General features: G+C 17.5%; 9 protein-coding genes across 9 annotated transcripts, besides 51 other annotated features; 5 read left to right on the forward strand and 4 right to left on the reverse strand. All coding sequences in view use genetic code 6, as the record gives it.

The window, feature by feature from the left end:
• Positions 1-93: a microsatellite.
• Positions 1-98: a microsatellite.
• Positions 2-101: a microsatellite.
• Positions 3-88: a microsatellite.
• Positions 7-98: a microsatellite.
• Positions 102-165: 64 nt separating the features above from the next.
• Positions 166-217: a microsatellite.
• Positions 218-600: 383 nt separating this feature from the next.
• Positions 601-652: a microsatellite.
• A 345-nt stretch (positions 653-997) lies between these two features.
• Positions 998-1,043: a microsatellite.
• An 828-nt stretch (positions 1,044-1,871) lies between these two features.
• Positions 1,872-1,920: a microsatellite.
• Positions 1,906-1,945: a microsatellite.
• A 603-nt stretch (positions 1,946-2,548) lies between these two features.
• On the forward strand, positions 2,549-3,699 carry IMG5_054530 (IQ calmodulin-binding motif family protein, putative; the record flags this gene model as incomplete). The annotated part of the gene is made up of 4 exons (XM_004037326.1): positions 2,549-3,119; positions 3,168-3,307; positions 3,510-3,611; positions 3,670-3,699. 4 exons carry the CDS (start codon positions 2,549-2,551, stop codon positions 3,697-3,699), a joined length of 843 nt encoding a protein of 280 aa, XP_004037374.1.
• A 548-nt stretch (positions 3,700-4,247) lies between these two features.
• On the reverse strand, positions 4,248-6,110 carry IMG5_054540 (hypothetical protein; the record flags this gene model as incomplete). The annotated part of the gene is made up of 5 exons (XM_004037327.1): positions 5,565-6,110; positions 5,271-5,515; positions 5,091-5,221; positions 4,731-4,907; positions 4,248-4,609 (listed from the first exon to the last, which is right to left on the reverse strand). Exons 1-5 carry the CDS (start codon positions 6,093-6,095, stop codon positions 4,248-4,250), a joined length of 1,446 nt encoding a protein of 481 aa, XP_004037375.1. The 5' UTR covers positions 6,096-6,110.
• Positions 4,618-4,690: a microsatellite.
• Positions 4,619-4,708: a microsatellite.
• Positions 6,111-6,778: 668 nt separating the features above from the next.
• Positions 6,779-6,817: a microsatellite.
• Positions 6,818-8,824: 2,007 nt separating this feature from the next.
• On the reverse strand, positions 8,825-10,222 carry IMG5_054550 (hypothetical protein). The gene is made up of 2 exons (XM_004037328.1): positions 9,688-10,222; positions 8,825-9,649 (listed from the first exon to the last, which is right to left on the reverse strand). The coding sequence occupies exons 1-2, from the start codon at positions 10,196-10,198 to the stop codon at positions 8,925-8,927; spliced, it is 1,236 nt and encodes a 411-aa protein (XP_004037376.1). The 5' UTR covers positions 10,199-10,222; the 3' UTR covers positions 8,825-8,924.
• Positions 10,223-10,279: 57 nt separating this feature from the next.
• Positions 10,280-10,306: a microsatellite.
• Positions 10,307-10,529: 223 nt separating this feature from the next.
• Positions 10,530-10,578: a microsatellite.
• Positions 10,579-11,085: 507 nt separating this feature from the next.
• Positions 11,086-11,144: a microsatellite.
• Positions 11,145-15,511: 4,367 nt separating this feature from the next.
• IMG5_054560 (hypothetical protein) lies at positions 15,512-17,346 on the forward strand. The gene has a single exon (XM_004037329.1). The coding sequence runs from the start codon at positions 16,083-16,085 to the stop codon at positions 17,001-17,003; it is 921 nt and encodes a 306-aa protein (XP_004037377.1). The 5' UTR covers positions 15,512-16,082; the 3' UTR covers positions 17,004-17,346.
• Positions 17,347-17,661: 315 nt separating this feature from the next.
• Positions 17,662-17,699: a microsatellite.
• A 180-nt stretch (positions 17,700-17,879) lies between these two features.
• Positions 17,880-19,159, forward strand: IMG5_054570 (hypothetical protein; the record flags this gene model as incomplete). The annotated part of the gene is made up of 3 exons (XM_004037330.1): positions 17,880-18,044; positions 18,101-18,705; positions 18,755-19,159. Exons 1-3 carry the CDS (start codon positions 17,885-17,887, stop codon positions 19,157-19,159), a joined length of 1,170 nt encoding a protein of 389 aa, XP_004037378.1. The 5' UTR covers positions 17,880-17,884.
• Positions 19,160-19,651: 492 nt separating this feature from the next.
• On the forward strand, positions 19,652-20,568 carry IMG5_054580 (Ras-related c3 botulinum toxin substrate 1 precursor, putative; the record flags this gene model as incomplete). Its single annotated transcript, XM_004037331.1, has 4 exons — positions 19,652-19,737; positions 19,951-20,052; positions 20,103-20,223; positions 20,287-20,568. 4 exons carry the CDS (start codon positions 19,652-19,654, stop codon positions 20,566-20,568), a joined length of 591 nt encoding a protein of 196 aa, XP_004037379.1.
• A 451-nt stretch (positions 20,569-21,019) lies between these two features.
• Positions 21,020-21,061: a microsatellite.
• Positions 21,062-23,424: 2,363 nt separating this feature from the next.
• Positions 23,425-23,496: a microsatellite.
• A 3,194-nt stretch (positions 23,497-26,690) lies between these two features.
• Positions 26,691-26,731: a microsatellite.
• A 353-nt stretch (positions 26,732-27,084) lies between these two features.
• Positions 27,085-27,207: a microsatellite.
• Positions 27,087-27,159: a microsatellite.
• Positions 27,093-27,206: a microsatellite.
• Positions 27,098-27,207: a microsatellite.
• Positions 27,105-27,208: a microsatellite.
• Positions 27,126-27,207: a microsatellite.
• Positions 27,127-27,278: a microsatellite.
• Positions 27,137-27,236: a microsatellite.
• Positions 27,150-27,210: a microsatellite.
• Positions 27,279-27,310: 32 nt separating the features above from the next.
• Positions 27,311-27,348: a microsatellite.
• A 357-nt stretch (positions 27,349-27,705) lies between these two features.
• Positions 27,706-27,763: a microsatellite.
• Positions 27,764-27,798: 35 nt separating this feature from the next.
• On the forward strand, positions 27,799-29,062 carry IMG5_054590 (short-chain dehydrogenase reductase sdr, putative; the record flags this gene model as incomplete). The annotated part of the gene is made up of 6 exons (XM_004037332.1): positions 27,799-28,022; positions 28,154-28,222; positions 28,322-28,370; positions 28,417-28,526; positions 28,565-28,928; positions 28,967-29,062. 6 exons carry the CDS (start codon positions 27,799-27,801, stop codon positions 29,060-29,062), a joined length of 912 nt encoding a protein of 303 aa, XP_004037380.1.
• Positions 29,063-29,469: 407 nt separating this feature from the next.
• Positions 29,470-29,545: a microsatellite.
• Positions 29,470-29,578: a microsatellite.
• Positions 29,470-29,612: a microsatellite.
• Positions 29,523-29,597: a microsatellite.
• A 109-nt stretch (positions 29,613-29,721) lies between the features above and the next one.
• Positions 29,722-29,764: a microsatellite.
• Positions 29,765-29,912: 148 nt separating this feature from the next.
• Positions 29,913-29,965: a microsatellite.
• Positions 29,966-30,025: 60 nt separating this feature from the next.
• Positions 30,026-30,091: a microsatellite.
• Positions 30,092-30,109: 18 nt separating this feature from the next.
• Positions 30,110-30,162: a microsatellite.
• Positions 30,113-30,163: a microsatellite.
• A 949-nt stretch (positions 30,164-31,112) lies between these two features.
• Positions 31,113-33,011, reverse strand: IMG5_054600 (hypothetical protein; the record flags this gene model as incomplete). Its single annotated transcript, XM_004037333.1, has 7 exons — positions 31,113-31,238; positions 31,298-31,483; positions 31,565-31,743; positions 31,787-31,888; positions 31,940-32,198; positions 32,326-32,475; positions 32,997-33,011. The coding sequence occupies 7 exons, from the start codon at positions 33,009-33,011 to the stop codon at positions 31,113-31,115; spliced, it is 1,017 nt and encodes a 338-aa protein (XP_004037381.1).
• Positions 33,012-33,087: 76 nt separating this feature from the next.
• Positions 33,088-33,141: a microsatellite.
• Positions 33,142-35,721: 2,580 nt separating this feature from the next.
• Positions 35,722-35,751: a microsatellite.
• Positions 35,752-39,059: 3,308 nt separating this feature from the next.
• Positions 39,060-39,098: a microsatellite.
• A 170-nt stretch (positions 39,099-39,268) lies between these two features.
• Positions 39,269-39,317: a microsatellite.
• Positions 39,318-39,446: 129 nt separating this feature from the next.
• Positions 39,447-39,495: a microsatellite.
• A 1,156-nt stretch (positions 39,496-40,651) lies between these two features.
• Positions 40,652-40,686: a microsatellite.
• A 187-nt stretch (positions 40,687-40,873) lies between these two features.
• Positions 40,874-40,931: a microsatellite.
• A 272-nt stretch (positions 40,932-41,203) lies between these two features.
• On the reverse strand, positions 41,204-48,938 carry IMG5_054610 (ubiquitin-like modifier activating enzyme 6, putative; the record flags this gene model as incomplete). Its single annotated transcript, XM_004037334.1, has 5 exons — positions 41,204-42,544; positions 42,603-43,238; positions 43,282-44,796; positions 44,841-47,201; positions 47,257-48,938. Coding segments are annotated over 5 exons (7,535 nt in total), but the record flags the coding sequence as incomplete, so codon positions are not given.
• Positions 41,847-41,919: a microsatellite.
• Positions 41,873-41,948: a microsatellite.
• Positions 44,498-44,539: a microsatellite.
• An 8,502-nt stretch (positions 48,939-57,440) lies between the features above and the next one.
• Positions 57,441-57,486: a microsatellite.
• The last annotated feature ends 209 nt before the right edge of the window (positions 57,487-57,695 follow it).

Raw genomic sequence — 57,695 nt, forward strand, 5'->3', positions numbered from 1 at the left:
TTTTTATTTTTATTTTTTTATTTTATTTTTTTATTTTTATTTTCTTATTTATTTTTTTATTTTTCTATATTTTTTTTTTTTTTATTTTATTTTATTTTATTAAGGTTAGAAATCTAATCTTGAAAACATTTATAATAATAATTTTAATCTTTTTTAAAGTTTTTTTTTATTTTTAAATTTAATTTAATTTAATTTTTTAATTTATTTTATTTATTTTAGAAAAGTTATCTTTTAATGATTTAAATCATAATAATTAATTTAAATAATAAAACAAAAAGTTTAATAATTTTTCAAAATCTTAATTAGATAAATTTCATTAATAAAATGTTTAATTAAATATAGATTTATTTTAATATGAAATTAAAGATTAGATTAATTCGTGCAAATCATGTAATATAAATAAATAAAAATTATATATAAAATAATAGAATCAAATAAACCTTCAAAAAAAGAACATTCTCTTCGCCATTATGTATCTAAAATAAGTAAATAATAAATATTTCAATTTATAAATAATAAAAATACAAGCTTAATATAAAAAAATGATAATAAAATTAATATATTTTAATAATAGAACAAATAATTTAAAGGTTTATAAAGTAAATAAAATATTTTAAATAAACTATATTAAAAACATAATATTAAATTAAAAGCATATTAGTTTTTTAATTAAGAATACTAAAAGGTATTTAATTGGAGATAACAACAATAAATGCATTAAAAATATTAATAATAATATTATTAAGGACTAGACAGACATATTTAAAATCCAAATATAATCACATCTTTAGAAAAAAAAAGAATAGAAAAAACAAAAACAAAAAATAAATAGTTTAATCAAATTCAGCTAATAAAGCTGCAAACTAACATATCCCAATAATAATCCATTAAAAAGGATCCTAAAGTTGTAGAAATTTACAATTGTATGATTCAAATATAAATTTAAGTAAACATTAAATTAATAAATTAGATTAATAAAAAAGAAAAAAGAATAACGAAAATATAAACAACTTAAAGAAAAATCATAAAAACTTTAAATAAAATAAAAATGAATCATAATAATAATTTAAAAGAAATTCTTATAATATATAAAAAATTAACAAAAAAAAATAACAAAAATATTTTTTTTATTATAATAATGTATTATTAAAATTTAAAAAGTATGGAAAGGATATTATACAAGAAAAGTTATTAATGATTACTTGTAATATATTAAATAATTTACTTAAAATTAAAATTAAGAAATTAATAATTCTAATAAAAGTTTATAAAACTAAAATTTTTTTAATAGTGATTATTTCTAATAATAATTCTAATTTGAAAACTAAAAGCTCAAAAATTAAGTTTGCCAGTAATAATAAGATCTTCCTTAAAAATAATAGAATTTTATCTAATAATAAAAAAATTAGATTAATTCTTAAAAGAGCCCAGTTGATGAAGTTGCCTCTCAATAAAACTTAGATATTTAAATTGAAGATAATATTAATTTGTAAAAAGCAAAAGAAATAGCAGAAATATATTAAGGAAAATATAACTTAATGAAAGAAAATTAACTTAAAAGATGGAACGAATTAATATAAGAAGTTGAAAATTTATAAAAACAAAAAAATAGTTAAATAGATGAAGAATTTATACAAAAGTTACATAAGAAATATGAAATTAATAAATAAGATTTGATAAGAAACGATATAAAAGAAGATGAATTATGTTATTTTTTAATTATTTATTTTATAAAAAATAACGTTATTTTTTTTTGTATAAAAGAATTGTAATTGTCAAAAAAGTAATAGCATTTAGAAGAATAATTTAATAAAATAATGATAAAAAAAGAATCAATGAATGACTTAATAAAAATGAGAGAAGAAGCCATAGAATTTTAAAAAAATGCTTAAATAGGAATTATTAGTAAAATGTTAAATAATAATGTAAAATTTTAAATTAATAAATTAATATAAATTAAAAAATTATAACAAAAAGAAAGTATCTTATTAAACATACGAAGCAAAAAAAAAGGATATAGAATAATGGGTAAAAAATTAAGAAATTTAATTGAAAAAAAATCAACATTAAATTGAAAGAGGATGGGATATTTTTGCTTAAACTGTAAAATAGACAAAAAGAGATCTAGATTTTATGCAGAAGATAAAAAACATAGAAAGCTCTAAGCTAATAATATCATCAACTGAAGAGATAAATTTTAAAAAACTTCTTTCATTAAAAACAGATAGTGAATACAGTGAATATGAAATTAATAAACAAAGCTAAAGCATTAAAATAATAAATTCATATTTGATAAAAAGTAACGAATCAAAGCAAATAATTTCAAATAAAATTAACAAAGATAATAATTATTTAAATAATAGAAATAGTAGTGCTAGTATAGAAGATTAAGCTATTCCAAATAATAGCGAAGAAATAGAATTTGACGACATAAATTAATATTTAAGAAAAATCTAATAAACTTAATAAAAACTAAAAGCCAAAATCAATAGCTAAAAAGATATTTTTAATAATAAATCTTTGTAAGAACAACGTGTTGATTAAAAAGATGTACAATCTTAAGAATAAAATGAAAACAGTGATCAATTTCATTAATCTCCAGTTAGTAATATTAAATAAATTGATTTATAATAATAGATTAATTCTCAATAAAGTAATTATGATTTTGTATCATTATTAAATTCTTAGCATTGGGTTTTTATTTTTATATTTATATAATTTTATCAATATATATATATATATATATATTGGGTTTTTATTTTTTTTAATATCATTTAATCAATATATATGTTTTTTTAAAAAGATCTAATAATTTTGTTATTAATTAATTACTAAGATTATTGAGAATATTAATGAATGTAAATATTACAATGGAAATTTTATTCTTAATTTTTTTTATTTTTTAGAAAGCAGTTCAGAAAACAATTTAAAAATGGAATAAACAATAATTTAACCTCCTTTACATCCTTTAAATAATTATGCAAATGCAATGATGATAAATGAAGCTATTCCTTTAAACGAAACAAAGAAAAATGAAGAGAAATTAATTCCAATAGAATCTTGTGCAAATCTAAATAGTATAAAAGATTTTCTAATAGCATTGTCAGAATTTATAAAATGTAAAATAAAATAAAAAAAAATTAGAATTTTTTTTTTTAAAAAAAAAGAAAATTTTAAGGAAGAATTTTTATAAAAAATAAATATTCCTTTAGGAATCGAGCCTTAAGAATTTCTTAAAACCTTTAACATAACCGAAATTACAGAACCCCAAGATACTGAAATTTCGAATTCACCCATTTATCCATTAGTAAAATATATTTATGTATCAAAACCAGTAGTAAGTGAGGAGATATTTTTGACATTTAATGAATTATATTAAGTAAAAAAATATAATACATGTAGGAAAAAAAATTATAAAAAAATAGAGAATGTTAAGAAGTTAATACAGATAAAATAATAATGAAATATCTGAGGATTAATCGGAATCAGAAGACTTATTTAATTAATAGCCAGATATAGAAAAATATAATTTGAAGTTAATATTTGATTGTTTTAATGATTCTCTTGATTATATGCGTCCTTATGGACTATAAGGTAAACCTCTTCCTTGGGTATTAAACTTAAGAAAATTTGCTTATACATAAATATATGAATAATCAATTGAAAAAGCTTTAGGATTAGCAATTGCAAGAACTTTGAAATGGGGATCTTTTTTATGTGGTTTTATTCCGGAAAAATAGAATTTCCAAGTGGATAAGAAGAAGAAAATAACTAATATTTAAATTAAATTAAAGAAGATAGACTTGCATAAATGCTTGAAAACGAAGTTTTGGAAAATGAATATAAATGGCTTATGTATGAAGAAGAAGAAACTGATGTATAATTAGAAATATCTGATGATATTTTTCATTTTCTTATTGCTGAGTTTGCTTAATGGCTGGCATTTAAGAGTGAAGGAAAGTTAGAACTCATAAATTAATTTAAAATTTAAATTGGAAATAATAGTAGCAAGAAATATTCACATTAAAGCTTTAAATTAGAAGATATTGAAGATGATGAAGATTAAAGATAATTGCTTGATTATTGTGATATTAAATAAGTATTCACTAAGTAAAATCAAAAAAATGACTGTTGAATAAATTTTATATTAAATATTTGAATAAATTATTTAAAGTTTTTTTTTTATTTATTTTTTGTTTTAAAATAATAGTTATTTGAATATTTTATAAAAATTAATTAAAAAAAATTCAAAAATTAACACCAGGAACTTCAAATTATTATGAGAACTTTTAAATTTAATTTCTCAGTTAAACTATTTCCTATATATTTTAATGGTTTTACTTAACATAATTTTTGAAATCAGCAACTTTAGGTTCTACTTTTTTCATAATTTAAGGGATTATTTATACTGCATTATCGATAAACTCAACTACTTATTCAAAATCTTTTTCTAATAATCCTCTTGTAGTCATAGCAGGAGTACCTAATCTTATTCCGCTTGGTACTAATGCACTTTTATCATCAGGAACAGTATTTTTATTAGTATAAATATTTATATATTCCAAAATAATTTCAACTCTAGCTCCATCAGTATTTTTACTTCTCATATCTATTATAAAATATAAATATAAATATAAATATAAATATAAATATAAATATAAATATAAATATAAATATATAATATTAATATTTATATTTATATTAATATAAATTATTTATAATTTTAATACCTACTAAAACTAGATGGTTATCAGTCCCTCCGGAAACTAGTTTATAATTTTTTTTCAAAAATGCATTTGCTAAAGCCTTAGCATTTTTTAATGTTTGTTCTTAATATACTTTAAATTCTTTAGTTTAAGCTTATAAAAGTGCTACACTTAGAGCAGATATAGTATGATTATGAGGACCTTTATTTTATTTATAAATTTATTAATTGCTAATATTTATTTTTATATTTTTTTTTTTATAAAAACTAAACTCAATTAACAAAAAAATTAATAATTCTTTATTTTTTATTAATTGAGTATTAAAAATATATATAAAAATAAAAATATTTTATTTTTAAATAATATATATTATAATAAAAAAACCTCCTTATAAGCTTGGGTATAAAGATTTATTTATATGCTCATCAAGATCATACATAATTTTATTTCCTTTTTTATCAACTTTTCGTATTCCTTTTCTATAAAAAATCATACTACCTCTTGGACCTCTTAAACTTTTTTTTTTACATAAAGAACTTAACTTGTATATTAATTAAAAAAAACCTTTTATGGGTAGTAGTAGTTACAATATGAGAAAAACTAAAAGGGGAAGGAATAACATTAGCTGCCACTAAACCAGAAATATGAGCCATATCAGCGAGCAAATAAGCTCCGCAATCATCAGCTATTTTTAGCATTCTTTCGTAATCAATAAGTCTTGAATAAGAACTAGCTCCTGCAACGATAATCTTTGGGTTATATATTTTAGCTTATTATTCTAATTTATCATAATCTATTAATCCTGTTTTCTAAATAAAAAATATGTAAAAAATAAATTAAAAAACAAATAAATAATACTTCATTCACTTTATAAGGCTAAGATTCAAAGTATTATGAAATAAAAGATATTTTTTTTTATTTTGTTTAAAATCCATGAGACAGATGTCCTCCGTCAGGTAAGTCAAGTCCCATAATTCTATCGTGGGGTTACAATAAACCATTATAAACATTCATATTAGCTATTGCTCCTGAATATGACTGGACAGTACATCCCCATTCTTATGGATTTAAACGAAATGTCTCCAATGCTCTTTTTTAACATAATTATTCATTCTCGTTTACGAATTAGCAACCCATTTATTGTTTTTATTCCACTAAACCTTCATTATATTTATAATGCATACCACTACCTAATGCATCTAATACTGCTTATGAACAATGATTTTCAGATGCTATTAATGTTATACCTTATAATTGTCTTTTTTCTTCGTTCTTAATTATTTAGTATATTTCTTAGTCAGATTGCTCTAGGTTTTGTTTATTTAATGTATTTAAATATTTGACTGAAATTTATGAAATTCTGTTTATTTTTTAACAAAGTTTTAGCATTTTTATTATAAATAATATTATACTTATTCTCAATTTTTTATTTTTTCGATAATTTATCTTTATAAAATAAATTAGATTAGTAAAACAATATATTATATTTATATATATTTAATTTTTTTTAATTAAAAATTTATTTAAACAATACTTTATTTAAAAGATATTTTTTAGAATTAATATCCTTTTAATTGTTTTTTTAGATACAAATATATTTATTTTTAATAATTTATAATCTCTAGTTAAAAATATTTACAATAATAAATATTTTGAATTGATAAATTATTTTATAAATATGAATAAAACTTTAATAAAAAACAATTTTCTTTTATTAAATTAATTTTTCTCATATTTCTTCAAATAAGAAAAACTAATGACATTCATTAATATTTTTTCTATTAACATTATTTTTAAGGTTTACTATAATAAAAAAAATTAATTTTTTTATTAACTATTTGTATTAATATTAGGATTAAAAATATTAGATAAAATTAAGATTAAAAATATGATATTAGATATTTTTAATTTACAAAGTATACTATTTTAATAGCATAAAGAAATAAAATAATTTTTTACTATATATTTTTAAAGAAATTTTTTACAAAAAGAATTTTTTTATAATTAAATAAAAAATAAGATAAGTGTTTGTGAAAATAATTAGTGATTACTTTTGCAATTTTAAATTTCATTAAAATAAAAATAAAATAAAATAATAATAAATTAAAATAGGTTAACTATTCTAAAATTTTATATATTTTTATTTATTTAATTAAATAAGCATTATTAATTTTATTTTTTATATTTGTTTTTAATTGCTTTCAAACATGATCTTTTATTCAATACAATTATAAATAATAATTTTATTTTTTAATATTATTTTTGATATTAAATCATTATTATTACTATTAATAAATACTTAATTTTATTCATTTTATTATAAATTATCTTAAAATAAAAATATAATTATATTATTTAATCATGTAACATTTTAAAATGGCCAAAAATTAAATAAACTAGTTAAATGATTGTTTAATTAAAAATTTTTTGTATTTAAATTTAAAACAGGTAATAATATTTAAATTTGTAAGAAATTATCTCAATAATTTAATAATAATAAAGATTTTATAACTCTTAAAACTTTAAAACATTAGTAAACTATCATAAATAAACATTATCTTAGAGATAACAAAAAATCATAAAAATATTTATTATCTAGTGTGAAATATGAAATATAATGATTTAATGTAAATGTTATATAAGTTTTAATCATTTGGTATAAATATAATATCTATTTTTAAATAATTTTAAAATTTATAAATAGATATTTGTAATATGATAGTATTTAATAAAATAATATAATATTATATTTTTTAAACTTATTTTTTTAATTTAATATATATTAATTAAATGATATATCATATAATGTATTGTTTGATTTTTACCAATAATAATTTTCTATTAAATTTTTAGAGAAAATCAGAAAATCTAAAATAGTTAAAAAATATAGAAATTTAATTAAAATAAGAATTAATAATAAAATTATATATAAATAGCTGTATTTTATTTATTTTTGTTATGTTTTTTTTTTTTCTAAATATTAAAATAATAATTTATTATTTAAGATTAACTATCAGCCATAATTTTTCATTCTAACTTTCATTAAGAAAATATATAATATATATTTAAATAAATTTTATACAATTATTTAAAAAAAAAATAATACTATTTTTTTGAACAAAATAAAAGTAAATTTTAAAATATTGTATAAAAAAAATTTTATAAATCAAACTATTTTTAATATAATGATAAATATTCTAATCAAAAAGAATTAGACTAACCTAATATATAACAATAAAAAGTATTTAAAACATTGTAAGTAAAATTGAAATACTAGAATTCATTAAGTAAACAAAATATAAATATACCACAAAACCAAAAGTTTACATTTTATAAAATATTATTTGAGCGAAACTATTTAATATAAAAGACGACTCATAATTTTTAAAAAATATAGTAAAAATTGATAATAAAAATGATTATATTTAGACTTATATTTATTACATAAAAATCTTAATATTAAAAAATTTATTTTTGGTATTATTTAAAAAAATATAAAAAAATAAATATATTTCATAAGAAATTATTTTTTTAATTAAATTATAAAAAATTATAAAAAACATTTTTTTATATTATTTTCACTGAAAATAAAATAAAATTATATATGAAAGAGAATTTTTGAATGGTTACCTGATTGCCATTGTTATATGTAAAATGTTGGAAATTATTAAAAAAAATATATAATTTAATTATTCATTAAAATATAATTATATTTTTTAATTTAATTTTTAAGGTATATTATAATTTTATTAATTTTTTAAGAATTTGATTTATATTTGAGATAATAAGTAAATAAAAATGAAGAAATTTAATAAATCAAATAATAGACAACAAGACAACAAGTAATTTAAATACTAATCTTTAAAATAAAAATAATGATATAATTTATAAACATTAAAATGTAATAAAAAATAATTAGATAATGAAAAGAATTTGTATAAAAAATCATAAATTAAAAATGATAAATTATGTTTAAATTCATCTTGACATCATACTAAAAAATACAAAATTAGCTTATATTATAATTATATAAAAAAGAAAAAACAAGTAATATCAAAATTACGAAGAATTATTTATAAAATTTATCGAAATATAAAAAAAATTGCTGATAATAAATTATTTAAGAGTTATTTTTAAAATTTGTTTGATGAAAATTGAAAACAAAAATAAATAAAAAAAAAATTAAATATTTTTTTATTTTTTTTAAATAGCAAATCTTCATTATTTTACTGATACTTTAAAAGCAGCAACTCCAGTTAATTCTCTTGCTGCAACTAAAGAATTAATATCATAAGTACCTTCGTATGTGTATAAAGCTTCAATGTCAGCTAAAGCTTTCATTACATAATTATCAATAATAATTCCATTTCCTCCGAACATTTCTCTACCTAATCTGGCAATTTCCCGAGTTTTTGAAGTTGTAAAAGCTTTACATAATGTTGCTTGACCTAATGTTGCTTTTCCTTAATCATAAATAGTAGAAACTCTCCAACACATTAAAAGAATGGATTAGCAATATCCCATTATTCTTACTAACTTTTCTTGTTATAATTAAAAACTAGAAACGGGTTTTCCAAACTATTTTCTTTCACTAATGTATTTAATTACATGATCATAAACACCAACAGCAATACCAGCAGCTAACCAACAAACCAAAATTCTGGAATGTAATAGAATTTTAGATGTTCCTTTTGAAAAATCAGTTGCTTTCACTAAATAGTTTTCTTTAGGAATAAATACATTTTAGAAATTTAATTGACAATTCTGGACTATTCGTAGAGCTAATTTATGTTTTATTACTTCTGTATGAACTCCTGGAGTTTTCAAGTTTAATAAAAAGCCTTATATCTTATTATTATCTTCTATATTTCGTGCCCATACTACCATTATATCTCTGTTGCCGTTTCCAATCCATCTTTTATCTCCATTTAATACCCATCCATCTTTTCTTTTTTAATTTTTTTTTTTTTTTTTTTTTTACCTTTTGTCGATTTAACTGTAGTTTATATTGATGTTGCATCACTTCCATTTTTAAATTCTGTTAATCCCCATCCTCCTGTAAGTTCTAAATCTCTCATTAATGGTAAATATTTATCTTTTTATTCTTGACTTCCTAATTAATTTATTGTAGACATTAAAAGTCCATGTTAGACAATTACAAATGTTGCCAAGCCAGGATCACATCTTGATAATTCTAAATACAAAACCCCTTAAGCTAATATTGAAGAACTATTGCCATAAGGCTTATCTGTTAAATTTTTTAATAATTATATTTCTTTTAACTTTGGAATATATTCTTCAGGAAATTCTGCACTTTCTACATATTCATTTATTGTCGGAGCTATGTTAAGCTGAAGAAATTCTCTTAGTTTTAGCCTGAAATCATTATCTTCTTTATTCAATAATTATTAAAAGTTCAAATAGTCAACTGCTGAATCTATATATGTTGCTTTTTAAGTAAATTAATTTTTATAATCTGCTAAACGAGACATTTTATTATTTTCCAGTTTTTACTTTTTTATTAATTTTTTTTCTTATTTAATTTAAATAATATATATTGCTTAATCATATTATTTTTATAATTTTTTTATAATTTTTTTTATATAAAATAATATAAAGAAAATGTCATGTCACCTTTTTTTTCATTGGAAAAGTTTTTATTAAAAAATACAAAAAAAAATATGAACATATAATATAAATAATATATAATTTTATATTAATTATATTGGTTGCATATTTTTATTTATTAACATCATATCTTTTTAAAAAATTTAGTAAACGCATATTGCAATATATATATAATATCAAATATAATTTTTATTTTATTATTTATATGATAAAAATATTATAAATTATCATAAAATATTATTTAGTTTTAAATAATTTTTTCATATATATATATAAATGTTAGGACTATATTAAATTAGTTAATTAGTTATTTTTAAATCAAACTATAATTTTTGTTATCTTTGTCTTATAAAATTTTTAGAAGCCAATGGATTTCTTAAATTTCTAAGATTACTTATTTTATTTTAAACAAATCTTAATTAATAACATAAAAAAGGTGATATAAAATAGATAAGACTTTTTATTTTGAGTTTTAAAAAAAGTTAGAAAAAAACTAAATACAAGTAAGGAGTATATAAAAATAAGTCTATAAATAAAGCTTTTAATTAAACTTTTTTTATAGTAAATTCGAAACTATGTAAATAAAAAATTTATTTTAAAAAAACAATAATATATTATATTACTTCTTTTGCGATATAAACCAAAGAGATTCAAATTTTTTATTGTAATGTCCTAAAATAGGATATATGAAAACATGGAAAGATAAAAAAAATTGGAATCTCAGTCGAAAATTTTATGCATTAAAAAAATATAAGTTTTAATAAAAATTTAATAACTTTAAGTTTTTAAATAAAACATTAATATACTTTATAAAAATATCCATATATATTTTTATTTTAGCTCTTAATAAACTGCTTATGAATAATATTATATCATATTTCACTTAATTTATATAATTATTCTGTTAAAATTCTTTGTAAATCCATATATTTTTATATATTTTGTATTTATATTTTATTTATGGTGTATTATTTCAAAATGATTCTTTTAATTTTTTTTTAAATTTTCTAATTTTGCCTTTAAAAAATTATATTAATTATAATTTTAACAAAAAGGATTGTCATAAATTTATTGAGTAAATCACAATAATATATATTTAATCGCAAATAATACATATCTTAATTATATATTAAAATTTAAAAAGATATAAATTATCCTATTATATTTGACGATTGAAATAGATAAATAAAAAAAAACTTAAATTGTAAAAATATTTTTAAGCAATTATTATTTTTTATTTAAAAAAAAAATAGAACTTATATGCTCTAACATATAATTCTTTGTAATTTGCATTAAATTTTTTATTTCGTATATAATTTATATTATTAAAAAAAAAGTTTTATAATTAAATAAGAAATATTGAAATTAATAATCAAACTAAAATAAAGGCTATATTTATTAAATTTGTAAATATTCTTTTAATATATCAACTAAATATATATAAATCATTATATTATCAAATTATTTATATACCATTAAAATTATAGATATGTTTTTAAATATTTTCTTTATAGTAAAAATTAGATTTGATTAGAAAATAGTAAAGTATTAAATTATATGGCTCATAAAGATTGATCGAATTTTTAAAAGTGGTTTATTAAGATATTACTATTATTAAAAAGCCAAAAAAAAATAATAAAAAAAAAAGTGAATATAAATTATTATTGTTTTTTAAGATTGAATTTTATTTTTATATATATTTATGAACTTATAATATTAAATTAATATATAATAATATTAACATATTTAAGAAATAGGAATTTCGTTTAAATATAATTAATAATTTATTCTTTTTATACATATATTTTGTTTTAACAAATCTGATTATTTATCTTTAATTAATTTATTTTAAATTATTTCCTATTTTTATATAAACTTAAAGGTTAAAATTTTTAAATAAAATATTTTTTTATTTTAATTATAAATTAAATTTTTAAAACATAATTATCTAATAAAATTATGCATTATCTAATAGTAATTTAAATATAATAGATAAAATCATTATTATTCGCCTTACAAATACACAGGATTATATCCATACTTTGGATTTTTTATTTACTAAGTTGCCTCATTATATAGTTATTTTAATCTTTTAACTCTTTCATTATTATAAAGAATTTTCTCTGTATACTCAGCTCTTTCACATTCAAAAGCTTTTTCTTTAACAAGGAGTGCTTTTTCTAAAACAGTGAATCTCTTTTGAGCTTTTTTTAATTCTTTAATTTCTTTTTCTTTTTAATCTAATTTTTCTTTGTAATAGCTTACCAAATAAGGATTATTTTCATTATTAACTTCAAATGCCCATTTTTTATAATTTTCCTATTCTCTTTCTTTTTTTAATTTTTCGAATTCTACCTAAAATTCTTCAATGGTTTTTTAAAGTTTTTTATTTTCTTATTCTTTTTATTAAATTTAAATTTTCAATCTACTTATTTCATAAGAATACTTTTGTTCCAATAAATCTTTTTATTTATTAGTTTACATTACTTAATGAAATAATTTTTTTCTTTCCATATTAAATGCTTCATCAGGTTACCTAACCAAAGATTTTTTTAAAAGGCTGAGTTTATCCTAATCTATAGAAGCTTAAAATACTTATATTTATGGCTAGTTTTTTAACATATTTTATTGTTAATTTTCTGGTGAAAGAAAATTGAAAGAAACTATTGTTTTGGCATCGTTTGGTAAAAATTAAGATTTTGAATTTATTATTTGCATTTATTGTTAATTAACTTATGTTTCTTCTTGTTACTATTATATCCAATTATTTTTATCGATATTAATTAAGTTATTTTATTAAATTTTTTTTTTAGATGATTTTTATTATTCCAATTCTTTTTTTAATTAATTAATTTCTTATTCTTTTTGCTTAAGTTTATTTGAGTTTTCTTTTCTTAATAATTATGTTTCTTACCTAAATTTCTCCAAATCTTCTTCACTTTTTTATATTTAAGATTTCAAACTTTCCATTTTCACTTGCATACATTCTACTTAAATTTTAATTTTTTCTTCATTACGCATTCCTAATTTTATTTCTTTTTCGAGTTTTAGTAATACTTCATCATATTAACCTTATAAAGATTCATCTCTTTTATTCAATTTTGTTAAAGTTTCTTGCGTTATTTTGTATATATTTTGCATTATTTTTGATAAATTTTCTACTATCATTTATGGTTAAGCTTTAAGTTATTCGAATTCATATTCTGTTAATATTTGTTCTTACTATTTATTATATGTTTATGTTGGTTGTTACGTATTTCCATTATATTATAATAGACCTTTTTTAAGAACTTATTGATAAGTATCAAGTAATATACTAACCACTTTTTCGTATTTATATTTTAATTTTATGTAAGGTTGACTTTGTAAAATTATGTATTCTTACGTTTCGTTTTCATATAAATCTAATTGTTTTTCAGTCATTTTATTTTAATTTATTAACTTTAAAAGTGTTTATTTTATTAATTTTATTTTAAATAAGAAAACTTTTAAAGTGAGTTATATAAATAATTTTAATATTTTATTTTATAATAATAAAATCATTAACTTTGAAAAGGAATTTTGATGGAAAAAATTATATATATACTAGAAATTTTATGACCTATATATATTTATATTAAATTTTAACTAATATTTTTTCTTTAAATTAAAAATATTTATTAATTTTTTGATTTCGTTAAATTTATTAACTTTTATAATTTCGGAATTTTTTCATTTTGTTGAAATTTATTTGAACTAAAAAGAATATTATAAATTGCAGAAAAAAAAAAAATTATGAGAATTTACATACCAACCTTACATAAGTCAGTTGTTAAAAAACATTATTTTTATGAAATTATTAAGTGAGTTATTAACTTTTTATCATTTTTTAATTCTATGTTTATTATTTTTATAAATGCTTATTATAGAAAAACATTATTTTGCTTAATTTCTTTATATTATATAGAGATATGTATATTTTTTAAAAATAAAAATTTATAATTTATCTAAAAATATTTACTAAAAAATTAATAATTTTCTTTTATAAATTAATTAAGATTTTGTTCATTTGTTTCAGGCGTTTCAAGTTTGATATTTTCAAAAAAATTGTAAGAAATCAATAAAAACATAATCTTTTGATCATCATAATTTAAATTATTTTATAATAATATCTAAAAAAAAAAATGCGTAATTAATTTTTTTTTCAAACATAAACCAAATATTATTTTTATTAATTTAATTTCAATATAAAATGAATTTTAATCAATTTTATTTGAGGAAAATAATATCAAATTTAATATTAAAATTAATATAACTTTTTATTTTTATAACTTTATAAAATATTTATGATTAAATTTAAATTAATTTTTAAATATAAAATATTAATTTTTTCTATTGTTTGTTTATTTTTCTGTAATTTTTTTTTAAAAATTGAATTAACTAATAAAAAGGCTATTGAAACTATTTTTATTTTTTAATATTAATATATTTTTTTTTTTCGAGTATTATTAACAAATTATAAAAATCATCTATAATTTCAATTTTGAAAAATATATTAAAATTAGAAATAATTAATTTAAAAAAATGAAAATCGTTTTTGCCTTTTTTTTTTTTAAGATTTTTAAAAAAAAACTACAGAAAAAATGAAAAAACAATAAAAAAAATTGACTTTATATTTTATTTTATCTTTTAAAAAATTAGAATTATTAAAACATTTACATAATCTTCAAAAAACTACTTTATTAATAAATTTTCTCATAAAAATTACAATTTATAAAAAATATTTATTAATGTTATAACTTATTTTATTTAATTATTCAAACAAAATATATTAAACCCTATATATATTTATAATTTTTTATAAAAAAAAATTAAATTATTTCATTAAATATATAAAAAGTGTTTAATAATATTTGGAAAACATAAGTATTATTGTTAGACCAAATATTTCTAATGATAATAAAATATGTATAAACATTGATTAATTTATTAATGCACCGGCATATTAGTTTTTAATTCGGATAAAAATTATATTTTTATGTAACATTTTACATTTTATCATTTTATAATTTTACATATTTTTTATGTATTTAATAATATAAAAAACTAACCAACATTTTTTTAATTTAATTTTTTATAGAATTAAAAAAATGCAACAAGTAAAAATGTTAAATTTTATGGTACATTTTGCGTACCTATATTTATTTATTATTTAAAAAAATTTTCATCAATTTAAATCATCTAACAAAGCCAATTTAGCTTTGATAGAATCAATATAAAGATTATTTGCTTATTCTTAAACTTCTAAATTATTATTATGACTTAACTCCTTTAATTAAGCATTATGTTACATCCTAGTTGCGCTTTGAAGAATATATTAATATTTTTCCTATTTGGATAAATTAGGATCATATTTGTATTTTTCCCAGTCTTCAACTTTAACTTTAAATCCATTTTTTTATTCTAAGCTTTCTCTGTTTTGTCTTAACTATTAAATATAATTTGAGTATTATTTTTTAGGCATAAGTTTAGATTATTCTTTTTAATTATCAAAAAGTTATTATTAACTTTAATAATTTGTAATTAATTTTTTATTCAAAGATTTCTTTTTTTTTACTGGAGGATATTAATAAATCTTACTTTCGCTATTTTCCAAAACACTATTATTATTTGGTTCTAAGAAATGATTTAATTTAGGAGAATACTTTAGATGAGATTTATTGTTTAAAAATATATTTTAATAAATTCTGTTTTTTTTAGATAAATATTATGGAGGAGAATATTATTTCCTTAATGATTTTTTGCTTTGCTAATGCTAATTACTTACTTCAATTCCATTATTTTTTTTTTATTTGTATTATTATTAAACAGAATGAACCTCTTTAACTAATTTAGAATATTCATTTCTTCTTTCAATTTGCAATTTTTTTTTTGCTTGTTCTTAAACTTGCTTAAATTTTACTTCTTTATCAACTTTTAAAATTCTTTCAATTAATCTACTTTTCGGAAATTTATTTTAATCAATATCCAAAACTTACATTTCAGCCAATAAATTACTTTTCATTTATAATTTTCTCATTCTCATTTCATCATCATGTAATCTTTAATGAATTTTTATTTCATCAAGGTCCATCGGTTTATATAACTTTCTTTTTTCCGCTAGTTGCTTTTTTCGTTTTTCTAATTCAGGCAATTCCACTTCATAATAAAATTTTTCGTCTGGATTTTTATATTTTATTTCTTACTTTATTTCTTTTATTAATATATTTGATTATTAATCTGCTAAATATCTCTCTTTACTTTATAGCCTTTATTTTTCTATTTTATTAAGAATTTATTATCTTTTTTCTTCTTACATTTTGGCTTTTATTTCTAACTATTTTTAATGAGATTCTTTCATTTATCTTTCCAGCAACTTAAAGTATTATTCCTGCTATTGTTAAGATTTTAATTCTTTTTATTTACGGATTTTTTGCATTTTTTTAATTAATTTTTGGGCTTTTTATTTCTTTATTTCTTCTGAATCTTTTTCTTAATTTATTAATTCGATTTCGCATTCAATTTGTTTTAACTTGTCTTCTAATTCTACTTTCTTTTTTAAAGTTTACTCATATTTTTCCATAATTTAATGTATTTCTTTTTCATTATTATTTTCTATTTAATATGTTTTCTCAAATTATTAATTTTTGAATTTTATTTGAATTTCTTCTTCTTCTTTATTGTTTTCTCTTTCAGTCAAAAATATTTATTGTTGAATTTAAGTTTAATCTTCTTCTTTATTTTCGTTTTCATGAATTTAATTTGACATTTCTCCAAATTGTTTATTTTTTTGCTTTTCTTCCGAAATTTAAATTAACTTTTAAATAAATTTTAATGCATCTTATTTTGATTTTTAGATTATTTTTTCAGGAAAAGTTTCCATAAATTTTAATAAATAAGTTATCTTATTATTTATTTAAGGCATTGGCTAATTTTGATTTTCTTATTATTTTGTTACAAGAGAATGTTAAATACTTTCTTCTACATTTATTTTAGGTTATGTTTATTCAGATTCTATAACTTTTAAATATTAGTATTATTTGTTTACATATAGATTTTCATCTCTTTCGATTTGTTTACTTTAAAATGTGTTTTAATCATATTTACTCATTTTTCTTTTTTTATAATTATATATTTTAATAAAAAAAAACAGAAAATAAATAATAACTATTTTATTATAATATTATATACTTATATAATTATTTATTAAATAATTTAATGCATACATTTTTATTGAGAATTATATTTTATTATCTAAATAATTTAATTATTAATCTCCAAAAACAATATTAAATAATATATTAATTTTTAATATAATATAATATAATATAAATAATATAATTATAAAAGTTTTATATAAAAAAAGCATTATTAAAAAAATGAATTAAAATTATATAAAAATAATAACTAAATTAAACAAACTCCATAAATAAAATAGTTTAAAACATTCTTTAGATAATATGCACTAAATTTTGAAAGTAAAAAAATAAAAAAATAAAAAAAGTTAATAAAATATATAATTAAAATAAGCTATGTGGTAATCCTCACTAAAATATAAATTATATACATATAGCTGGAACAAATGGAAAAGGTTCAGTATGCTATAAAATATGTAAAGCATTAGAAAAAAACAATTACAATGTTGGAATGTACACATCACCTCATTTATTTTAATATACAGAGCGTATTTAAGTACAAATTTTTAAAAAATATATATAAAAAATAAAAGATAAATAGTAAAAATATAGAAAAAGAATAAATGTGCGACATTTTAGAATCATTATTTAAATTATCAGAATAAAACAATATAGATTTAACATTTTTCGAATATATAACTACATTAATGTTTTTGTACTATGAATAGTAAAAAGTAGATCTAGCAGTTTTAGAATGTGGTCTTGGAGGTTAATAAGATTCCACAAATGTAATTGAAAATACTTTGATAAGTATAATTACATCTATAGGATTTGATCATTGTTAAATATTAGGAAATACATTGTAAGAAATTGCTGAATAAAAAGCAGGAATTATAAAATCTAAAAATCCAATTGTTTTAGGTCCAAATTTATATCCTTTAGAAGTTTTTTTACAAAAATCAAAGTCTAATAAAATATATGTAGCAAAAGAAAATATACTTGATTATAATTAAGAAAACATGAATATTGCTAGATTAAGTTTAAGCGCTTTAAAAGAAAATTTTTATGTGTTTAGAAATTTAGATATGAATAAAGTAGAAGAAGGAATAAAATAAGAATCTAAATGCAGAATGGAGGAATTAGATAAAAACGTTTGTCCTTTATTTATCAAACCCTTTAAAATATTTTTTGATGTAAGCCATAATACTTAAGCAATTGTAATGTCTATTTATATTAAATATATGTGTTTTTATTTTTTAAAAAAAGGAAAAAGTACTTATTAGAATAAAACATATGTTTCCAAATAAAAGAATAAGAGCTGTTTATGGTACTTCAGAATAAAAAGATGCATCTGAAAGTATTATTTACTTGGCAAAAAATTGTACTAAGATTAATTTAATTTAAGCATTACATTTTAGAGCTATGAATATATAATTTTTGTAAAAATAAATTGAATTTTTAAAGTTTTCAATGCTTAATTTAAATGATGTTTTTGATTAGATTATCAATAATGGATGCGTAAAAAGTACTTTAGAACATATTCTTAATATTTCTAATTAAGATGAAATTATTTTAATTTGTGGCTCCTTCTTTATCTAAAAAGAAGCTAGAGAATTTTTTAATATTAAAGATGAAATAGATAATGATGAAATTTATTCTTTGAAATATTGAACTTTTAATATATTAAAAATAAATTAAAGCTAAACTAAAATATTTTAATAATTACTACATTTCTTTAACGATAAAAAATATTTAATTCCATAAAAAAAGAACATGATATAAGTTTTTTTTGACTAAAAAACTGTACTCATGCATATTTATGCTAAATATTCACCAGTATAATGTTTTTTTGACTAAAAAATTTATATAATAAACCTTCTTTTTTTGAAATTAAGCTACTTTTTTAAAAAAAAGAAATGAGATAATTATTATTATTTTTTCAATTTTATTAAATAATAATCAATATATATTTTATTTTAAATTGTTTTTATGATTTTTTTTTGTTTGCATAATAAAAGTAACTAATTAAAAATTATTATTACATTTATATTTAATATAATTGAAAAATTAATAATCAAATAATATATCTATATTAAAGATTAAAGTATAAGATTTAATATATAAATTAAATAAAACTAAAAATTTAAAGTTAGAAAATAAAAAATGGCAGAAAACAAATAAGATCCTTTAAAGATTAAATGTGTTATTGTAGGTGACGGAAGTGTAGGAAAAACTTGTATGCTAATGAGGTTTTTTAAATTTTAAATATAATTATTTAAAATAAAAAAATATTATAAATACTTATGATATTTCGTTTAAAATATAAATAAAAAATTATCATATTTTTTACTAAAAATAATATAAGTTTATAAAATTTATATCAAATATGTATGCTTTATTTTAATAAATAAGATTTATTAAATTGAAAAAAATAAAAAAAAAAAATAATTTTTTTTTAAAAGTTATACTGCAGATAAATTCCCAACAGATTACGTTCCTACAGTATTTGATAACTATACAGCTACAGTAGAAGTTGATGGAAAAATAGTGCATTTAGGGCTATGGTTTTATTTAAATTAAATCCATTATTTTTTCTTAAATTATTAAACATAAGGGATACTGCAGGATAAGAAGAATATAGTAGATTGAGACCATTATGTTATCCCTAATCTGATGTATTTATAATAGTATTTTCAGTCGTAGAACCTGCATCATTTGATAATGCTTTAAAAAAAGTATTTAATTAATTAAATCAGATATAATAAAAATTAAAATTTATATTAATATTAATTTATTAGTGGTATCCAGAATTGTAAGAAAATGTGAAAAATGCAATAAAAATTTTTGTTGGAAATAAAATAGATTTAAGAAACGATAATTAAATGATCTTAAACTAAGTGAATTCACCAATTACAAATAAAGCAGTAATTAAAAAAGGTTATATGTAAAAATATGAAATTAATTATTTATAAAGGCAAAATTAATAATATCTGAATTAGGATGTAAATATTTTGAATGCTCTGCTTTAACTTAAATAGGCCTAAAAGAAGTTTTTGATGAAGTAATAAAATCAGTTATGAAAGCGAAATCTAAACCTACCCCAAGAGCTGCAAGAGTCGGACCTTGTAATTTTATTTGAAAAATTATAAAATTTATCAATTCTTATGAAATGATTATTTTTTTATATATAAATAAAGTAAGTAAGTAATTATAGCTTTTTTATCTTATATATTTGCATAATTTGATTTATTTATAAAGATTTTATAAACTTTGTTAAAATATAAAAACATTCTTTACTATATACTATTTAATTTATACAGAATATAATATATATATACAAATAATTATTAAAATAGATCTAAAATATAAAATCTCATATATATTTTTTAATTTTATACGGATATTGTTTAATTATATATTTATAAAAAAAATGTTTAGAGATATTATTAAAAATTTAATAGATATAAATAATTAAAAAATTTAAAATTAATTTATTTTTATAATAAATTAAATTTTTTTATTTACTACTTCTTTATATATTGTTTTTTTTTATAATCTGTAATTTTTTTATATTAGCTTAATCAAAAAAATAAAAGGTCATTAATAGAATTTATAAATACTAAAATTAAATTTTTTAAGTTTATATAATTTATATGTTTTAATATTAAGATTTATTAAAAATATGTTTGTATATTTATTTAATTTTATTTTTTTCTCCTCTTTTTTTTCATCTAAATATATTTTTTTATTTAAAATAGGTTTTTAACTAAATAGCAATTTTTATCAATTTGGCTTGCATTACGCAATTAAGAAAATATATTTAAAGTTTATTAATTTTGTTTTGTTTCTTAAATTTATACTCACACTTTTTAATTATTAATTAATAGAAAATTTTGAATTTAGTAATTAAATTTTATATTTTTTATTATAAAATATAGGTATTAAGCATCTCATTTGTGTATTTTTAAAAAAATTCTTTTTAAATAGTTAAAAAGATTGTTATAAAAATTTATAGAAAAAACAAAAATTAGTTAAATAAAATGATAAACTTTAAAAAATTGTAAGTAAAAGTAATACTCAATCATTCAGATATCTTTGCTGTTTAATAACTTAGTAATTAATTATCTTAGTTAAATAAAATAAGGGAATTTTATAAAAGCACTAATCAATTGTTAGGTGATCAAAATATAGAAGAAACTATTAATTAATTTTTATTAAAAATTTCTTTTATAAATTATTTTAGAATAAAAAGATTAATAACACAAAATATTTTGTATAAAAGTATATAACTAACTTCGAAAATTCAGACTAGTATACATAACATATTTTAAATAGTAAGAATAATAGTAAAGCTTTAATAAAAACTCTCTTACAAAAGGTTTAATATCATTAATTTAAATATGAATAGCTAAGTAATTAATATAATAATTAAGATTTATTTGAAAGTATTAACTAATGAAAATCAATAATTTTAATTAAACTAAATAAATGACTTATTTTTAAAAATAATAAACTGAAACGCATAATATCAGCAAAAAAATACAGAATTTTTATGCATTTATTTTAATTATGTTTTTTATGTAAAAAAAATATTTTCTTTTGATTTTTTTATATTAAAAAGGGCTTTGTGAATTTTATTATAACGTAGAAAATTGTACAAAGTTATCTAAAAATATTAAATATATAAATTAATAAAAATAATATATTTTTTCAGCTATTTGATATTTTACTATAAAATAATTATATATTAAACATATTATTCTAAACTTCTTTATTTATTATTAAAAATAAAATACAAAATTCTAATAAAAAATTTGTATAATTAAAAAATAATAATTATATATAAATTAAATTAAAAGAAAAATATAATTATTTTTATAAATCTTTCATTTGAAAATATATTTATTTATTTTGAAGACATATTTGGTTTTAATATATAGAAATGAAATAATGATTTTATTAGAATATTTATTTTTTTATTATGTTATAAAGATTTGATATTTCTAATTTAATTATTAATTCAATTATTAAAATATTATATTATATTTTTGAATTTAATTTAATTAAAATTAAAAATAAAAAGATATTTAAAACTCTAAAACAATTAATGTTATTATTGAATAATTTTATTTAACTATTATTTGTTTTATTTTTTTGTTTATATATTTGTTATTTTAAACAACTTAATAAACTAAAAAATAACAAATAAAATTGATAATGTTAATATATATTTTTTGGTATTGTTTTTTAATAAAATAAAAAAATAAAATACTTAATAAATAAGTATATATATAATATTATATTTTAAATCATATATTTTATATAAAATTATTTAAAATATTAATCTATAAAATAAAAAATATATTTCCTATTAGATTCTTTAAGTATAAAAGTAAAAAGTATATATATATCAAATAATAGCTTTTTGATCTTATAAAACTTATAAAATTTTTATGTTTCTATTCTTAATATTTAAAATATGAATAAATTAATTAAACAAAAAAACTTTATTAATTAATATTACTTTATTTTTTGTGCTTAAACTCTTTTAATTAAAGCTTCTTTATATGTTAATTAGCCACAATTATTTATTTATTATATAATTTTATGTTCCTAATATTTAAACTTTAAATAATTTAAATCATCAAGCCATTGATTTTTTTCATACTAATTATTATGTTTATTAATTATATTTTTTTATTATTTTTAATTATTATTTAGAAAATCATCATCTTATTTATATTAACTATTTATGTTTTAAAATGCTATTTCCTAATTTAATATATTATTTCCAACATTTTCTAAATACTTGTTACTTTTTTTTTCTATAATTTGATTAGAAGACTATATATTTATATGCATATTATTCATTTGATTTAAAATATTATTTTTATTATATAAAGGAATCTAAAAAGGTTATTAATTTAAATTTTAAATATTATTATTAAAATAATTATTATTGTTTATATATTATTATTATTATTATTATTATTATTATTATTATTATTTTAATATTTAAAATATACATTATATTCATTTTACTTTTGGTTTTCTATTTTTTAGATATTAATATTTACATCATTTTTTTTTTTCTAATAATCATCATAATCATTATACTCATTATAATTTTAAATTTTATTTTCATTAGTATTTTATATTTATAATTTTTCATCTTCTTAAAATTTCATTTAATTTTTTTTATTTGGTTTTAAGTTTTAATAATTAAACATATTATCTTTCGCTTTTTATCTATTATAAATTTATTCATTATTTAATACCATAGTATTTTTAAACTTTTCAAAATCTTATTTAAATTCAATATTGTATTTCATATTTTAATTGTTTTTTTCTTCTTATTCTATAAATAATTTTCTAAAATCTTAAATGTTATGTTTGTCTAAAATAATTTTTTAACTTTATTTTTATATTGTTTAAATTATACTATTTTAGTTTTCAAAATACTATTTTTATTCATTTGCCCTGTTTATGAAATTCTATTTTTTTTTAAATAAGATATTATTAAAATTTTTATAATATAAAAGTTTCATATATAATTAATTTATGTCTAACATGTTCTTTAACATCAAATAATCCTTTAAATTTGTTGTAAAAATCTGTCATTAAAATATAAGATTCTATTTTTTAATAATTAATTTTTATTTATTTTAAAATTAAAAAAAAAAATATTTAATAATTGAAATTTTAAAAGTATATTAGCTTTATTATATATGTTATGTACAGAATTTTAAGTTAAGCAAATCTTAATTTTTATATAAATTATAAAATAAATTAATTAATATACTTCTAAATTATTTATCATTTGAAATTTAAAAATTTAAATAATTACATTATTATCTTACCTATAAAAACATACTTATTATATTTTATTTAATTTATGTATTATTTTTTCATAATATTTTATTTTTTACTGTAATTTATTTTAATAACCAAATCAAAATAAAAGTTAAGTTTAGAAAAACTAGATAATGGATTTTTTAGTTTATTAAGTTTATAAATAAAGTAATATGAACAAGTATTATTAAGTATATTAAAGTTTAATTAAAATGAGCTTTTAAAATTTAAGTTTATATATTCTTTAAAATTGAAAATTAAAATCTATTATTATAACTTTATTAAAATTATATAAGAGAAATAAAAAACTTTAAAGAACATAAATTTAAAACAGATAATAAAAATATAATGAAGTATTTTAATAGAAAAATTATTTTTAATTAGTTTTAATATTCATTTTATTAATAAGTATATATTATAAAAATCTTTTAAATTTATTAATTAAAATTATGTGAAAAAATTAAAATTAAAAGAAATATGCCTTTTTAAATAAGCAAATAAAAAAAAATTAAAAATTAAAAAAAAACTAAATATGGGTAACATATTAGAAAATAAAAGACAAGTTTTATACAGGCCTTAAAATTAATAATTATAATAAACAGAGATTAACTATTACCCAAATAACAAAACGGAATAGAATACTGCATAGATATACATGAATTTATTATAAGAAAATGATTAAGAAGATTAAGAAGAAGATATATTTTTTATATTAAAATGTATTGGAATGTTTATCCAATTTCTTTTACTTATTATAGTAGATATTTTATTATTTTATCCTTTATATACTATAATATCTTTATTTGTAATACTTTATGAACATAAAATAAATTTTATATCATTAATATATTACATAATAATAGATGTTTATTAATTGGCTTCAATATACGGTGTAGTATACAAAGCAGTAATAAAATTTGGAAAAGAAGACATATAGCATTTATGGTGCTAAACTTGTTTTTGGTTATTTTTAGTATTTTTGTTATTACAAGAGCTATCTTATTTAATTTATTTATCAAATAAATACAAAAAATTGCTTTTTTGGATGTCTTTTAGGGATTTTTTTAATAAACATAGGATTGTTCATTTTAAACTTTTTTAATATTCTTTTATAAGACCTCTTTTTGAAGAATATTCTAAAAATATTGAAAACACAGTTCAAATAAAAAGTATTGAAGATATTTAGTAAAAATAAAAAGGATTCTTTGATGAAATGCAAAATGAAAAAATGAGCGGATTACTAGAAACTATTTAGATAAAACTTTTCTATGAAGAAATCTACTTTTTTGAATATAAAAGTAATTTGGATTTGTCTTTTTTTTATTTTGATTTACTTAATAATGAATTTGAACTAAATAGAAATCTTATAAATGTTCAACAAGAAGATATATAAAATTTAAATATACTCGAAAAAATGCACTTCTAAGTATCTATGATAGGAATATATGTATTATTTTAAGCTTATTATAAAACAGTACTATCAATTTAAAAAATAAACGCTCCAATATATATAATAATAATACTTTTAGTTTTAAAAGTATTATTTCAAATTCTTATATTACTTTATAAAGAAATAAAAATAGACCTTTGTATAGTTTTGTGTTTATGTGGGTTTTATGTATACATGGCAAACGCTTGGTTTTTATATTTTGATAACCAAGATTTGTAAAGAAGAAAGAAAATATTGGAATATATTAATAATTTAATAAATGTAAATACAGAAAAAAAAGCTGAATTTAATAAAACTATAAAATGTGAATTTAATAGAAAATTAGATATTACATGTACTTTAAGTATATAAAGTTGGGACAATTTAAGGCGAATTACATAATAATTAGAACTTAAAAATTCATAAAATGTAGAAGTTTCATATGCCTTTTTGGGTATATATTATATTTTTTTAATTCTAATTTGTACCTCTATTTATGGAGATTTTGATTTTATTATTTCTAAAGGATCTATATATGCGAATCCTCTTATAATTATTCATATCACTATAGATTTCTTAATTATTACTTTAGTATTTTTTGTAAGGATATGGGAAGGATAATAATTAAATGATATGTTCGATGACCAAATTAATCTTGTTTAGGATCTTGTGTGTATTTATTAAGATTTAATTTAGCATTACGATGTTTATTTCTGTGAAAAAGCTGTAATTAATTCTACATTATATTAAAAAATCATCAAAAAAATCAAAGATAAAGCAGTTTCATATGCTTTAGATAATGTTTCTCTTAATGGAGTGAAAGGAAATGTGGAAAATTTAGATGAAAAATCATTTGAGATTTAAATTATGATGAATAACCTAATGTGTCTCAAAAAAATAAAAAAATAAATTTGTCTTGATTATTAATTTTATTAATATAAATTTTTTAATATGATTAATTTAGGATTCTTTGAAACTCTTACAACGGTTTTTATTGGATTTGCTTCGATTTTCCCATTTGTTATAAGGAAATTAATTGAATTATTTTAAACAGTTTATGAAAATGTTAAATGATATTTTTTTATAAATAATTTAGAATTTTTATAAGTAAATAATAATAAATCTAATTTAAAAATTAATTAATATTTTTATATATATTTTATGCAATTTTATATTATATATAAAATTAAAAATTAATAAAAATAAATTAAAGATATATTAATTTTTATTTAATATAATAATTTTATCAATATATGAAATAATACTAATAAATTATAAAATATTTTAAATTAGTAAATGAAATGTATTAATTTAAATTATAAATATACATATATATATATATATATGTATATATAATATTATATATATATATATATTTTATTATATATATTTTTATTATAAATTTATTTATATAATTATTATATTATATTTATTATATTTTAATCTTTTTTTTTATATATTTTTTTTAATTATATCTATATATTTTGATATATGTTAATTTTTTTTTATTATATATATAATTGTTTATTCATATTTTTTATTTTTATTTTTCAAATAATATTTTTTTTTAAATATATATATTAAATATAATTAATATTCATAACTTATTATATTATTTATTTTTATTTAAAAATATAATAATTTTTTTATATATTTAGGTATCGAATTTTATATAACAAGTTATTATTTTTAAAATATTTCATAATTTTTTTTAAAAAAAAATATTTCGAATATAATTTTGTATATGGTTTTACTATTTTTTATATATAAATAATTAATTTCAATAATATTACTAGTACATTAATGATAAAGAATAACTATATTATTTATTATCTCAATTTTTTTTTTTTTTGTATCTTTATATAATTTTTTATTAGAATCTTATTGATTATCTTGATTATAATTTTTTTTCCTTTTACTACATATTATTTTAACTTATTTATTTATTTATTAATATAATTTATTATATTTTTATAAATATTTATAATATTTTTTTTTTTTTTTCTTTATTTTTTTTATAAAAAATATTATGGGTAATACTTTAACAGCATTAGAAATTAAATCTACAAAATTTATGAGTTTTAATTAAAATTCTAATTAAATATTATATATATATTAAAAAGCTGGCTCAGTAATAATTATAACTGGAGCTTCTGAAGGTATTGGAAAAGAGTTGGCTTTAAAATATGCATTAAGATAATCCCGGTTTTTTATAAAAAAATAAAAATATATTAAAATATAAATAATAAAATAGTATGCTATTATGCGCGAGAAATATAGAAAAATTAAAAGAAGTAAAAAGTTATGAAATAAATTAAACTAAAATAATTATATAATTTAATTTTTTTTTTATATCTTTAATAAAATAATATATAGGTTTAAAGCTTATGTAATCATTTAGGCGGTAGAACTTAAATATTTTAATGTGATGTAACAAATGAAGAATAATGCAAGTAAAAAAAAAGCATTAAATAATAATATTATTTTCTCAATCAAACTATTTATTTATTGACATAAATAAAAAATATCTTTTATTTTTAAAACTAATATAGATAAATGGTTGAATAATGCATAAATTATTTTCAAAAAATAGACTTGTTAGTACAAAAAATTTATATAATAAATAAAAAATAAAATTATAAAAAAGATTTTAAATGCAGGTGTAAATGCTCATTCTAAATTTATGGATTTTCAAGATTTAAAGGCTTTTAAACAAGTCATGGATACTAATTTTTATGGTTACGTATATCCTACAAGGTATTAAATTTTACAAAAAAATTATTTAAAAAAAAAAGATACGCACTTCCATACTTAGTAAAGACAAAAGGATAAATAGTAGTTTTATCTTCTTTATCTGGAGAAATCGGTTTACCTTATAAATCAGCTTATTGTAGTAGCAAATTTGCAGTAACAGGCTTTTTTGAATCTTTAAGAACAGAATTAAAAGATAAAAGCGTTGATATTACAATTATTTGTCCTCCTTCTGTAAATTTTTATTTATTTTTTTTAATTATAAAACTAAAGGTAAAAACTAATTTGAGAGATAATGATTTAATACAAAAATACAAAACATAATAAATGGACGAAACAGATGATCGAATGAATGTAGAAGATTGTGCAAAAATTATTGTTTTTGCTTCTGATAAAAGGGCAAGAAAAGTAAGATATTTTAATTTTATATAATTTATTAATTATAGGTATTTTTTCCTTTTAAGGCTTATATGTCAGCTTATATGAGGCCTATTTTCCCAGATTATGTTGATAATAAGATTTTAAAATTATCGAAGTTTTGAAGGTAAATAATATAAAATAATAAAACATAAACTTTAATTAAGCACAATTAATATTTGATTACATTATTTTACTCGATAAATAATTTATAAAAAAATATTAATATAAATAATTTTAAAAAATTAAATGAAGAAAAATATTGTAAAATTCATTTTATCTTTTAATAAATTATATATTTATTTCTAAATAAAAAACAAATTATAAATAAAAATATGTAAAAATAATTTTTTAAAAATATATAATAAATAAATATATTCTAAAGGAAATTTATAAAAATAAATTACAGAAAGATATTTAAAAACATAATTTCGAAATATAATTAGATAAAAATAAATTAATAATTAATATTAAAAAAATTATTAATGACTATAATATGATAAAAATATTTATATTTTTATTATATAATAAATATTATTTTTATTAATATTATTATTATTATTATTTCTATTATTATTATTATTATTATTATTATTATTATTATTATTTATATTTTTTTAAATTTTTTTTTATTATTTTTAAAATAATTTATTATTATTTATTTACTATTTTATTCAATATAATTTATATAATTTCTTTTTTACTTTTATTTTAATATTTTTAATTGTAAATTTTCTTTTTTTTAAAAACAAATTATATAATTAAAAATAAATATATTTTTCATATTATTTATCTTTTAAAAATTATTTCTTTTTATTAAAATTATTAAAATATTATTTTAATTAATATAATAAATAAATATTTTTTTTCTTTAAATATAAAAATTAAAATTATGAATAATTATAAAATTAAAATTTTGTTTTCTTTTTAAAAAACTTAAATTTTATATATACAAAATATATATAATACATATTTAAAAAAAATATTTATTAAAAACAAAATAAAATAAAAAAAAATTTTAATAAAAATTGATAATTTTATCTAAAATATTATAAGAAATATTTTAATAAATATTTACTATAATTTATATTATATTTTAGTTTTATTTTATCTTTATTAAGATTATAATTTTAATGTTTATTTATATATATTAACTTAATAAATATTTACTATAATTTAATTATATTTAGTTTAATTTATCTTTAATTTAATTTAATTTAATTTATTTTTTATAAATTATTATTTATTTATTTTCATCATTTAATATAAAATAAATAATAATTAAAATATATATGTTAAATAGAAAAAGTTAATCCGTCCCTTTTTATAATCCTATTTAATTTAATGATATAAAAAATTATAATGTAAGTGTTAATTTTTTTGAAAACGTTATTAAAAAAAAGAAGGTTTAAGCAAATTAAAATTAATTAGATTATATTAAATTGGATGATAAAAAAATATTTGTTTAACCAAAATTTATGAGAAATTTCGGATCTATGTGTATAACAGAATTATGGTTAAATGATATGAAAAAAGACTTAATTAAAATAAATAAATATGATGTTAAAGATTCAAGAAATTTAAGAATGCATAAAATAGATAAATAATTTATGTCTGTTTACAAACCTTAATATTAAAAAGATAGTATAAATACATATAAGAAAATTTTAGATGATAAAATGAAAATGTAATTAAGCAAATTTAATCCAGAAAATATTGTTTAAAATTATGGTTTGAAAGGTGAACTACTTTTAAATAGAAATTATTACTTGAGAACTTTAAACAATAGTAGAATTTAAAAGTAAAGCAATAATAATATTAAAATTAAAATTTTATAATAATGTGATGACTTTTTAATATAAAATGCAATACTATAAAAAAACGTTGATAATACATATCGTATTATTGAAAAAAATTAAAAAAATTTATTAATAGGCAAGCTGAAATAATTTTATTCTTATCAAAATTAAAGGTTTTAAGCTTAATTTTTTTTAAATTTAACTATTTCCACTTTTTTATTATTTTCATATCTCTGCATATTAATTTTGCAATCGGAGGAGTTATATTAAAATATCTTTTTTTATAATTTTTTTATTTATTTTTATACAAACAGAATTAAAAAAGCAATATTTAATATTAATATAATTTATATAAAATCTAATAATTGTAAAATTATCAAATAAACAAGATACAAATATTATAAATTATATTAAAAATATTTTTAATAAAATCATTATTATTTTTATTAATACCAGGAAGGAATTAACTTTGGAATAATATTTGGTTAAGTTAGTATTTCCTCTTTTTAAATAATAATAAATATAGATTATAAATATATCATCATATATATATATATATACCATTAGTAAAATTAAAAAATCCTATAAATTTGGATTATTTTCATAAATTTTCTTATTTCTTAACTCATTAAAATAAGGATGTAATAAAACTTCTAATGGTTAGGGCCTTTCTTATGGAGAGTAAATTAAAACTCTTGAAACTAAATCAATAAAATCTTTATCAATATTTTTTATTTTTTCAAATACCTATTAAAAATAAAAAATAAATTATTAAAATAAAAGAACTATATATTTAATAAATATATGTTCATTTTAAAAGGAAATTACTTTGCTCCAAGGATGACATCTAATTTAAGGAAATTTGTATTCTTTGTATTCAGGATTCATATGCCTAATTTATTCTTATGTAGGTGTTCCTATAATTTTAATTATTCTAACCAATTAATCAACAGCATTATCTCCAGGGAATATTGGTTCTCCTAAAACCATTTCTACAAGTACACACCCTGTATTAATTATACTTATATAAAACAAAAAGAATTGTTATACCCATGGACCATAAATCTACCTATGTAGTATACTATTCTGCTTTAAATATAAGTTCTGGTGCTCTATAGTATCTAGAACATATATAAGAAATATTTTATTCACCTATTTTTATTTTTTCTAGTATGTGAATATTTAAAAAATATTTTTAAATACCTTTTACTAAAACTTTTGCAGAACCAAAATCACATATTTTCAGCATTAAACTATTAGGATCTATAAGGATATTCTAAGGTTTTATATCTCTATGACATATCCCTAACCCTTTCAAATATGCTAAACCTCTAAACATTTAGTAAGCATAAATTTTTATGTGTAAATCAGGTAATTATTTTTATTATTTTTTATAATTTCTTATCAATTTCGAAAGTGTTTCTGGTATAAAATCCATAACTAAATTTAAATAGGTGTCATCCTTCTTAAATATTATTATTTTTTATTAAAATTCCAGTTATACATTTATTTTATTTAAATAATATTTTTTTTTTTGAAATTAATGTTTTAAATATTTTGATTATTGAAATTAAATACAATAAAATAACTTTTTCATCATCCTTTGTCAAAAAAGAATATCTTAATTTTATGATATTTTAATGGTTTAGAATTTTTATAATTTCAGCTTCTCTATTTTTATATCTAGCATCCTAAAATACTTTTTTTATTGCCACTTTTTCTCCATTTGTTAATGTTGACTATTTAATTTATTTTATAAAATAAATAATAAATTAAAAATTAAATCATAGTTATAATCGTGATTTAAAATTAAACCATATAAACAACTCCAAATGTACCATTTCCTATTATTTCTTTTAGTTCTAAATTATTTTCTTTTGTCTTTTTTTAGTTTTTAATTTGTAGATTTACGTTTTTTTAGTAAAAAAAGCAAATACATTTATTTAATCAATAATATTATCTTTTTTTGGTCTTCTTATTTTTGATAATTCATTGAATTATTTTCTTAAATGTTAATAATATAAAAAACTTTTATTTAATTTATTTATTTATGAAAAATGTTAAAATATATTTTTTTTAAATTTATATTTTCCTGTTTAGTTGATATGTAAAGAAAAAAAAACTTTAATTTATATGAACAAAAAGTTTCATTTAAATAAAATTAAGTAATTAAGATAAATATATTTAATAATTTTGATTATTTTAAATGTAAAATAATTATAAAAGGTTAATAATAATAAATATTATTATTATATTTTACATTTGCATATTACATTTATATATTAAGTAATATAATAAATCTAATTTTAGAAATTTAAATATTTCTTTTATTAATTACTAATGTATACAAAATATAAATATATATATATATATATATATATATATATATATATATATATATATATTGTCAATTAAATCTTTCAAAAATATGAATTATTTATTTCTCAATATCATAATATAATATAAAAATTAAACTATTTGCTATTTATCTTAATTTAATAAAAAATTAAAATTTTATACATTTTCTTGAAATTTTATTAATATCAATTTATATATATATATTTATATTTTTTTAAATATTATTTTCCTTTTAATTATAACACTTATTTTTATTCTAAATAAAATATTTTTTTAATTATAAAATATAAAATTGATATAAATACAAAAATTAATAAACATAAATAAAATCTAAAATAATAAATATTTTATATATAGATAAAGAGTTTATAGTTAAAATTAAAAATATAATATACATGGTGTCATTAAATTAAAATATTTAAAAGCATCTTAATACAAAATAATTTCTATTAAAATTTATAAACTGCGTTAAATAAAATATTAATTAAATAAATTTAAACAATAAATAAATGATTAAATAAAAAAGTTATAGCTATCATTTTGCAATAAAATAAAAATAAAAATAATAATAATTAAATAAAGAAATTTAAAGCATTCACTAATAATCTTCTTTATTACCATAAATTAATTCGAAATCTAATTTAAAAATTCCAAAAATTAGTTAAAAAAGCATACTTACTACTAAAATTAATTTAACACACGAAACATCTGTAAGTACAAATCAACCCTATACAACATAGAAAGAATAAATAGATACGATTAATATTGATTATTAAACAAATTAAATCAAAAACTCGAAATTAAAGCTTCAATGTATAAGCAATTACTAAAAATCTTAAGAAAACAATTAATAATAGTTAAGTACATTCTATTGTTTATAGTCTTTATATGGCCAATTAATTTCATTAATAAAACAAACAGACGTATAAAAATAAGAATTATATAATGTATTAAATAAAATAATGGAATAATCATTAAAAATATAAGAATACATTGAAATAAATTCTCAAAATTATATCATTTTTGCTTATTTAGCTTCTGACTTAGGAGATTATTAAAAAGCAATTTTTTTACTTAAAGAACATAGAATATATTGCAATATTTAAAAATGCTATCTTTAAAAGCTGAAATCATATCGGATTATTTCAGAAATTTATAGTGCCTTTGGAAATTACAATAAAGCTATTATTCATTTGAAAAAAATGCTTAAGCTTGCCTGGAAATTAAATAATGAAGAATATGAAATTAATGCTTATGATTTATTAGGAAAATATATTGTTTTTACAGGAGATGTTGAGTTGGCTAGTTATTTTCACTAAAAAGCAATGAAAAATTCTAAAGAGTTACATACTTCTTCAATAAGATAAGTAGGTAAATTATAAATAATTAAATTTTCTGATAAATAATTATAATTGTATCCATTTTTTAATTAAATAAAGGAGAACTTACTTTAAAACTAAGAAATAATTAAATAAATAATATATATAAAACTAATAGATATCAAACAGAAAGTGAAGATGATTTAGATTTAGAAACTTTTTAAAAAATTGATCTATAAAATTTTGCTCATAACAAAATTTTTAATTAAAAAAAATTATGTTCAGAAAGAATACCTAAATTTATTTCTAATTATACTAGAAAATAAAAATCTTTAGGTAGAATAGATATTCCTGAATATTGGAAAAAGCTGTAAGAGCCAAAATATAGAATTTGTAGATTATAACATTTAAGTATTAATAGAGATTTAAAAAACTTTTATATGTTTTCTCATATTAATCAAAAATATTGGATTAAAGATGGAGATGTTATAAATTAATTAAAATATTACCTTTTATCAAAAAATTAGACAAAGAGAATATAACAAATATAATAAATATAAAAGAATGTTTCCAGTATAATTTAAAATTTTTCTAATAATTAATAAAATGCTTTCTTTATTTTTGATTTATAAAAATGATTTAAATAAAAGCATTTAGAAAAAAAAAAAATATAAATAGTTATTTTATATCTATAAAACTAAAAAAATAGTTTTATTAACTTTTTTTCATTTAAGTAAAATTATTAGAATTATGCATATAGAAATCAATATAACAACACCAATCAAAATTAAAATTTTTTTTTTGCTACAAAAAATATTATTTACTTATTCATTTTTTAAATTATATTTAGCAATTGATTCTGATTAAATTTCAATATTTTATATATTATATTTATTATCAACTTCTATTAATTTTTATGTTTTCTCTTAATCGGCTTCTTTTTTATACAATTATTAAGAATACCTGAATATTTAACTAATTTAATGTAACCTTTATTCGAATCCTATATAATTTATTTAAAAATAAATATGATTAATTATAGTGAGATTCATTTTTAACTTTTTAAAATAAAAGAATATAATTACTAAATATTTTATTTTCTTCACTATCCTCTTAATAAATTGATGTTTTTTTGCTTTTATAAGTACTTTTGATATATTATGATTTATCTTCATGTATATCTTAAAAACGTGATGAATTAAGAGATGCTTAATAATCAATATAACTTTCATTTTCTATGTGAGGTAGATTGATATCCTAACTATTTATATCACTTATTCTAAAATATAATGCGTTCGAACTATTTTGGTTAGAAATTTATGTGTTAGAATTTTATGTTATATTTGCTTTCGACATTCTAATTTTTTTCTTTTCTTATTATAACATATAAAGTTAAATTTATTAAATTTAATCAAATAAAAGTAAAAACTCATTTCTTAGTTTATGTAAAGCAATGCTTTTTTATATATTTTTAGAAGATTCATCAAAATATAGTTTCAGTTTTAATAATTCTTGATAAAATTAATCAAAATTCTTATTTTTTTGATTTTTAATTAATAATACTTTTTTATTACTTTTTCTGAATCAATAGATAATGATTCATTATTTTAAATCGCTTAAGCTAATATTATAAATAATATTTTATTTTATTTTATTTATTTAAATTTATAATTTATTTTTAATTTTTTTATGGTTACTATACTATTATTTGATGCTCTCATATTAAGTTTATATTTAAATTAATTATTATTAAACTTATTTTATAACTTCAGTCATTTATTAAAAAAAAAAAAATAAGATTAATAATATATTATATTAATTTTTTTTTATATTAAAAAAGATTAAATAAAACACGAAAAATATTAAACTAAATATAAATATAAATAAGGTAAAAATAAAAGATCTATTCAAAAAAATTAAAAATAATTATATATTTATTACAAACAAAAGTCTTTTAAAAAATATGGATTATCAATAACAATATTATAAATTATTTCTATAATCAAATCTTTATCAAATAAATATTTAATCCCCTATTTACCGATCAGAAGTAACAATAATTCCAAACCCTAAAACAAAATAAGAAAAAACTTAAATAATTCAAGAAATTAAATAAAAATTAAAATTAACATTAAAAACGACTGCATAACTATTTGTTTAAATAAATAAGGACACAATAGATTAATAATCTTCATTAAAGTATAGATTATATACAAATACACAAATAATTTTATCTGAAGTAAAATAAACATATTTAGATTATCAAATACAAATATTTAATGATTCAGAATAACCTATAGTTTAATCACAAGAAGAAAAAATTTAAATATTAGAAAAGTTATAAAAAGAGCTTTTTGCTTGTATTGAATTTTAAGAATATAAAAATAGCTATTATAATCCTTTAGATCCTCCAAATGCTGCATTAAGCAAAAATAAAGGTTAAATATATTAAACATTCATGTGGAAAGGCTTTCGACCTAAAATAGTGGATTTTAAAAATAAAATTTGCTTATAATTAGATACTACTCCTTTACGAATTATGAGATTATCAATTTATGATTTAATAAAAAAAATGCAAGATGATGAATATTCAAATGAAGATATTCGGAATTTTTTGATTGGAAAAGAAATAAAAACCGAATATTTTGTTCCAAACAATATATTTTATAAAATAGAAGACATTAGTTTTGATATTAAGCCTTAAGATACTTTTATTCTAGAGAACAAAAATGGATAAAAGGTTTAATTTGAAGAATATATAAAAAAGAAATATCAAATTAATATAAGAATTAAAGATTAACCAATGTTAAAATGTAAAGGAAAAGCAAAAAATAAAGTTTATTTAATACCTAGCCTATGCAATTTAATAGGAAATATTTCTTAAAAAGGTATAATAGACGAGCATTTAGGCTTGACTTTTTATTCAGATGCTTTTGATTCATTTAAATATTTACAAGATTTCAATTTTTAGTTTTTATAAAATAATTAATAATTTAAAGAATTGTTAAAAATTTGGAGTATTTAAATATAAGATTAATGTGAAAATATAGGATTTAACTATTTAAGACCATTAAATTTATTAATGAAAAATAACGAAGAAAAATCTCTTTCGGAATTAATTTGTAAAAGAAATGTTTCTGATTTTGACTATAATTATAAGGCAGTTTTCGATGTTGGCTTTTTTAGGTTTTCTGAAGTCAAAAATTGGGTAATTTTTGTTTTATAAGAAGATCTTCCTTTAAGTGAAGTACTTTGTCAAACGATTTCTTAATATAAATAATATTTCTTATACGATATTACTGAACCTAAATATATAGTTTTAAAAAATACAAAAAAAAATCAGAACTTTTAGAAGAAATTGATAAAAATCTTCAAAATATAAAACCTATATTTGTTCTTATAATATTCAATTAAAGTATGGATACTCACTTTTTTTATAGACAATGTAAAATATTGGTTACTTGTTAACATTCTATTCCTTGTTAAGTAATTAAAGCAAATACTTTAAAGTCCTATGTTGGAAATAATATGGATACTTTTGCAATTAGATTTCTTGCTTAAATGTAAGCTAAATTAGGAGAATCACCTTGGTAAGTGAAGAATCTTCCTTTTTATGAAACTCCTACAACTATGATTGGAATAAGTGTATTAAAATAAAAGTTTTCAAAGAAAATTATAATCGCAGCTTCGTTTTCTATAACAAAATAATTCTCCAAATATTCTAGCATATTCAGAATTATAAATAATTAAAATGATTAAAATGAAGTTCTTCAAGCAATCTAGAAGAAAGTAAAAGATATTGTAAATGAAGCTAGTAATGAATTTTAAATTATTCATAAAGTAAAGCCTTAATGGATTATTTTACTGAGAGATGGAGATTATTTACATAATACAGAAAATGAAGTTACTTGTTTATTACCTTTGACTAAAATTAATTAATAAAATCTTATTTTTGTCACTAGTAAATATTCTACTGGTTTTAGAGCTTTTAATGTTACTGGATAACAAGGATAAGAAAATAGATAAAGTGTTAATAATCCTGGTACAGGTGCTATAATAGAAAAAAACTTTAGCAAAAAGCAATTTTTTATATTTACTTAAAAATAAGTAAGCAATTGTCCTTTTTCAATTCTTTATAGTGTTTTATACTATGATAAACATTAAAGGAAAGATGATGCTTAGCTTTTAAACGATTTGCAAGATCTTATTTATAATAGTGTATTTCTTAATTTCACTTTTCATACAAAAAGCATATCACCAGCTTGTCTTTAAAATGCTTATAAATTAGCTGAATTTATCAAAATGTGTGGAGATATTGACTTTACTAACGTTATAAAGCTCTGTCTTGATGGAAAATTATTTTTTATATGAATTTTTATTTATAATAAATAAAATGTATTTTTATAATTTAAATATTATTTATTTTAATGAAAAATAGTTTTTATGATTATTCTATTTTTTTAAAAACAATGTTTAATTCATTATTATATAATTTTTTTATATGAAAATTTTTTAATTATAAATATATTTTAAGTATTCATTAATTAAAACTAAATAAATCTAAAACACTTTTTTCTTAAAATTTCGACTTAATCAAATTCAAATTAAAAAATTTTATATTAGATATTAATTAGAAAAAAAATTTATTTTAAATAAAATTTTTTAATAAACATTTTGTAAATAAATTTACAATGAAATTTTGTAATATTTATCATATTATTATTTTACTAATTATTATTATGATTGTATTAACCAAATTAAACTAAATTGTTTAAAAATATATACATATATACCTGGATCTTTTATTAAAATTTAAATATTAAAAAAACTTAATAAAAGTAAATTTTACAGAAATAATTAAATTATTTTATAATGGATAAATTAAATTATTTTATAATGGATAATAATTTTTATTGTATATGTCTAATAATTATTTTGTATTTATGTATTTTTTTAAAAATAATGAAATTAAATAATCTAAATTGTTATCAATTATAAAATATCATTTTACAATTAAAAATAAATTTATTTTATTATATTTATATTTATTTCTTGTTTATATTATATTTATATTTATTTTTAAAAATTGAATCAAAAAAAAAATATCTTTACCTATTTTTTCACGGTTGTTTATGTTGTAAAATTAGTTTTTAAAATAAATTACAGAAATAAAATAAAATACATATTATAAATTCAACTAAATATTTTATTATTACTTAATTTCATATAAATATATTAAACATATACTAAATAGTAATTCAATAAATGCTAAACATTTATTAACTTCTAATTTAGTCCTATAGATTATACATTGCAGATTATTCAAAATCATGATTAAATCTTGATGTAAATTCATTATTGTTATAGAAGTCATTATTACTTTAAGGTTATAATTGTTTCAAATTATCTTATTTTTATATATTATTGAAGGATGAATTTTAATTATTTTATTAAAAAATTTTTAAAAGCCTTATGAAATAGAATATTAGCTTAAAGAAATTTAACATTATTAACTTTCTGCTGTTACTTTTTACTAAACATTATATAAGTTTTCGACAAGCTATTTAATTTCTTATTTCAAAATTTAAATTATATTATTTTTATTATTCAACTCTTATTCAAAGAATTTTAATTTTTCAAATTAGTAATAATTAATTTAAGGTTAAATAGATGAACATAAAATATTCTAATTATCGTCTATGATTTCTTTTTCTTTTTGTAAAATTTCATGTTTTAAATTTTCTTCTTGAATTAAACTTTCTTATCTTTGTAAATTATGAAGATCATCAATATAAAGCTCGTACTTTTTTATTTATTCTTCATAGTTTTATTTTAAGTTAATAATTTTTTATTCATTTAATGCTAAAATTTATTTGATTTACATATCCTTTTATACTAAATTTTTTTGTAATTGAAGTTATTCTTATTTTTCTTTTTATTGTTGTTATTCGTACATTTATTTTATTTGCGTTTCTAATTATTTTTTTTCATTTTGAAGGTTAATTATTTATTTTTCTTATTCGTGTTGAATATTGGAAAACTTTAACTATTGTTAATACAAACTTTTATTTAGCTCCTAATTCTTTTTTATTTTTGTTTATAATTTATAAAAAATACTTTTGAAATATTTTACCTCATTTTAAATTCTGACTATTTATTCTTAAACTTTTATCTTATTTATCTCTGCGTCTTTATCCATTTGTTCTAATAGGAATTTTATCTCCTTAGTTTATTCTTTCTTTATTATTATTTTTAACTTTATTATTATTTTTATATTTATATTACTTTTCCCCGTTTTTCATAATTGTTTAGTTATGATAAAGTTTCCATGTATGTTTCATTCATTTTTATTAAATTCTATTCTCTTTATTTTTAATCTGATATTTAAAGTTCTAAAAGTTCTATTTTTTGCTCTAAAATTGCTTTTTCTTTTATCCATTAATTTTCTTTATTTTTTATCTTTTTATATTATCATTTATTGTTTTATTTCACTTTATTTTTTATTTTACTTATATTTTAAATTCTTCCATTATCTTTTTGATTTGAAAATAACAGTTTAAAATTTAAAATAGTTAATATTTCTTAACACAAAAATATAATTTGTCATTGTTATTTAAAAAAAAAAAAAAATTAAAAATTTAGAAATGTATGGGAAATAAATATAAAATAATTAATTTATCATCAAACAAATATAATACGGACAGTTGGCAAATCTTCTAAAATCTCATTTTATCCAATAAGTGTAAAAGTAATAGTTAAATCTACATAATCTAAAATATCATCATTATCATCAACCTATTAATTAATAAATAAATTTTAATTAATAAATAATTACAATAAGGTCTTTAATTTTCTTTTATAAGATATTTTAATTGTCACCCATTAATTTAGAAAAGATAAGTTTTTAACCAAAAAGTACACTATAAGGTTAAATTTATTTTTCTTTTTAAATTAATTAAAGTAATTAAGAAAGAGTCATTTAATCTGTAACTTGGAAATTCCATCTTTCCCATAGATCAATTTCTAATAAAGAGTTAATTTTTTTCTTTTTAGCTTAACCTGGTTCACTAACTGATATAATAGGCACAGCTAAATTAAGAAAAGAATTTCTCATTAAGGTTTTTTTATTTTACATATATTTAATAAACTCAATAACTTAAAGCCCTGCTATAGAAGCTGTTGTAGAAGCTAATGCAGGAACAATTTTACCAGCTTTTATTTTACAAGTAAACCAATTCATCTCAGGTAAGGAATAACTATTTGCCCTTAAATTTGTTAAAGAATAAATAAAATCTATGTGTATTTTATTATCTTTTTCAAAATCTATATTTTGAATTTTAAACACATTTTCTTTATCTAATGTATCTTTTAATTATTCTATTATAATGCTTTATTCTTCTAAAGTTTTTGTAAATTTTTTTGTGTTTTTATCATCTTCATTTAACTCTTCTTGTTGTTCTTCTTCTTTTTACACTTCTTTTTTCTCTTCTTTTTATTCTTCTTTTTATTATTTTATTTATCCTTCTTTTTCTTCTATAAAAATATTTTACTTTTTTAATTAATCTTCAATAAATTAAATATTAGCTTTTTCATCATCTCCCTATTTAATATTAAAGAGTTAGGCATATAATGCAGAAAAAGATTGGATAAAATATAAATGAAACTAATTTTTTAAATTTAGGCAATTTATTTCATTAGGAATACGTTTTGGGGGTTTCCAGAAATATTAATTATCTTTAGTTTTATGGTTTTTAGGATATTATTGTAATAATTTTATAATATCTAATCGGAAATATTTCTAAAACTTTTAAATACCTTTTTAAAGACAATCTTCCCAATTTTTCGGTTTATTTTTTAGAATTTTCAAGCTTACATAGGGTAATTTTTAGTCTTCATCATTTTTAAGATTTTGAATAAATCCATTTTTGTCAGAAATATATTGTCTTAATACTTTTTCGGCTTTTTTAGGTTTTAAACTAAATATCTTCGAAAATTTATCACGAGCCCATTCTAAACAATGTATTGTATCTTCTGGGAACATTTTTAACGTGCAATAAGGAATATCTGTATTATTATCTTCTTAAGGATCCGCTTAACTAGAATAAGATTCTGTTAAATAAGGTATTATAACCTTTTTATTTTTTTATTAATAAAAAAATAATATACTTAAAATTAATAAAAAAATATACTTAAACATGTCCTTTAGGACCTAAAGTTCCAGACTCTAATAAAGGTATTCGGGTTATAACACAACGAGAATCTACATATTTTCGAGCTTAAACATTATCTAGAGCATTAGCAACAATATTTTGCTATTCAAAGAATTTATCAGTAAAAATGTTTTTGGTGTTTTCTTCTAATTTTTCTGTTTTTGCTATTACATGTCCTTTTAAATTCGGATTTATTTAAATTACAGCAGCTTAGGCGGTTAAAGATTTTGATTTTTTAATATGTTTTTCTCTGAATAAAAATTAACGGTTCAAATTTGAATTCTCAATATAATCAGGATCTGTAATTGTTAATGTACCTTCTATACAAGCATTTATCATTGCAAAATTTTTTAATAATTCACAACCAATAGCTCCACAGCCAACCATAAAAACTTTAGATTATTTAATTTTTTAATATGCTTATTTTCCTATAATTATTTCTAAAGGATTTTTAATATTGCTATTATTATCATCTTGCTCTTTTTTTTCTTCATCTTATTTTTCCTCGTGTATTAATTCACAGAAATCCATATAAAATAATTATTTAGTAGGCATAAATTTATTTGTTATTGCTTTAAAAATTTCTTAAGTAGTAAATCCTCCAACAAATGCACACTATTATAAATTTATTATTTATAAAAAAAAAAAAAAAAAATACTAAAGGAGGTAAAACACCAGATAATGTTTAGGAAAACAAATTTAAAAATTAAAGAGTTTTTTTACATAAATCTGTATCGTTTTCTTAAACTTTTTTAACGTATTTTTATTTATAAATTTAAATAAATTTATAAGCATCATCTTTGTTCCATGCTTAGGGCAACCTTTTATTCATTTAAAAAAATATATCTAAACATAAAAAGGCTTAATGCAAAATATGCAAATTATCGATTTTTTCAAAGTCATAAAATTTCAAAGAATCATCAAAAGGTATTTCATTTTCATTTTCTATATTAAAAAGTACATTTTTTAAATGTTTAAATTTCAATAAAATAGGTTTTTTAACTTTAATAATTGAATAAATATTTTGTTTATATTAATTATTATTTTAATTAGGATGTAATATTAAAGAATTATGGTTTAAAACACTAATTTTATGTAAATTTTCTTCTTAAAAACTATAATTTTAATATTTCAAAGCTTCTTTTTCATCTAAAATAGCAACATAATCTCCATCTTCGAAGTTATGTTTTTAATTTAAATGCACAGTTTGTTAATTATTTTCTCCTATAAATATTTACTTGACATTATATAATTATGTTTCTTCTCCATCTTTATCTAAAACTTCAAAAGAATCACCAAAATCATTAAAAAAGAAAACAAAAGTACCTAAAATAAACACAGAAATAAATTTAATTCCAAATTTTCTGCAAATAGCATTTATTTTTATTTAAATTTCGAAAGGAATAAATTCAGTAATCAAAAGAACATCATAGTCTTGAAATTTAAATTTTTTTTCTAAATCAGTATTATCGTTTAGTTCTTCAGTATTTTTTTCTAATTCAACATAAGTATTTAATTATTAAAGTTTATTAAAACAACTATCAACGCGTTTTCTTTATTCAATTAAATCTTTTTCTGTTATAAAGAATTAGCCGAATAAATCTTCCTTTTAGACTTTCTTAGAATCTTGGATAGTAAGCTTTTTAACTCCACTAAGTATTATATTTTTAGCAATTTCTACTCCTAGAGGACCTAAACCAATTTAAAAAACAGAACTTTTTGATTGCTTATTTACTGAGTCTACACCCATAGCACAAATATATCTACTCCATCTATCTTTTACATTTTCATCATTTATATCTAAAAAATTTTTAATTGTATTTTCCTGATCTTCATATTCTACGTCTATTTCTTCCTCTTATTCTTATTGTTAATTTTTTTAAGTTATATTTTTGCTTTTTTTTATTTATTTTTTGGATTCTTATGTTGTCTCTTTTTGTGGAACAGTTGTTTTGGGAGAAGGTATTTAATTTAAAGTTTTATTTAATTATGTCACTAATTCTATAAGCATTTCTTTGTATTTATTTGGTTAACTGAACTCTTAACACCATAAAGTGTTATGACCATAAACTAAGCCTGTATAGTTTACATCATTTGATTCGGCTTAAGCAATCCACTAATTAACTTCTGATAGAATTTCATTTTTTTTAATATAAAAATGCCTTTATATGACCTTTATGTTTTGTTAAATATTTTTTTCTTTTTTAAATAAAATACATCTTCAAAACCTTTGGGAGGATTTAAAATTTAGTCAATCATAGCAAATTTGATATTGCAATATTTTACAATATTTTAATATGCTCTATTTTTTTTTTCACCTTCATCACTTCCAGCTTACCCTTCGAAACCTGGTTCGTTAAAATAGACATCTTCAGTCATAATGATAGCCTGTAAACTTAACAAAACTTATAAAAGAGTACTTATTTTAGGATCCCAATTTTCACTAGCATTCCCTCTCCATGTTCCTAATAAAGATAAACAAACTTTTCCACAACTATATAAATTAGGGTTAAATCTAACTTTTGATTCCCCAGTAGTGACAAGGGTTACTTTTGGTGGTGTTTAAGGATAAGTATCTTCAAAAAATACATCATAAAGGAAAGCTCCATGTCCATAAGGAGTACCTGATGATCCAGTAATAAGGACTTTCAAAAGATCAACTCTTAGATTATCACATCTAACAAAAATGCTATTGGTGATATCAATTGGCAGGCTATTGTACATATCGGAAAGTTCTTATGCAAGTCTTACAATTTTTTATTGAGAAGGATTGTTATTTTAGCTTATATAAGAGGAATAAAAATGTTTATAATTATTTTCATATTTCATGCTCATATATCCGAATCTGAGAGGGGCAAGAAACTTTTTGTATTATTCTGAAGGACTTAATTATAGATCAAAAAAATTATTATTTTCATTTTTTTTCTAAAAATTTTATTAATTTTCTTCAACTTTTTTTAAGTGTATATAAAGTTCTTCTGTTTTTATTGCGATTTAATATGTTTCTTCATCTGATTTCTTTTTTTCTTTTGGCAAACATTAAAGAAATATGTCAGCCGTATTTTTCAATTAAGAGATTAAAGTAAAAATACTTTAAGTTTATAAAGGAATATATTAATCTCCTAAATCAAAAAGTAATGAAACTAAATTCTAATGTGTTGAAAAAACCTTAATAATTCTTAAATAAGTAAAAAAAAGTTCACTTTCTTTAGAAATATCTAATAAAGAGCCACTTCTTAAAGCACTTTCAATTAAAGGTAAAAGACTACTTTAGCAAATAATATCGAAAAATTCATGCGAAGGGTTCAAAAATTGTTTATTGTCTAGAGAAAACTCTAAAATAACCAAGAGTTATAGAAGCTATTCAGATCTATTTTATTTAGCTTCTACGTATTCGTTAATATTCCATTTTTGATTATTATGATTTGCATCAGATGCATATCCAATACCTGATTTTGCTTATATTTTTTATTGAATTTATATTTCTTCTTCTTAAGTTTGATTTTATTATTATTGTATATTATGCTATTTTTCTTCTTCCTATTATTTTTATTTTTTTTATCTAGGATTTTCTTTTGATATCTATTAGATTCTATTTAGAATTGGTCTAAAAAAGTCATTAGATAGTTAAGAAGGATGTTTTTATAATACTTCTTGCAGTATTTTATACAAACTCTTTACAATTTTTTCTTCTTTTTCTTCTAAAAAATTACCGTTTTCTGATTCATTTAAATTACATTTATTTGGGGTTACTTTTTATTCTTTTTTTGATGAATTGAAAATATCTAATGCTTTACTAGTTGTATTTACTAATTAAAGATTATTAATATTATTTAATGAGGCATCTTATTATATTTATTTTCTATCTTGATTTATAGCTAATAAATCTAAAAGAACTTCAAGAAGATATTCATTTTATATAAAACTATGCATAAAATCTTTTATTTGAGCAAATTCATTTAATTCTTAAATAAAAAGTATCCACTTATTAGCCTTTTCTTGATTTTCCCATTCCAATAATCTTTTTTCAGCAACCTTAATAATTTCTTTAATTCCTTCAAATTTTTCAAAACATTAAAATATAGGATAATCTTCTTTTTCGTTTAAGATAGAAGGTACTTATTAAATTGACTAAGTTTCAAATAATTAAGAAATATCCAAAAAAACATCAATAATCCCATTTTATTAAGTATTTTTGAAATTCATGATTTATTCATTACTATTTATATTCACTTATTGGTCGTTTATTTGTAAACTTAATTCTTCTTTTCGTTTTAATTACATTCCTTAAATTTTGACGTTTTTTACAATTTGAGATATTTTAGTATTTGCATTTATATAATAAATAGGGTTAATTCTATATAATTTATGTAAATTGTTTTCTTCGAGAAGTTTATTTTTATCAAATACAAATAGTTTGTCGCTAAAATCACATTTTTAAAATGAGCTTTCTCTATTTGTTTTTTTGTCTAATATTCCTTTACCTATATCTTATTTTAATGTATAATATTCAGCTTTTTCGAATAAGAAATCTGCTGGAACATCGTGTGGAAAATTACTTTAATCTTTATCTATAGGCTATTTTTTAATAATATATTGATATTATTATTATTTTTTTAATAAAATTAATTACTTTCATATCATATAAATTAATATCGACATAACTCTAAGAATTAAAATTAAAACAAAGAGTAATTCGATCTATTTTATTATATTTGAAAGACAAAGAAGCTCCAAAATCATCAGAAAAAGAAAAATTACCCCATTAATCTCCTTGAGCATTAAAATGCATTTCATAATTATCTTCATAATAAAAAATGAAGCAATCATCTTCTTTTGGAATTACATAGTTTTCTTCATTAGCAAAATCTCCAGATATTTCAGCACAAGGCTGCATTCCTTATGAAGAAAAAACTCCACAAACACATTTATTTCCTGCATTAGACCCTTAGATAATAATAACAAAAGGTGCATTTGTTAATACTTTTTTTTTTAAAGGTTGAACTAGAGCCTCCATACTATCTTAATTCTAAGAAAGTGTCAGTATCCATTCTTGATTACGTAGAACTTTATAAAGTCCGCTTTTTTCAGTAAGGTCTTTAATTGTTTAAGAAAATATGTCATTTTATCTATTAGATAATAAAGAAGAAGATATTTTGCATAAAGAATTGTTATTATTTTAAATGTTGAAATTATTAAGTTTATTGTTTCCAAGAATTTTGATTAAGGTCTTGTTTTCGAATACCCACGTTGAAGAGATAGAATCAAATACATGAAAGGAAATAAGAAGAACATTCATAGATTTTAAAAAAGGAAGGAAAAATTTACTAATAAATTCATTTTCTTAATAATAAATAATATCTTTTTTCATAATTTTAATTAATTTTTCTTTCTCTTAATCATTTTCAATTACACATTTCTTCATAAATTCTACTAATAATGAATAGTTTATGTTACTTTATTTTGATTTTTCTAGATACTTTTTATATATTTTTATATGAAATTCCTCTTTTAATATTATTTGTTCCTTTATTTCACAATTTTCTATTAAGGAAACTAATATATTCAATAAGCTATTCGTTTATGAATATTTATTATTTATCCCAGTGTATTTTTGGTGTTTTTCTATTATTTCTTCAATGATTTTTTCTCTTTTAAACCATTCAAAACATTATTTTTTGCCTCCTTTTATAATTACGCTTATAACATCGTATAATTCAGGATTTAGTTCTGCATTTTGCCATAGATAATTAAGTGTCTATTCCATTATTTCGACGTTTTTTTCAATTGAAATACATGATGGCAAATCCAATAAATTAATAATAAATTTGATTAAGCTTTTATTACACAAAAATTACTGATTTTCGAAAATTTGAAATATTTAGTAAATTAAATCGAAAGATTAAACTAAAGTTTTGTTTATTTTTTATTTTTCTAATTTGCTTTTAGTATTTAAAAATCTAATAATATTAACAAATGCATGCAAATAATTTTAAATATTGACGAGGTTTTCTTTTTTCCTGATTATAAAATCAAATAATTTAACTAAACGATTAATTAGTAATTCAGTACTTTATGAATTAATTATTATTAACATTATTAATTATGAATAAATTTCCTAGCATGAAAACTACTCTTCTTACAGACAATAAGAAATTAAAAATTCACCGAAATCTTAAAATTTAGAGCTTAAGAAAATTAAAAAAGGCATTAATTCTTAGTCATAATCAGGTAAGAAAGCAAATATAAGTCCAACTTTTTCCCTTACTTATTAAACTATATAATCCAAATTTATATTTTATAAATTTTCTTGATCTATGAAAAAAAAAAAAATACATATATATAAATAAAAATTATTTATATTGTTAAAATAAAATTACTGCATATTTCTCCAATTAAAAAGAAAGCAGTTTGAATAAAGCTTTAATTAATAATTTATTTATTTATTTATTTAGAAAATGAATTTTATGGGAATCCTACAATAGATAAAAAAGAAATAGAGATAGCCAAATTTTAGAACATTTTGTTGGCCAAAAGAGACAAATCTTCAACAAAGCAAACATTAGGTCTAAAAATTCTAAATTTAATAAATTAAATTTCGGGTAGATTTGCCTAAGAATCCTTCCATATGTTTTTCCCGAAGACCTTTACTCCAAAATTGGTATATCCTTCATCTTCCATATTAGAAAGTTTACCAAAACATTATAAAGTATGTTAAAATTTGCCCATTTCGATAATAATTTAAGAAGGGCTTCCTACTATTTTATCACTGTAATCAGCCCAAAAAGTATTAAAACCAATTCTTATTTTTTTTGGGAAAACTATTCTATCAAGTTTTACTAAAATAGATATTTCATCATAAAATTTATCGTTCATTGTATGAAAAAGGATGTTATTTTTTACTCCCTTTTTATTTATTGTCCAATCCATATATTAGGATTATATATAAGAAAATTATTACCCTTCTAAAGGCAAAAGATTTACTTTTTGACAACATTCTTCTTCATTTGGAATCATTATTTGGTCTTAATTGTATATTTTGTGTCCTTATATCATGTTAATTATATTTTCTAATCCTTTAATTTCAACAAGGAAATATTAGCGAATGTCAAAGGATGTCTAAGACCAAAATAGAAGAATTAGTTATTCGAAATTTTTATTTATTTTTGTTAATAAAAATACTTTATGTAAATTGACTTTTCCTTTTTCTAAAAAAGTCATATTTTAGTGCGTTTGAATGAGTACTTTTAAAAATCTTTAGGTCAATTTCGGATTATATTCAATTATTTAAATAAATAGTTTTCTTAAGTTTTCACACAGGTTTCTGAAGTTAATAATTGAAGGAGAACTATGCTAATATAAAGTAATATTATTATTTATATTATTATTATTATTAATATTTTAGTTTTCATCTTAAGTTTAATTTTTTAAATACCAACTTATTATTTCTTATAAAATTCCCTCATTTATTCCTTGTTCGGATTTTATTAATTCCACAATTCCTAAATTATTATTTGTTGTATAAATGTTTATTATTAATTCACTTTATAATTATCCTATTATTATTTTATCGTTTGTTTCTTAATCCGACATTTATATACTTTCTAATCCTAAAAAATTTAAATTCTAAAGAAGATATTTGCTAATTATGGTAAGAAGATTTTGCATTCCTTCAATGTTGGTTCTTCCTAAACCTTAAGAAGATTATTTTAGTTATGAAGACTTTAATGAGGGACATTCTAATTATTTATATTAATTATATGAATAAGATTATAAAGGATATTAAAATAAGATTTAAGATTGTGCTTAACTTTACTATTGTATTTTTTAGGTTTATTATTATTATAGTGTTTATTGTTGTTAAATATATTAAGGAGTTATTAAAATATTTATATAACCCTAAATTATATTTTTATTATATTTTTTTAATGGATCTAAATTAAGAATTTATTAAATTATAATATTATTACAAAATTCGCACTACTATTAAGAATTTAATTATATCATTACATTTTGAGCTATTTTTATTATTTCTTAGCATAACATTGCTTTTTAATTCTCATTTTAAATATTGAAAAATAGGTCTTATATTTAAATAAAGTACTCTAGAATTTTTTAATCTTTTGTTTAAGATAAAATCTAAGATATTTACATAAAAAGCTATATATTTTCATTAGATAAAGAATATTGATTTATTAAAAATTATATAAAAGATGGGAATAGTATTGCTTTGTATATATCTTTGCAAATTGATATATATGTTTTTACATTTTATATTTCTATATCTGTATTAGTATAATTGCTTTATAAAACTTAATCTTAGTTTTTATCAAATAATTATTATAACTCTTCAATATTTTCACTATTTTTTCTAGAAGAAGTGGAGTTTTTTCTATTTAAACCTAACATTTTTCTTTTTTAAGTTTACTTTAGTAAAAACATATTTCTTAAGAATTTTTATATCTAAATAAAATTGTAAATAAATAATAAAATATGAAAATTATAATTAAAAAATAAATATACCTTTTCAAAAGCATTAATAATATAATTAACCCAAAATAAGTTCAAAGGATTTTATATTTATTTTTATAAATAAAATTTCTAAATATAGAACAATATAATTAAACTATTTTCCATATCATTTTCTTCTTCTTCCTAATCATATATATATTTTTTTTAAAAAAAAAAATGATATAAATTAATTACGTTTTATAATATATTAATAAATAAATCAAGAATAGTTTCCAATTTTTATTCAATAGTCAAATTACTAAAAGAAATATCTAAAATTTTAAAAAAGCTTAAAGATCCATCAGAATTTTATTGAAAAAGAAATAAAAAGACATTTCTTAGTTAATTTTTGTCAGCTTTTGAAATAATTTTAATCAAAAAATCAAACAAATATGCAATAATATCATCATCTACTTAATTTTAAATTGCTAAAAAGCATATTTAGTAGACTATAAATGCGCTTTATTCAAAATTAGAATTAATTAAATGCTAGAAGTTATCGTTTTAATTTAAAATAGATATATAATAATTGAAAAAGCATTCATTTTCAATTAATTTTTTATTTTAAATTTATATTAAAAAATATTCAAGAACATTAAAGCTATTTTTTCCAACTAAATCTTTCACATTATCTATAAATTTCACCTGTTATTATTAATTCGCCATTAAATTTGAATTAATTAATTCATTTAAAAAATAATTAAACTGATCTTTATCCATAAAAAAGCACACAAAATTAATTAAAAATGGTTTAATTTTTGTTTATAATTCAACATAATCATCTTAAAAAAAAGCCGTAAAAATAGTTTTGGTTAATAATACCTTATCAAAAGTAAATATAGATTAATCTTCAGTTACAAAATTTTAAATAGAATTAAAAAAAAGTGCAATAGATGACATTAAATTGGCATAAAATTCTATATTATTATTTTTTTCTTCATCTGAAAATTCAAAATTTTTAATTTTTTAGGATAAAAAGATGCACATTTTTTTAATTTTTTCCTCATCATTTTTATTGCCTTATTATAAAGCGAAAATCAATTTTTTTTGAATTTTTTCTAAATCATCTCCGTATATAATTTCTTCCTCTATTAAACACGTATCTTCTTTCCATTCAATTTTTTAAAAATCAATTTTTTAATTATTCAGAATTAATTTTTCATTTATAGATTTAGATTTTGTTTAAACTTTTTTTTAGCCATTTATTAAAGGCGTTATTTATAATAATTATGCTTGCTTTATTTCATTCATTTAAGGGCAGTATGCTAAAAACCCTAAATAAATTTAAACAATTAGAAATCTAGATGAAAAAGGTTTGAAGTTTTAGATTCCTAACATATGTACTTTTTTTTATAAATGAGTTAAGTGTATATTTTCCTCATAAGATAAATTAACAAGCTAATTAAGGACACAAGTATTATAATCATTTATATATTTAATTTTTTTTCTACCGTTTTAATTAAGTTTATATATTTGAATATTCATTCTAGCTGCACAAGGTTGGTTGACTTTTTCAAAAAGCAAATAAATTTTATTTATCGTGTATTTTTGTTCTAAATCAATTATAAAAAATAAACTATTTGAATCTTTTTCTGTAATTTTATGAAGTCCAAAATTTTATATGAAGAAAATTTTGTTTTCTTTTTCATTTTTCTTAATAGTTTTTTTTTCCAAAATAAAGTCGTATATTTAGAAATTATTTCTTAAAATTTTATATATTTTTTGTTTTTCATTATTTGTATATTTATAGCATATATTTTCAATTATTTTTATTAAATTTGGAACTATGTTCATTAAAAAATCTTTATTTTGTTAAAATATTTGATTATAAGAATTCAAAAAAGCAAACAAATTTTCATATTTAACTAAAAGAATTTCATATAAATTGTTTATAAAAACTTTTTCGATTTTTTCTTTTAAAATATTGCTTTTTTCCATTAAAAAAAATAATAATTTTAAAAAAAAATTATTCCAATATTCTGCAGTCCCGCAAATATTAAATTTAATTATTATTTCTTTCAAAAACAAATCCTTTTTACCAAAAAAACTGGCTTCTTCATCTTCATCAAAAATTAATCCTTTTTATTCTTTTCTTTTTAAAGTTTCAATTATAATTTTTATTAAAACTTATTTTTTTTCCCAATTTTCTTCTTATCCTAATTCTTCAATTAAACTTTTTATTATTCCATCATTTTTTACATCTTAATATTCCTTTTATTATATAATTTTTTCATTTCGTTCATTTTCTTCCCAAATTTCTACAATAAAGCTTCCTTTTGTATTAATATTTATTTCTTCGCAACCTTTTTAGTTAAATATATCACTTTAAATATCAATTTAAACCCCCTGTTATAAAAAACTATCACTTTTAAATATGAAATCAGGAGCAATTTAATATGATATCTACAAATTATCAAAATTTAATTCCTAAAACTAATTTTAACCACAAAATTTAGCCGAAATATTTACCAAAAATTCTTTTTAATTAGGAGGCAAATATATTTTATTACATAATTCATCATTTAAATCCTATAAAGTACAATAATCATCATCCAACTCTAGCCCTTAAACACCGAAATACTAAATTTCAATTAATTATTTATCAAAAAATTCCGAATAGTCATTAGGAAAAACTCTAAAATTAGTAGGCAATAAATGAACATATTTGCCTTAAACTATTCTATCCATTTATACTTTTATGCTTTCTTTTCCATCTTCGAACATAAAAAAGCCTATTGGATCTTCTCTTTTAAAATAACCATTTTTCTTTTCCTTCCAGATAGAATACTCTTTCAAATTTTTAATATGAGAATATTAAGAAAAAGAATTTTCGAATTAACTTATATAATTTCCAGTAAATATTAAACCACTTCCGATTGGAAATCCGCCTTTAGAGGGTGCTTTAGATGAATTTATTAATATGCTTTGTATTATCATTGATTTTTCGTGTTAATGTCTGAATATAAAACATGAATGAGGATAGTTTGCTAAAAATATATCTTTTGATGGATATGTTATTTAACTTTCCTTTAGTTTTATTTTTTAATATATATATTTTCAAATATATATAAAATACTTAATATTAAAATGAAAACGATGATCCTTTTTAATTCACTAAAGATAAAGGTATATTATTGGCTTTTAATATACTTATTTGTTATTTATTTTATCTTTTATATTGTTTTGGTAATAAGTTTTATTTATCTTTAATATAAATTGAAATTTTATAAATTTTTTATTTTGGAGGAAATTTAATATTAGCAAATTTTTTAAATAAATGTGTTTTATCAAGTTTATTTATAACACAATTATTAATACTAGATATGCAATTTTTAGACAAAAATCCTTTTTTAGATATTTTAAAAGTATTAAGAATATTTTAAAAATCAGAAATATTTTTAAAAGTAAATTCTTATGGTTTTAGCAAATTTTAAACTTCAACTTCAAAAATAGAAGAAATTTCTTCTTTTTAAGCAAAAATACTAAAAGAATTTTAAAAAGTAGAATTTTGAAATATATTAACATTAAAATTATCAATTTGACAAATCTCATTTGTTTCTTTTTCATTCCAACATATAATTCTTTTATTAGAAATTAAAAAAAAAAAATCTTCTTTATTAAAAAAAGTACATATTTTATAAATTTTTTCATTTAAATTCACAAAAACTTCTTTTTCTAAAAATAAATCAAATTCTCCTGAAAAAAAGGCTTTTATTTTTAAAATTCTGATGTGAACTTTTTCAATTTAGTCTTCTTTTTTTTTCAAAAAAATAAAAATCTTATTTTCCTCTTCACCTTCACTTTTACTTTGGATATCAAGAAATTCTTCACTATCATTAAATAAGAAGTCTTTTTCAAAAACACTTTCCAAAAATCCATCCATTTCTTTAAGAAAATTTTATCTTAAAAAAGCAGGAATTAAGCTTTCAATTACTTGTCTATTATTTTTATTTCTAAAAAGCGTATTTTCTTAATTTTTAGTATCAAAAAAAGGAGTTAACTCATTATTCAATATACAACAAGATGGCTTATTTTTATTATTGAAAAATTATAAAATATAATCTTATTTAACTCCAAATCTTTTAACTTTCAATATTTATTTATCTTTTTAGTCTTTTAAAACAATTCCAATAAATAACCTTTTTGTTAAATTATTATTATTTTCATTTATAAATCCTCCTAAAGCTTCTTAATTTTCTTAATTAATACCAAATTAAGAGCTTCCTACTTTTAAAAGAGTACATTCAGTGTTCCAAATGTTAACAAATCCAGTTTTGCAAAAAGAAGCGATAAAATAATTATTACTTTAATACAAAACATCGACAATATCTTTATTTAGTAATTTATGATTTTCATGTTCATCATAAGGGATATTATTAATAGTATGACTTAATTCAATATTAATACAACTCATTTATCTTTTTTTTTTATTTATTTTTTAAATACAAAAATATGTAAAATATATAATTTTATACATTTTAAAAGGAACTTAATCTTTTAAAATATCATCTAAATTTCCTTTATTTATTAACTCTAGAGGTTCCAACTAAACATCTAAAGATGAAAAATGCCTTAAGTTAGTTAAATTATCATTTAAATTTATAATTCCTGCTTCAGCAATTTCAATAGGTTAAAAAGAAGATTTTGTATAATTTAAAAGAGAGGCTAATCTCCCAAAAGAAGTATGATTTCTATTCATATTTTAAGAAAATAATTAACTTAATTCTTAATTAGAATATCCATGTAAAGTAATTGCAAATATACATTCATCTAGTTAGGTAATTATTTATAATAAAGATTTCTTTTTAGTTTTATTAATTTCACTTTTTTCAACAAAAGTTCCTATTTAATCAACAAAAAATTTTGCTTGTATATATTATAGATTTAGTTATATAATATTCTCTGTTTAGTTTTGTCTTTGTTTTATTAAATTTATTAAATTCTCAATGTCATTTAATTGTAAAAATCCTTCTTTAATTATTTATCTCCATTCAATATTTTTTAATAAATATATTAATTCGTCTTTATCTATAAAAAGCATTATATAATCAGTCTTTTCTTTAGGAATGTTTTAAAACATAGAAGCTTATATTGGAAACTATCCTGTTTTTTTGCTTTTTTTTAGTAATTTTAACCTATTTTAGTGTACAATTATTATATTTTCATCAATATTTGAATATAATTTGCATTACAATGTTTTTTTAAGCTATTGTTTTTTTTCAATGTATTTTTCTAAATCTAAAATTATTAATTATATTTTTGTTTCTATATTTATTATATCACATTCTTAAATGTCATTTTATTAGAAACAAATGTTACTTTAAAATAGATGCTATAGTTTATTTTATTATATATATAAAAATATAATTATATAAAAATAAAAATATATATATATATATTATATTTATATATATTTATTAATATATGTTTTTTTAATTATTATATATTTAATAAATTATTCTAAAATAAAAAATAACTAACAGAAACAGAATTTAAATAAAAATAATTTTTTTGTTAAAAATTTATAAAAAATTAAAAATATATAAATAAAAGTAAATATTTATTTACTTATTTATAGAAAGGATTAAAAATTACACTATTTTCTTTTTCGCTAATTCTAATACAAGGAAACCATTTCATATTATCCTAATTTTTATTAATTGAAATTTTTTAACATTTGGCATCTTATTTATTTCCATTTAGATAAACATTTAAATCTCCAGTAATAAAATTTAAATTAAATTTTACATATCTTGCTGTAGTAGTGTTAAATGAAATTAGTATTTCCTTATATTAATCTTGTTAAACTATTCCCATTTCAATATTTTTACATGAATTAGGACAATAAAATTCCCATGTATGCTCTCCTGAATTAAATCCTATTGTTGATACAGCATATAACTACTAATAAGCATTATTTGTTATGTTTGTTGCTGTTAATTATGTAGGGGAAAAGACCAATTATTAATTTTAATGTTATAATTTATATAGACAAAGACGAGCACAAGATGCATTAAATATGATTGGTTAAGAAAGTGATTATTATATTACTGTATCTTATTTTTTTTATGGAAATTAAGGTGCTAAAATTAATTAATTTGTAGTTTAATTGAATAAAAATTAATTAAATTTATTCATTTATTTTTTATTCCTTTTTGTATTATTATTCTTTTATCTGATCTTTATTATTTTATTTTGTAAAAAAAAAAATTTAAATATTATTAAATATATATCAAATATTTATTTTCTATTATATAAATTTAGATTTTTTTATTTTATAAATACAAAAATAGTTAGTGTTTTTTTTTTAATTAAAAATTAAATATAAATTTAATTTAAAGTTAATATATAAGGGTATGAAAAATAAATTATAATTTATTTATTAAAAATATTAATATTATTTAAAGAAATAATATATAAAAAAAAATTATAAATAAAATATAAAAATATATAAATAAAAATTATTTAATATATATACTTGTTTAATTATTTATAATATTTCAATTTATTATATATATTAATATTTTATCATAATTTTTAATATTAATTTAAATATTAAAA

This window comes from Ichthyophthirius multifiliis (assembly GCF_000220395.1).
Source record: "Ichthyophthirius multifiliis unplaced genomic scaffold scaff_1120509250186, whole genome shotgun sequence".
Classification (NCBI taxonomy): Eukaryota; Ciliophora; class Oligohymenophorea; order Hymenostomatida; genus Ichthyophthirius; species Ichthyophthirius multifiliis.